Genomic DNA, 72,089 nt, shown 5'->3' with positions numbered 1-72,089 from the left:
TCAGTTTTATTCATTTTTTCTATGAGTAAATTTAAAACTAATTACTGCTGTGAGCTCCGTGTGATTTTATGACATCACAGAGAAGATAGGCCATGGGCTATACTAAACTGGCACCTATATGTAAATTTCAACATCTCTGAACCGTATGTCAATAATGCCTCAAATTAGCTTTTCCATCTTCGTACAGTCCTACTTGTGCAGCTGATTTTTGATGATATTCCTAAAATTTTCTTTCAAGTTCAAGTCCGGTGAATTCCCGTAACAATCTAGTACAATGATTGCGTTGTTTCGAGCAGAGATTTTTGATTAGCTTCAAAGTGTTGCATCCCTCGTCGTCTTTTTGTAAAACGAACCATGGCGAAAAAAATTTATCACCTGCTAATAACAAATGCATACCTACTATTTAGATAACTCATTTTCACTCCGAGCTAATTTGGAATGCTGTACAAGAACAACCCTCGGCGCTATAAAACGAAAAAAAACGACATTCTCAATTAATTGCCACAATGGTGTAGTTGTCATTTGCAATTTCAACTTTTAATTGATTTTTTTATTTTTTGGGAATTTTGGGGCATATTATTTTGGCGTGTCAATGTACTCATGTACAATTTTTCTTTTCTTGTCCTTTTTTTTTCAGATCATTTTAGTGTAGATGAGTTAACATTTAAATTTTCAATCAAGGTTATACTTCTCCCTCCTTGACAATTTAATTTGCCAGCCGGAAGACTGCATGACTGAGCATTGTCTTGGTGTCGCATTAGTGACTAGAGCAGCCACAGAACCGTCTCGGGTGGTGAAAATGTTATTCGCCAGATAGTCACTAGTGTTGCATTCGGATTATGTCGCGGTCATGTGTTGTTGGTAAGCATGGTGGTCCTTACGGCCGTTGTTATTTTTATTTCTGTTAGTCCCTCGTTTTATATTCTGGAAGCGGTCTAGTCCCCGTCATGGAGGGATTAGTAAATATCTTGTTTAAATTGTAAACGTGACCTCTACAATGAAAAATATTTTTTCTTACTGTGTCTAATTTTACATAATGTATAGTTACCCTTTTTGTCTGCTTGTATCAGACATGTGATATATCACCGTGAATTAAATTTAGTATCTGCAAAATAACAGAAGGGCATTGCAGCCAATAAAGTCAATATAGGGTTGACCGACCAGTGAATGAACTCTTAGGCAAATTTTCAAATTAAAAAATTCATAGTGTCGTTGAATTATTAAAAAAAATGTATTGGAGATCTTTTATTGTTTTTGCTAGGGTTTTATGGGGGAGGTTAAAACGAAAAAAACCCAGTGAATGAACACCCCTACCAGTGGACAAAAGCAGTATTTTCTTCCTGTAAATGTGAATGTGTTGTTTTTTTTTTAAAAGAATTACACTGTGTATATTCACTGGTCGGTCCACTCTATACTACTTAATTTCATATGTAACTAATTTCAGTGTTTGGTTTATAAAGACTTAATATTAATAGCCCATGAATCAACTATCAAGTGTATACTGCAATATTATACTACTAATGTTTTTTCTCTCGGCCATGGAATTCAGTATATTTCATCACAATTGTGTCACATTTCTGTTGTATTGATAAAACTTTTCAATTATATCGTTTAAGGCAAATTGTATAGACATCGAAGGGACATTTAAATGTGTTGTATAGGAAATTCCGAGAAACGAGCTTTTTAAAATGATTTGTATGTTTACACTGCAGCAAAAAAAAAAAAAAACTTTAAAATGTCATTTTGTTGGCTTATCCTAATGTAAAATGACACCCGAGTCCAAATATGCCCACCGTTTCCCCCATATGCGTACCTATTTGCACAATGGTATTTATTTCTTTCACATTAAAGAAATATTGTACATATAGGGGGAAACGGTGAGCATGTTCGAAATCAGGGGATCATTTTACATCGATCGACAAAATATCAGAAGCATTTCAAAGGGGTTTTTTTACCGCACAGTGTTATTTCTATGCCATACCAGTGGTATAAAGTAAATTAATGAGGAAATTATTTCTAATTTTATTGCTTTGGAATATTTTTTGTCGAAAATAGCAGTTTGTGATGCATGTAATGTGCCATACCAGTGGTACAAAATAAATTAATGTGGAAATTATTTTTAATTTTATTGTTTTGGAATACTTTTTGTCGAAAATAGCTTTTTGTGATGCGTTTAATATTCAGTTTAGGAAATGAAGTTTTAGTTACGCCTGCTTTTTTAATGTAACATATACCCCTGATAGGTATTTGGCATTTTTTTTTCTTCTCTCTATATTTTGTTTACAAAGTAATTTTTCATTTAAAAAAAATGATATTTGATATTGTCTAAAAAATATTTCAGCATTTTGTATCAATGCTACGAATTACAATAAAAAAATGTTATTGCATGAGCTTTGTGTTTGTGTCATGTTATTTCATATTCATTTATTTAATAGGTAAATGATTTTCTAACGCGCAACGAGTCCCACACAATAGCATGCGAGATGGCATTATTTCATTGTTGCATCAAGTAAAATTCGGTAATTTTGTTAATAATTTGATAATATTTTATGACAGCATTTGAAAAGCAGAGAATTCGCTGCTATGACAAGGGCAAAACTGGATTTAGTAACTTAATTGTTTTACTAATGAAAAAAAGATCTCCAGTTAATATCTACTGGGTTGAGGTTAATTCTATAATTGCTCGATGATTAATTCCGAACATGTAGTTTGTATTTACCATAGAGTTTTATTTATTATAATTGTCAAAGTCTGTGTACTTCGACTCTGCTGATTTTGCAAGAAAAAAGATAATTGTCAAGTATTTGGTGAGCCATAAATTCAACTATTGAAATATACCCAAAGAGGCAGTTACTTGCTTCTCTGAAATGGAAATGCATTTTTTATACGTCATACTTTGACGGGTTATTTTATAGTGAATATACTACAGTCTGCGCTCATTATAACAACCATAAAAAAAAAGCCATCCCATTAAAACGAACTGTGAGGAAAGTCCCAACTTATATATATTCTATGTTAATTTGCTTCTGTTATAACCACCACTCGTTATAAAGACCTTTTTTCTGAGGGACGGAGATGGTCGTTATATCGAGCGTTTACTGTATTATACATTCAAGGGAAGCAAGTTTTGGCAGAACATAAAAAGCAATATGGTGCATATGCTTCGATAATTTCGCATAGCAAGTTTCAGTCTTTTATTGCATTTTAAAAGTTTCATGTAAGGAAAAGAACTCATTTTTGCCTGTGCTACTTTAAATAAATTTGTTATGTATGCTTTATTTTAATTATTTATATATTAGTATCTAAACCTTCAGTTAACAGTGCTTTTTAGACATTCCAGAATAAAATAAATGCAGAAATATGATGAAAAAACTGATGCATTGAAATGCAGTATTTTATTGTATTAAACAAGAGTTATTTTTGCTATTACAATAAAAATAAAGACACATGTAGCGAAAAATAAAATTAACATATTAAAAAATGAAACTGACATACTGAAAAATGAAACGAAGAAATACTCATAAATGAAAATACATACTAAAGAATAAAACCACAAATACTAAAAAATGGAAACATGCACAAGCTCACAAACGAAATAGAAACATACTCGAAAACAAAACAACGTGTGCTGAAAAACGAAACATACATATACTCATAAATAAAACTTCACATTCTCAAAATCAGAACAAACACATACTCAAAAATAAACCACACATACTAAAAATTGAAACCTACACATACCCATAAACAAGACAAACACATTCTCAGAAATAAAACTACACATACTAAAAAGTGAAAACATGAACATATTCAAACACCACAAACACATTTTCAAATATAAAACTGTAAGTACTAAAAAATGAACCATACCCATACTCATAAACAAGACAAACACATACTCAGAAACAAAACTATACATACTAAAAAGTGAAAACATAAACATACTCAAACACGACAAACACATTCTCAAAAATAAAACTATAAATACTTAAAAATGAAACGTATACATACTCATAAACAACACAAAAACATTCTCAAAAGTAAAACCACACATACTAGAAAATGAAACACAGACATACTCAAAAAATATCAGTAACATATACTCGTAACTGAACATACATACTCGAAAATGAGAAGTCTCATACTCAAAAATGAGTATGTCAACAAATACAGATTAAATACAGCTCATTTTTTTGAAACTCAACATACTCAAATAAGAGTAATTTTGACTCAAAATTGAGTAGTTTTGACTCGTTTCTGAGTACTTAAAATAGTTTCAAACCTGAGCACATTCGAGTTTCATATTTAAAACCCATGTAGTCGGAGCCATTATGAAACGGTGAAGTTTTCATAAATGAGTAAATTTGACTCGATTTTGAAACTTTTGTTACGAGAGTGCAATATTTGGAAGAGTTTCTGAATCTACTTCAGCACTTCCGGAAAAAAAAAAATTCAAAAGTCACTTTGATTTCCGAATTATGTCACCATTCAAAACGTCTTTAATCAATTTCTTACATTAATGCCTTAAATTCTTTCTAAACAATAGATAAAGTTAAAAAAAAAAAAACTCTAATTTTAGGAATGGTGTTAGTTTTAAACAACTCAGAAGTACAACTAGAGTTTAATTTCAGAAATTGAGGGAGTGGGAGGAGGGGCACGTAAGTGTTCTCGGAAATTCAAAAAATAGTCGTAAAAATAGAGTTCAAAATAATCATAAACATTGAGCAGAGAACCCTTTCAAAACTTGCACCCGAGTTTGTTTTGACGTGCAATGGCGGATTTAAAATATAGCAAATGTTGCAATTGCGCGAGAGGCCCCATAACCATAGGGCCACCGAAGGAGTTACAAAAATGCGAATGATAAATATTTTACAACTTCTGTGATCCCCGAAATGTATTTCGACGGGCCCCAAACTTGTAACTCCGCCGAAGCGATACAGAAAAGACTGCATTACTGTGATTCATATTACAAATATCCAAAAATTAAAAATTACCGTCTGTTCAACGGGAATTTAATAAAATGACACAAAAATCTGTTTCGACCTCGCATATTTGTTTCCATAGTCCCCAATTCAGCAATATATCACCAAATGATCGTCAGTCTGAGACGCTATATTAGTTTTGCATTGAAATAAATAATTAATAGCCACAAAAAAAATGAGTAAACAGGCTTTTCAGAACACCCGATCGAAAACAAAAAGGGAAGTGCACAACTGGAACGTCCGCAGACCCCACATACAAAACTTTAACCTTCTAAGATTATCATTTTTGAGTTATGACTTATGACAGATACATACGTACATCCAGCTGCAAGAAACAACGCAATAATTAACTTGTTTGGTACCTGAATGTAGTATTTAAAACTCTTCTAGGGATAACTAAAAATAGAAATTCATACTGAAATTTAAGTAAATAATTTTATGTGAAAACAACAACTCCATTTACTTTGTATTTAAAAGTAAAAGCAATGGTTTTTTTTTTTTCAAAAACATCGGCCAATTCCATCGGCTTTTCGATGTTTTTTAAGGCCGATGGGCCGATGTTTCCCGCAAGTTAGCATCGGCCGCCGATACCGATGCCGATGGCTAAATTGTTGAACCATCGGCGCCGATGCATCGGCCAGGCCGATGTATTATCGGTCGAGTCCTAGCAGATACTTCCGTTTACCTGCCCACAACAGTATTGTCATTTGAATAAAAAAAAAAAAAAAAACAAGTTTTTCATTCCAACCTAATATTTCGACTACGAAATTATATGCAACTGATTCATAGGGAGTACCTGTTCATACCAGATAGTGATACTGTTTCCATTCCAAGTAGTAAGACGAAAGTTAAAACACCACACCCAGACGTTTGAGGTATCAACTTCAGTAAAGCATTAAACATGAGGGTAATAAATAGTTACTGGAAAAAAAGAACACGCTTTTTTTTCAGATAGTATGTACGGAGTGAATATGAGGAGGGGCACAATAATCTAGTCATCAAACTGGTTCCGGCAACAAACCGCTTAATTATTCTACTACTTGCTGATGAATATAGGTTAAAGGCCAAAAACGGCTTCACCCGCATCTCTTCCAATTAACACATTGTCGTACGAGTAGCGATTTTGTAAATAAAGACGGCTATTTAAATCACATTATTTTGTTCAATTTAAACATGTAATTTTTCAACGACGTGTGGAAAACTGTAGCTGTGCTTTATTTTAGAGGGTTTGGGACGCATTTTGAAAAAAAATTCAGTAAATAGTTTGCAGTTTTGAAATTTTTTGCACTGATTAAATTAACAAAATCATAACATAAATATATTTTTAAAAATTTTATTTAAATTTAATTATTAAACAATAGGGTCACTTTAAATCTCCAAAACTAAAAACATTGTTGGTCAATTTTGAAATCTTTTTTTTATAAATCTGAACACAAGTACCTAAGCTTTAATTTTTATTCGGAAATTGAAAAAAATATTAATTCAATAAAAAATATTTTAATGAAAGTTTTGAAAAATTCTAAGATACTATTTTTTTCAAAAAATCACATCTTTTGAAGCAAACTTTATTTTTTCCAAATTCTAATTCAAGTAATAAAAATTCAAGTAATTTGCTTGAATAACATATGCTCCAAATTGCATTACTTTATCAGTTCTTGAATTATAAGAGTTCGACTGCAAAGAATCGGGAAAATTGCATCATGGAGAAAAACGCATTTAAAGTTTTGAAGTTAAGAATAATATTAATTAAATGCAAACAACAAAAATAATTATATCTTTCGTTCTAATTAAGATAGAAACAAGATTTAACCGGCATTTTAAGCAGAAAAAAAACGGAAAATGTTTTTAAATGAAAAAATAATAAAAAATTAAAAAATTTGACGATTTTTGTGTCCCGGAACCCTTTAGTTAAATGCTTTTGCTCTTTAAAGAATCTTTCTCGCATATCTTAATATGCCTAAAGGATTCATTATTGGCAGAAAGAGAAATGAGTAATAGAAAATCAACGCAAACTCAGAAGCAATTTGGTTGGAAAGGCACATGAATGTTGAAAAAGCTAATTTCCACAAAATTGCATAATCGTGTTTCTGCGTTATAAAGAACTCCTTTTTTTTTTTACTAATGGGGAAAAAAAGGTGGGATGTTGTATGGATGCGAAGAAATTCGATAAAAGCTTAACAAGACCGAAAAGTAAACACATCCAGCATAGTTTTTTGGTTTCTGTCGGATGTCTTTAACACTAATCACCTCATTGTTTTGCATTAAAAAAGGACTTCCTAGCAATCCCTAATTAGTATTAGGGACTGCATATATTCGGGAGTTCTTGCAAGAAACTCCCGAAATAGTAGTTAAGCTTCCATATTTGTGTGAGAATTGAAACGTAAGCTCATTCATCATTCACATCATTATCCAAAACTTAAAATTACACGTTGAATTCAATATGCATAGCGTATCAGAAAAGGAAAAAAATTCTGCTAGATTTTAGTTTGTTTTTTTTTTCAAAATGTTCTTAATTGCTATAAAAATGTATGCAGCTCACTTTCGAAAATTGTAGCATTTAGAAAAATAAGTTAGTTTAGAGACAGAATATTAAAGGGTTTTTTTAAGGATGTGAAAATAATGGTAAAGTTAGATTTTTTTTTTTTTTTTTGAAATATGAATGGTTTTATTATAGAAACAAAACCATATTTCGGTAATCAGTATTCTTTCGATAAAAATATCTATATCTCAGTGTGATAAATTTATATTTGAATTTTGTGTTATGCAAAAAAGGATGTCATTTATACGTTCTTCATCAGGAAACATTTGTAGCTCAATATTTTTTCGTATTCCCTGATTTCGATAAAATTAATTTTCTAAGTCACTAACATAACAATGTATACAAATAAATTTAAAGTAAAGTGTTTATGACCTTATAAAAGAGAGAGGCAAATATAATTTCGACATTTTCAATTATTTTGAATTGCTATATTTTTTTTAGCTGAACTAGTTTATTTAATTTTTAACTCATTCATGAAATGTAACACTTTTTCATTTTTCATTAATAAAAGAAGCTTTGAAACTACCTAGCTCATAATAACAGAATAAATACAGGGTGTCCTGAAGTTGACTGTTTTCAAAAATTAAAAGTGGTTAACAATAGAAAAATAATTTTTACATAAAATTCCTGTGGTGGGCCGTAAATGTTTTTCCCCAAAGTTCCAAGTTTTAGTTCAAAATTTTTCCAATAGATGGCGCTGCAGATATTAAGCCCGTAACTCAAAGAAAAGTATAAAATTACATCATTATTTTTCGAAAAATGCTTTTAATGAGCAAAATTACATAACAATACTTTCAAAATGTCTACCGTCGGCTGCGATCACATGCCACAATCTGAGGATAAATCGGTGAATTTCAATTCTTTTTTGACTAATTGCATGTTTACTATCTCAGCGGTATCTATTGAAAAATATTTGAACTAAAATTTGGAACTCTGGGAGGAAAAAAATTACGGCCCACCACATAAATTTTCTGCAAGAATTTTTTTTTTTTTTTTTTTTTTTTTTTTTTTATCATTAATCGTTTTCTTGTTATAAATTTTTGAAAACAGTCAGTCTATTTCAGAATACCCTGTAGGTAAGAGGTCAATTATTCGTGCGTTCACATGAGAAGAAATGCTTTGAATAAAAATGCTTTAAGAACATAAAATGTACCAATAACTGTGACTGTTCTAAAAATAAGACAGTGGTAGGATTCAATTTCATAGTTAAGTCATTTTTTATCTATAAAGAACTATTCATATCGTCTTCCATTATCTTCCGAACATTCGTTTTCGTTCGAATGAGCTTTATCTTCTTTTATCAAAGAGCGTAAACGTGCTAACAGGAAGCTCATTCTTTTTTGAGTAACTGTCAAGTTAGTCGATTATCTTGACTTATTTAATCACTTGCAGCGCATTTTCTATTATCGTAACTTAGGGTAATTTTGAACCACGTAGGTAAACTTTGAAACACGTTTTAGTTTTTTAATATATTTGACTTCAAAAAGAAAAAAAAAAAGACCGTAAAAGGTCCTGTGGTGCACTCTGCTGGCAGGGTTTTCTAATTTTTATTTTACAAAAGAAGTGTGCAACACTGCTCATAGTTCACAGTACAATAGAATAATTCTGAAATTATTGTTTGGAAGCTCATGTTGCATAATGATTGAAAGTTATTGATGCCTTTGATCCCTTACATTGTCATAGTCCATGCATTATAATAAGGAGTAAAAACCTTGTGAAGCTATGAAATGAAAATTGAAAGCTTTTAAATATAGAGAAATTTGGTTTTTCTGGTTCCGAGTTTCATACTTTCATTAAAATGAACTATTGTACGCCACATTTATGACATGGTTCAAATATACGATATGTGACACCAACACTTTGAACCATTTAAAATGAATTGTTACGAGGTTAATAATTTATTTGAAATATTTTTTATAATTAGTTTTTAACATTTTTGAATAGTTATAAGTATAATAGAAGTTTTTCTTCAATCTTTACGTCAATGCATGCTTTAATCAGGACTGCCCCTCCCCCAAGAGAGATGGTGCACCCCCTCCCCCAACTACCACCAAGACCCCAATACCAAATATTCCAAGAGCAAACCCCTCCCCTCCACCCCCCCCCCCCAAAAAAAGAACTGCTAAACACCTCTCTAAAAATGTCCATGGCGCATTATGCGCAGTGACTCCCTCCCTCCCTCTAGTTAGGCACCCCTGCAATAACACTATTAAATTATAAGTAGAGAAGTTAAAGAGAGAAAATTTGCAAAAAAGTTACATTGAACAACTTTAAAAGATTTCGAACAATTTCTAAAAGCTTTGAAAAATAATTTAACAAATGTTGAAACTTCGTTAGAACATTTTAATGAATTCATATTTTTAATGAAGAGGATTGTTCAAAAGTTGAAAGTGAAACTTCTACGCTGGTACAAATGTTCCACCAATTTCTCATGAATTTGCTGTTAGCTTCACTAGCGTTTTTTCAAACTTCATCGTGAGTTAGTTAACGTTTTTCTCGTAGTATCACGTTATGCAGTATCAAGTTACCCGAAAACTTGATTCATTTAATAGCCAGTTTAAAGCAACTCTAAAAATGCAACTTCGCTCAATTTTTTTAGTAACCTATATTATATATAATTATTTCTATTGTGTTTACTTTCATTGATCTTTTCGTATTTATACTAAAATCAGTGTAAAACATAAATAAGTAGTAAATAATGCATCGGGCTGTCGTATTACTTTTAGAAATCGTACGTACATGACAATGAATACAATTGCTTAGTTTTCACTATTCCTTTAATTTTATTGTAAGTAGGAGGATACACTAGCATACTGTAAAATTTTCATAAAAATAACTCAATAACTAAAATTTTCCTTTCATTTTATTTTGTAGTAATAAGACTTATACAATTATTATGTAACATTTGTAACATTGTGTAACTATTACTTAGAAGAGTTGTTAGCCAGCAGTTAATTTTCTCTCTAAAAATTAAGGAAAGACATAAACTTGTTTTTAAAACGCCAAAAACGTCCCTCCAGTCTTCTACCTAAAATTTATCTCTTTTAAAATATATATATATCGACAAAATAGATCCAACTTGGGCTATAAAGTCATGAAAGAATCAAAAATTGAAGCTTCAAATGCGCAAGTAAATTTATGCTCTTCTAAAATTGGTACAGTAACATAAATATCAAATTGACAAAAAGTATAAATCACTGACGTTAGCTTGCAAACACATACGTGTCAGGTCTCAAAAAAAAGTACTTAAAGTGTCTTTACTTGACACTTGACATTCATAAAAACGTCATAAACACTCTAAGAAAGGGATGCGAATACATATTTTTTTCTGAAGTATATTCTTGTTTTTGTGTCAACAGAGACACTTCAACCTCGTCGAAATAGAAGTTGCAATAATCAATATGATTCGGGCGTTTCCTGATTGGCACAGATTGGCTTTTCCGGATTAAATTTTCTTCCTCTTCTGAAAACTTTCTTTAAAGCTCTCAAATTTCTTCCGTCAACAACAAAATAGGAATAGTGTAAACATCGAATTTAGAGGAACTGTATAACTCTATACATTTTATTGTTCTTTCAAATAACGAAAGATAATAGATTGAATTTTTTGCACTATAACCGAAATGAATAATTTTATTTGCAATCCGCATATTAAGTTATGGTAAAAACTGATGTTTTCAACATTTTTTGGAGCGAAGTTTATTAATACCGACGAGCATTTAAAACAGTAATAATAATGAAAAAATCTTTGTACTCTATTATAATGCTTAATACCACATGTTTACCTTCTATATAATTCAATGATCATCGCTTATTATAACCCAAAAATATTCAGATTATAATGGTAAAAAAAAATGAGTAGAGAAAAGAGTTTTAAATTTTAAAATAATAACCAAAAATTAAAAATTCTAATAAGCTTTTTTTTTGATCGAAACATTTTGAGGCTCAGTTATACGGTTATGTTCGAAACAAAAAATTAAACTTCGTGAGTTTAAAAAACCAATGAGCAAAAAATAAGGAACAAGGCAAGAGAAGGTATTCGATATTAAAGTTTGCATTTAAACTAAATCTTAAAGGTAGTCTAAAATTAAAAGCAGACTGAAATGAGTCGAAGACGTTGACAAATCCAAAGTTGTTAAACAAAATTTTGCAGCACAGACGGACAAGCATTCAGTCTCGTTGCTTTGGTCGGATATCCCTTCAACAAGATCATTTCTTTTGCAATAAAAAAGAGGCTTTTTTGCAACCGAAACAAGTCTGTAATTTCCTGTAAGTTTGTGCTAATTAAGGTTGTTTTACTTTCTTTTACATGGGCTAAATAAAAAAAAAATGTGTTCATCTTTCATCGTTAAAAAATAAACTGGAAATTTGAAATCATTTTTATAGAATTCTGCACGTCTAGATTTACGAACAATAAGCTAAAATTAGATGAATAATTTTTACAAAAGAAAAGAAAAAGTCAGAAAATGAGAAATAGTTAAGCTCTAAAATACATTAAAATATTAAGCAGTAAGTTACCGCCCTTAAGCCGGGGCTTACATTAAATGTACATTAAAATAGTTCTGTCCGCAATAGTTCGTTCCGAACTGAAAAACTTAAATGCTCTGAAAAGTTTATTTCAAACAGGATAAAAATACATTTTATTAATGGAACGCATAGTGCATTTAATTTTACGAAAAATCAAAGAACTCTGACAGATGAATGAATCAGTCGGCAATCTGTAAGCAATTTTACCTCAATGCTTTTGATTACATGGCTGCTTCTTATTTCGTGCAAAAACCTATTAATGTGAATGCGTGTAATGGTCTCAACCTATTTCACGCATTCAGCAAATTTATGTAGCTTCACTGAACGGAACATTAAAAGCGTGCCTGGCCCAAATGGGACTGACATTACTTCCGTTTCACTGAAAATTTGTAATTTGGCTAAAGTTATTGATTGTAAGAAATAAATAATCAGCTATAAATTTAATAAAGGCGTGCTGAAACTTAAAATTTTTAGTAATCAAAGTAGAAAAAATGAGAACGAGCCATCAACGTGGTTATTCAACATTTTCAAATATTTACTTCGAATTCTTTGAAGTTTTTCAAGAAGATTGCCTCAACGTGTATAGTTTCGTTTTTAAATGTATTTTTTATCGTTGAAACTAAAAACGTTCTTAAATATTTTTTAAATGAAGAAAGAGCAGCAAAACTTAAAGGATTTCGTTTCTATAAGTAATTTAATCTTTGCAATTTGAAGTACAGGGCAGGGTAACGAACTAAAGTAACGAAAGTTGGCAAATTACTATGGCTTACAAATATGATATAAACCCTAAACCTTTAATAGTGTGGCGGGGTACATCACCGAAGGTTTAAACTTTTGCGTTCAAAAATTTTGTTTTGTATTCGTGTATGACTTTATATGTACACATTTGTTACTTACAGTTCTCTTTCAGTGGTACTTACATAAATAAGTAGGGGGATGTGGAGAAAAGGGAGATGGCAAATATTTTCACTGCTTGTTGCGCCACCTATTTAACAATATTTTCACTAGGTTCTGAAACATATGCTCGATTCCTGACAAAAAATAAATAGCTCTAGAGATCAAGAAAAATAACAATAATAATCATTATCATCGTCAAGGATTAGGCATATAGCCTGTTTCGGCTTCTTGGTCACCCCACCGTTTCCTGGGCCTACCACGGTCTCGTTTGCCCCTTGGTCTGTAATAAAAAGTCAGCTCTTGAAAGTCTCCCTCGTGTCATACGTCGAACATGGTTTCTCCAATCGTTACGATATTCTGTAATTTTTTCATTGAGGCTGAATATCTGTAATTCCCTTCGAATAGATTCATTCCTTGTTTTGTCTAAGATAGTGAAGTTCTTCAGTGATCGCAAATATTTCATCTCTGCTGCTTGGATTCTACTAGTTTCTTGAGTGTTCTAAGTCCATGCTTCGGAGCCGTATAGTAAGGTTGGCACCGCCATAACTTTATAGAACTTCAGTTGTGTTTCCTTTCTCGTTTTTCCCTTTAGGGTTCTTGTAAGGGTTCCACATAAGTGTTGAAACCTATGTAGTTTGTTTTGGACTTTCCTTGATTTAAGTGATATATTTTTCATTCAACTAAAAAAGTACTTTTTCTGCCCATATTTCGTGGGAAAATAACAATTTATAAAATAAATATGAAAGAGAATTACAGTGAAGCGAAGTAGATGAACATAGAAAATAGCAGCAACAAAATATTTTATAAGAAATATTGCTTATTTTGAGCAATTAAGATGAAGTTTGCTTAGTCAGCGGCAACGAACTGTTGGTTATAACATGCTCGTTTAACTATGCTGTTTAGAAAATTGCTGAAGATTTAGTTGAGAATAAACGTTACAATATCATTACAACTGTTTTTTCAAAGCAAATAACTAAAAATTGCAAGAAAAACGAAGTCTCTGAAACGTCTGAATAGAGTAGTGCACTTTTTATGCTTTAGCTCTTACTACATCACCTAATGTAATGCAAATGAAGAATTACATTTGTGTTCACTAATATATATATATATATATATATATATATATATATATATATATATATATATATATATATATATATATATATATATATATATATATATATATATATATATATATAAGGTTTTCTTTTACGCCTTTATAACCAAACACATTGACAATGCAGAAGCTTAGACAAAAATAGACGTAAAAATCATTTTAACTGGATGGTTTGGTGTTCAAAGTAAGTTAATGAAATTCAAAAGACCATTCGCGTTCAGACACGCTTCACAAAGCGGGGAAGGTTTCAGTGAAACGGAAAACAGTTCTCACTATTTCGAGAAAATCTCCGCCATAAATGTCCTATTCAAGATCAATCAAATACCGCTTCTATAGCAGAAACAGTTATTGACTGTTTCGAAGCGAAATGACACCTGAGCCAGTCGTTGCAAAGGTTCAAAAGAGCCCACGTGGATGTTTTTTAATAAAACCGAAGACACTTCTGTTTTTTTTTTCCTTTACATTCTCTAAGTATCTCAAATAATCGTTACTCTACATTCTAATTGAAATTCAACTAAGAAAAGTAGTAGCAATAACTCGGCGTTAAACTTTTTAGAAAAAGCGCCGGAAAAACTTTTTCCTTTCTATTCTTTGAATATCTCAAATAATCATTATTCTGTTTGCAGCTGACTGCTCACTATTTTCAAGATTCTGAGAGATAGGTTTAACTAAGAAAGGTAATAATAACTTAGCATTAAAATAGTGAGAACAAATTGAAAACATCGGCAACTTTTTTTTTCTACATTTTCCAAGTAGCTCAAATAATCATTTCTCTATTTGTAGCTGACTGCTCGCTATTCTCAACATTCTAAGAAATAGCTTCAACTAAGAAAGGTAATCATAACTCAGCATTTAAATATAGAGACAAAAAAAAATAAAAACATTGACATTTTGTTTCCTATTTTTTCTCCAAATACCTCAAATAATCATTACTCTATTAGAGCTGACTGCTCACTATTCTCAACATTCTAAGAAATAGCTTCAACTAAGAAAGGTAATCATAACTCAACATTAAACTAGTGACAAGAAAACGAGCTGAGAACGAAATAGCATTGAAAACTTATTTTTTTCTTATTAAGTTCTCCAAGTATCTCAAATAATCATGAATCTATTTGCAGTGACAGCTTATCTCTCTCAATATTTACGCAAAAATGTATTTTCAACTAAGAAATGTAATCATAACTCAGCATTAAACTGACAAGAAAAAAAATAAAGGCATTAGAAACTTTATTTTTTTCCTTCTATTCTAACTATCTCAATCCTCAATTGGCTAACAGCTTACGTTTCATTTTTCTCAACGTTTCAAATAACAACGTCAATCAGGCCCCTCATTTCTAATATTTCTTGGGAGGGGGGGGGGGTTGACAAGCAATGCAAATTTTATTGGAAAGCAATAAAAAAACTATGCCCACTTGTATGTAAAAACATAAGTTTTTAAAGGGGGCATTAAATCCCCCCTCCTAGAAGACATGAAACACCCTGAACTCCCTAAATGACTGGCATAACTTCAAGTAAGCAAATCATAATTAAGTTTCAGACTATAAGAAAATAAAGGATCAGAAACTGCTTTTGGACCATCGTCACTTTAGTTTTGCATAAATTCTTCTCACGGAGTAGAAGAACAAAAAACTTATTATTTCTTTAACCACTAATGAAAATACGTTTGATATGTGAAAATTTCAAATTATCTACAGAGATATAAAAATTCTGAGGGCAGTGATGTGATTTTTTTTTTCAAACTGTAAAAAACATTCGGGAAAGAAGTACTAGTAATATTTTACGTAAAGTTATCTATTCTTACTCTCATTCCTTGTATCTCTGCAGTTAGAAATTAATTCTTTGACCTCATATATTTTCTGACGTAAAATATTTAAATTTTTCTTATAACATGAAATTTTTGCTTGGGCTGTTCTCCAAACCATAAAAGGATAACGAGGAAAGTGAAAATTCTCGAAGGATCCATTCGAGAAAAGTTTTTAGAACAGTATTCTTTTCCTTTATTTAAAAAAAAAAAATTCTTACCTTTTATGTTGCGAGCCTTTTTTCCTTTTACGCTTTATATGTTTATTGTTGTTTTTCTTTCAAATTTTTGTCAAAATGAGAATCGAGATTTTTCATGAAGTTGTCTACACATGTCTTACTTTTTATTCTGCTTACTCTCTTTTAAAGATCTGATTTAAAAAAGTTGTACTATGTGGGAAGTTACTTTCAAAAAATGAACTATTTTGTTAGATGTAGTACACCTTCAGTCCTGTTCTGAAAAAAGGGATTTGAAAAAACAAAAAACCAACTCAAACTGAAAATTGTTTTTCTGCCAAATTAGGGTTTTCGCAATAAGGAACAGCAGTTTTGAAACATTGTTACGCACTTTTTTTCTATTTTACATATATATATATATATATATTTTTTTTTTTTTTTGAAGCGTCCTTTTTCCTCTGTTGGAACTTTTATATCCTATAAAAGGAGATTCAAATCTTTTCCAAGTCGTAGCAAGCACCCTTTGAAGAATCAATTTTCTCACGCCACCCTTGTTATTTATCTATGACGGAAAGGGGAAGGGGAGCTTTCACTAAAATTTTACGGGTTTAAAGAAAAATTCTACCGAATATTATTTTTCGTAACTCTTGAGGGGGTGCGCCATCACTCTTGAGAGTGATGGGCACCCTTGCTTTCAGATATCTCATTCATACATTATATATACTATACAGCCAGACAATCGTCATGTTCATATACTTTTATGATTTTGTTATATTAACAGGGTTCCATTTGTTATTTGGTTATGGAAATAAGGCCTTTTTAAGCATCTTGAAAAGAGGAACGGCACCACCCTCGTTTGTTACATTTTTATTGTCTGAAATTTTTGATGCGTAACTAATTACACTTTTTTTTCATTAACAGCCAAAGTTAAATTCTATGAACACTTTGCGGCATTTCTTGCCGCTACCTATGACACCTCTGTGTGCCGCGGCAACCTCTTTGGGAACCACTGCTCTATAATTTAATCGCCATATTTAAGAAGGGAATAAGTCCAAAAATGAGATGTTTAATAAATCGAACTAATATATATCAGTGGTAGAGTTATCATTCAATGGCCACTAAATTTCTACTGGGACTTCAGAACCCTATTTGGAGTACATAATAGTTTTTAAAATAATTAAAATAAGTATAGCCAAAATATATGCAGAGTTGAATAAAATTGTTGAATTTATTTCTTTTTTAAAACTTATGAAGTTTTAACAGCGTAAAAATAGTAAACACCTTTTAAACTGAAAATTAAAATATATTTTCGCTTTGATTAAAGTAAAACGTAATGTGAAAAATTAAAAAAAACTAAATAACACAACACTATAAAATTGTACGAATACAATGAAAATGTACAAATCAAATATCCACTGATACTGGTTGATCGTCATGATGAGAAGTTGTAGACCATGCTACCATTAGTTCGTAAAATGATTTCTTGTAGTCCTAATGATTAGTTTTTCGAGACTCTCCATCTTTTTGCTTTTGATTGGATTTTGGCATGGCCAGTATCGTCTGTAGAGAATGTCAAAATACCACTTGGTTTCTGCAGCAGAAAATATTTTTGATGAGGTCATCTGTATAATCGCAGATGAAAAAGCATGCTGCAGTATCGGTGTTTCGAAATGGAAAATTTCTCAGTTTTATTCATTGATTTTGGGTTCTTTTTAAAATACTTAAAGGCACCAGTTCTCAATGTCCAAAATGTTTTCCAGCACAGTTTGTGACAGAGTAAACAGTATTTATTTCAACTCGGATCATTTCATTATATTCCTCACGTGTGTATATTCTGTCTGAATGTACGTTTTTTTTTATGCTGTTTGCAAATATTTCAGACCTATTTTGAGACTTTTTATCATAGGAGTACTATAACATACCTAAAGATCACTAATGAATCAAAACACTTTTAATTTATACCATTATAAACTAAGTAATTAGGAGAAAAAACGATGCAATTAGAAATATGCATAATTTTAATAGTCAATGAAACATATTCAAAAATATTCATTTAAAAAGTAATAAATAGAATCATTAATGGGTAATAGGAGAAAGAGAGGCACTAGTGATAGTTTCATTTCATTTCTTTATTTTCCAAAAAATACTATCAATTTCTCAGAACAAAAATGTCCCCATGTTTGTATAGCCTTTTCTTTACGTCATGGATTTTTTTGAGATTAAAAAAAATCTTTAACTCCCTCCCCTCCTATGGTATTTTGTAAAAAAATTTCTTCAAGTGAACAAGCGTGGGGGACATATGAATACGATTAAAAAATTTATATCAATCATCATACTTCAATTAAAACCCCTTTAATAGAAAACATATACGCATATAACCATTACATTGAAGGGTTTGTAACCTATACTGTGTCAGTTTAAATTGTACATTAACTGTGTCAATAAGAAAATATTTGCTCCCATATATATAACTCTAAGTTTCATTGCCGGATCTGATAACTGGATGGACAAGAAAAAATTCACAACTGCTTCGTACATGGATTAATGATGTAAAAAAAATCAAGTCGGGTGCTTAACAAGATATAGTCGTGTCATAACGCTGATGAATAGCTCTTAAAACGGGGAATGCATTTACGCACAATTTGTAGGACGAAGGGAACATTTAAGTCGGGCCAGTATCTAAGTTATTTTTTTCATTAAAATAAACCGATCTTTAATTCAAGAGCATGATATTTAGTCAAAACATTTTATCTCTGCGACCAGAGACCTGCTGAAACACCCAGAGAGTATTCCTCCCCGTTCAAAAGTAGGCCAACGACATCTTAAAATATTTTAAGATACTCGTAGTTGTTTGATAATGTTGAGAGAAAACGTTCAGTAGCTTATGATAAATTTGGCACGAAGGAAAAAAAAGAAATCAACAAATAAAAAAAACAAGGAAAAATCATTCAACAATAGGCGTTATGAATTTGCTCCGCCCCCCCCCCCCCTGTTCATCGCTTTACGCGCCAAGCAACCACGCTACCGTAACCCTGCCCTTTAGCGAGTGATGCGGTTTTTTTTCTGCAATTTAAAATGTTTCGCAAAATAAACAATACTATAATAAAAACGTAAAAAGAACAATCACCATTGAATAACGTGAAAAATCAAATTGTTTTCTTAGATAAGTAATTATCTTCAACTATAAGAACAAAAACAAACGTTGAAGAAACAATTAAAACAAAACCCAATGGAAAAATCCTACAAAATCAAATTATGTACCTGAATATCGAAAAAAAACCGCATTCAAAAGTCAGTTCGCTGACCACAATAGTTCCACAATGGCGTAGCGTCTGAGCCGTGTGGCATTGTTCCTCGCAGCTATCGATACTGTCGGCCAGAGCCCTCTCGATGAGTTAACGTACCTCCCTATCTAGTTGAAATTCATAGAACTAAACAATTAATTAAACATTTAATTTACAATTACAAATACATATTTCGGTCAATCTGATTTAAAAAATAAAATAACTTATAGACTTCCTCAATAAATGGACTATTCTATACAAAAGGAATGTTTCAATTCGAACCAGTAGTTCCTGAGATCAGCGCGTTCAAACAAACAAACAAGCTCTTTAGCTTTATATTATTAGTATAGATGTGTGTGTGTGCGCGCGCGCTAAATTTAACCATATATGATTGAAATGCATCATTTATTGCATAAAAAAGGTTCTTTCTTCAGAACAATAGACAGAACAAAAATTGATCATCGAGGCAACTCACGAGATTCTGGAAGAAATTGAGTTGCTTACCATGAAAAAGAAGAAATTGAGATCTCTTTTGGAATACAAAGAGCTACTGAAATTCAAATAATGTTTCAAATATGCAATTTAAAAAGCTTATTTCGTAAACGAAATTTCCACACAAAACTTTTTACGAATACGTGTGTAAAAATATGTTGATAAAAGAACAAACACTATTTAAATAAGCTCACGCGAATGCATATGTCTCCCAAATTCTTATTTCAAAGATTTTTTTTTTTCTTCAAGTTTTATTATTCGTTATTTGTTCTCTTGAAATCTATATAGAGTGCTGAAATGGCCGTATATTTTTTAAATGGTAGAGTCATGATGGTAGAGTCATGTTGAGGCTTGAAACTACATTTTCAAATTTTACCAAAATTTAGAGACAGAAGATACAATAATTGTGAGTTATGTGTTCGACAAAAACATTTTTAAATTGCAATTCTATGTTTTATTTTTTTTTTCTTAGCAAAAGCTTTAACTGGGCTTTGGTCCCCCATGGAGTGTTGCGCCACTGAATTTTAATTAGAGTGTGTGTATATATATATATATATATATATATATATATATATATACACTGGTAGACAATTGCTAAGGATGATTGCCATCGAAGAGATAGTGTCGCCAAATACTGAGATACTTCTGGAGATCACAAAATGATGCTACCCGAAATGTTTAAAAATAAGTAGTAAAATTTGGCAAGTGTTTGAAATTGTGCGCAAATTTGTGCTGTTTTTTTAATTTGCTTAATTTAGTTGGCGGATTATTTTAAATGTTAACAAATGATTTAAAGAAAAAAATATTAAAGAAATGGCGATCTTTTGGTTACATGCTGAAAACCGAGAAAAACAGTATTCGCGTAGTCTTTAGCTTTAAAAACAGAGACAATTGAAAAAATTGACAATTGCCTTAGCAATTGAAATGATTCCACAAAAAAAGTTTGGCGAGATTTCTGTTGGTCGCTCAAATACCCAGTCAACACAAATAAACCCATCAACTGCCTCAAAGTTGCATTAAACTGGAAAATATTCAGGCAAAACCATGTATTATTTCCCAATCTTGTGCAAAAATCTTACTTTAAGACTTAACTTGAGAAAAACCTTAAACAGTGAGACGAAAAACAAAAATAGTCAACAATACAACAATTGTCACTATCGACAGGGAGTTGAGATGATACACTAAATACTGTATTGAACTGAGGGAAGCTTTCGAACAGGAAACTAAAAAGCTCATAACTCATTTTTTATTCTACTTAGCAATTTGGAACAGGTGCCATCTTCAGCAGAAAAATCAGAGCTTTTGATGGACATATAATGTTAATATGTGCAAGTATTTTTTCATCCCCATATTAGAGAATTTATACGAAAATTGTGCATTATCGCCCCCCTATGGGGGTTTTCCCCCCATAACGGGATGAAAACTACCTTATGTGTTATTCTGATGCATAAGTTATATTATTGTCAAGTTTCATCAAAATCCATTCAGTAATTTGAGTGAAAGAGTAACAAACATCCATCCATACAGAAAAACCTTCGCATATATAATATAGTAGTAAGATATATATATATATATATTCAACAAGCAGTCGATTTAAATGTATTTCAGAAGTATTGTTCCATAATATTTCAGAGTTGAAAACTATCTTTCTGAAGCAACAGGAATGACGACTTAAATTTTTTAAAAGTTTATGATATTCAAAAAAAATTTAAACCCTGCTCAGTAGTAAAATTTCTGGAGCAATTTAACCAATTCGTACAAACTTGTTTTCCGTAGCGGATGTTATGCAGCGACAATAATAATAAAAATATAACAACTTGAGTATTTTTGATTTATTATTTTTTTTTTTTACAAATATGAGATCAATCTCTTTTGTAATTAACTAATTAATTAACGGATTACAGCACTGTGTTTCACGAACCTTTTTTCATGACGTAAAAATTATAACAACCAAAAATGGATTAAATATTATCTTAACCTAAAATATGGCATTAAAAGGGAAAAACAAACAATTTTATTTATTTATTTATTTATTTTTTATTTAAAACTTCTTACTTAAACAATCAGTGGCTTCACTTAGGAGTTAAGCACTGGTCGAGCACCGAGACATCTACAAGGCATTTTTAAACGTGTAATCGTGGTGGACATCTAGTTAAATGAGCTCGTAAGCAAAACTTCGTTTTCGCAAAAACTGCAGTTTTTGGTACACGCTAGTTAAACCATTTTTATTGTTACTTGAAATTATTATTTATAAAAACAATCTGATAGAACTTTTCTTTGGTCGGTTTCAGATCTTTTGGTAATGGAACCAGATCTTTTGGATGTAAATGAAAAGTGGTGAAGCAATCGAGAAAATGTACACGTCTAATTAGTGGAGAAAAACAAAATTTCCTAACCGTTTTCTTTATGGAATTTGAAAGAAAAAAGTTACTATTGCCAATTCATCCAAAAAAACTTCTGAATTATTTTAAAAATATTTTTAAAAATAAATTACGAACTCTAGACTTTTCAAACTCTACGAAACTAGAACACTTAGATAAAATGCGTTGCGGGCTTAGGAAAATGAATATTTTTCAGCAAATTTATTTATATATTATCATTTATTCAGTTATTACATAGTATTCTGAATGTTTTCTTTGACAGGTCACCAGGCTATTTTTTTTAATATTGTCTCACTGGCTTTTTTTTTCAATACAAAGCCTCATTTTTGTTCACTAAGCAAAGAGTTACATTAAAAATACACTGTCACAAAAAATATATGCACCCAGAAGAAAACGAGCCATCTTCACGAAATTTAACGTGTTTGTAGCCTATGAGGAGATAAACAAATGATTACAAATTCATAACAAAAGATCCTTTTATTTAGAAGTTATGACATGACAAAAGATACAAAACCTTAAGTAGTATTACCTCCTCTGACAGCTATACAAGCCAAAGCACAGCGTGGCATGGAATGAAGTAGATCACCTGTGATCCCGGCGGAAGATCATTCCATAATGTTTGCAGTTGGACAGCTAATTAACCAGCATTCTGGGATGACTGTGGTTGCTTTCCAAACATGACTCAAACATGCTTTAATTGGTGAGTGGTCTCGTGATCTAAAAGGCCATGGGAACACTTTATTTCCTTAAAGCACAATATGTGAACAAGCGTTTTCTTTTGCTGGTAAAGGGCACTCGAGCAACTTAATAGCATAGGCAGTACAACCAGAGTTAAATTTCATTGTCACTCACGTAACTGAAAATAGTCATAGTGCTCAGAATGACGACTAGAGATCTTAGTGTAACCCAACAAATCGTTCCTCACACTGTTGCATTTTGTGTGATCTTCGTGTACCGTTCGATAACAAATGCCGGATCAGACCACTGACCTGGTCGCCTCCACGCGCGGATAAGTAGGTCATGAGCACCGATACTGAATCGAGATTCATTGCTGATGTTCCCATTCCTCCTGTAAGGCACAATCCAGCTTTGCCAAGTATGACGAAAATCTAATTGACGGTACCTATGATGAGGGGTCATTGGTAGGTTCCATAATATACTTCGGAGACCAGTCGTCTCCGAATGGTTTTCTTGATACCACAAGATGACTTTAAGGGGTTAAATTGCGCCAAACCGATGTTAGCGGCGTTTTTGGTAAGGAAGAGGCAGCTCTTATGATTGCACGATCCTCGCCTTCATCTAAGTTCCCGTGATATCCTAACTCCCGCAACAGTGGAGTACCCTTTGCGTGATTCATTATTGTTTCCAACACCAAGCAACGACCATGTCGCTGCCGATGTGGCAGCCGATACACTTGTGCAACCAAACTGCTTCTTTGAGATCTAATGTACGCCCCTTCTCAAAGTCCAACAACTGTTCACATTGCCGCGGGTTACTTCTCAGAGGTCGTTATAGTCACAAATCGACAATTTCGTTTGAATATTTCTGCATCACAAGCAATCAACCTTTCAACCTTCCCTAGCTCTACATCTAGTATGCGCATAGCGCGCTTATCCATATCTCAATGGCGACGAAATTTCAATCATTTGCATGTCTCTCATCATACTACGGTCACCGCACTCACCACTACACTCCTGCCGAGTTTCTTGGTCGTAGCTCAATTTCTTCTGGTGTATATATATTTTTTGTGAGAGTATCTGCATACTTTTTTTTATTTTATATATATTTTTAAAGATACGAAAGTATTTTTTTGCACAATACATTAATCAACAAAAAGATATCTCACAATAAAATAGGGAACTTAAGAACCACTATATGAGCGATTTTTTAAAATATTCTTTGAGACCCGTATGCAATGCCTTACAGTAATACGAGGGCAGCAAAATCAAAGATACCCTAGCAATGTAAAGGTAAACAAATTAACTTCGCTCCGATACAAATTTTAGATTGTGCAATTTCATTATTAAAAATTACAGAGAAAACTACACACATTGAGGAGGGGGAGGGAAGCAAGTTTTCACTGAAAAGTTTTGCCTTCCACTCTTAACCCATCGCCAAATCTGATTTAATAAAAGCCAAATAAAACCAATGAAAAACATAAATTGCATTCCCAAAAACACATTTACACTCAATTTTTCAGAAACCACTCGATACAAACAATGAATTCAGCTATTGCCCTAACGTGTTCACTAAATTGCTTTTAGATGCAGTTTTATTTTTACTTTTGATCAAGAATATGATCCACCTCAACTCAACCTATTTCAAGAACAGCGAGGGAGTTTTGAAATAAAAGCACAATAAAGCAAATTGCTCGAAGCATCCGAAACCTTAAGTGAGCGTTCAAAATTCCGTCATAAGCGTTGTATTGTTCACTGAAGAAAATAGTAATCTCTTCACGATTTCCGAGAATAAAAGCTTTATTTCTTCATAAACCTTTTTTTCTTTCTTTCATCTTTTCGAAAGAGGTGATACAACTTCAATTTCTCAGCTGTCACGTTTTGCACCTCAACATTATCAGTTGAAGTTCTAAAGCCACACACACACACGTAAATGATAATTTATTTATAAACTTATTTTTATAGTAAATAAGCCTTTGAAATCGTTACGGGTTTTAGTCAATTACCTGCATTAGTTAGAGGAAAAGAAATATAATGAAAATGTAATGCCTCTCGCGTGAAGCTGCGATTAAAGTGGTGTTAAAACCATTTCTTTAGATCTGATTAATACTTTGTGGAAGCACTTTGTGGCTTTTAGTTTGAATTTCTCAATGATAGATAGCGTTCCTTAAAAAATATATCAAAGGGTTTTTCGTAAATATTCATGTGCGATCATTCGCCGGCTTAAATGATAAAGATATATTCTGTAATAAATTGCAGCGATATAAGTGGAAATTTTTGGTTTAGCTTGGTCTATTTTTCTAAATCAGTTATTACACACTCAAGCTAGTTCTAAAGACTCAATAATTAAATCTGTTGAATATGTTGGTCATTTTTTTTTAAAAAAAGTTTATTTGATTCGTGCAGCGTTAACTCCGTCATTTGCAACTTTCTAACCATTATATACCCATTAATTATTTTATTTATTTATTTATTTATTGAAGATTAGAAAATGTTTGAAAACTCCAGCCCTTTGCTTACTTTGCGTTTTATTTGTCCCGTTATATTAGCCCCCGTTTATCACATTATCACATTTCAAAATATATAGTTCAGTTAAACTTGTGGGAAACCCATAAATTCATCAGATCGGTTCATGCAAAAGGAGAGGTCCCAATTGCGCAACTATGGAGGCCCCAACTGCGCAGCCACTTGAACTCCCACAAGGCTGGCTGGGAATCAGCACTGGCAGTCAGAGAGCAAGATTGTCTCTGGAAGAGTGAACGTGTGAATATGTGCATTAAACAATGATCTACTACAACCGAGTCATGTAGTGAATATTCCACCTCTGACACACCCACAACCACTACATAATGGTGACCTTTCGGACTAAACACCAAATTCAACAGAACTAAACTTGTGCTGCATATTCATCCCAAAAACTCAAAAAAATGGATTAAATTGTGTGATGAAGCTGAGCACAGCATCTTCAAAGTGTTCCAACCGAGGAGAAATGCCATAGCAACAGTGGGGAACTTTTGCTTTCAAGGACGCAGATAAGTGCAGTTTCTGTAAATCATTTCTCTGTGCTTTGCATTCGATTCGCGTGGAAAAGTAGGTCACTTAGGTGTCCCTTTATCTCCCTCAAATTCAGTTTAAGCTCTCTCGGTGTTTTTCTTATGCTAAAGTTGAAGAAAATGTTTCATAAGCATGTAATTACTGTTCGTTTTCATGAAGTTTTATCTTTAAAAATATAGTAAGTTTGATAATTTTTAACATTGCATTTTTCAGTTGTATATATGTCGCGGTTGTGAATATAATGCCTATTTCCCATTAACAGTATAAATTACGCATTTATGTTACAGTACTATATTTATATGCATTTATATGATTCATTCAATGTCTGAACCTAAAGAATCTGAACCTTGCACCATGTCTGAAATAAGCGCAGTACAAATACCCCAATACCATAGATCAGATCCTAGTTTATGGTTTGTAATGTGCGAAAGTACTTTTGAACTTGCTACTCCAAAGCCCATAACTGATTCGAAAACAAAATACAATTACGTAGTTGCACATATTCCTCCTGATACAGCTTCTTTAATAAGAGATGTATTAATGAAACCAGATAAAACCGATCCTTATTCCCATATTAAGAAAGAACTTATAAATCGGTCCGGGGAAACATCCCAACAGGAAATTCGAAAGTTACTTTCAGGGGAAGAATTAGGCTCTCGCAGACCATCTGAATTGTTACGGAATATGAAACGTCGGGCCGAAACTTTAAATGTAGCTGAAAATTTGATGCTAGAATTATTTTTGCAGCGTTTGCCATCTTCAGTCCAAACAATTTTAGCTGCAGTTTCCGAACTTACTTTAGACAAAGCTGCAGAAATTGCCGATAGGATCATAGAAGTTTCACCATCTTCCACGGAGACTTTTGCAGTGTCTAATAAAAGTGAACCAACACTTGAGACTAGATTTCTTCGCGAAATTGAAAAGTTAAATAAAAGAATTGATCGTCTTTCCTATTCTCGCGGTCGTTCGCCCAATCGCAGAAGCAATGGGTCTCGCGAAAGGAGTGTCTCTCGTAAGCGTGATTTTTCAATTTGTTGGTATCATAGACGCTTTGGAGAAAAATGTAGAGAAGAAAAATGCGTGAAACCTTGCAAGTGGCAGGGAAACGAAAGGAGCAAGGAATAGCGGCGACTTATTCTTTGCCTAACCCATTTGTGCCTGATTTTTTTTTTCATCGCAGTATTTTGTCGAACTATAACAAAAGGTCTAAAATGTATGTAAAAAATACGGAAAAAAATATACCTTCAAAATTTTTCATTTATTTGTGAAAAATCAAAACGTCCCAATTTTGGGACGCTAGGCACGAAAGGGTACATGTTTTTCAAACTTCTCTACTCACATACAAGCAAGAATACAGTTATATTTTATGCAACAAAATCAATATATAATGAAAAGATATTGAGATATATTCATTTATAGTTGGAAATCAATTATTATACAATGAAAATTATTAATTAGAATCAAGAAGTCATATTGTATGGAAAACTTTAAAGCACTTTTCATGCAATCCAATCATGCATTTTCCACATTTTCTTGTGGCTTTTTTGCCACAGTTCCCACACCTTAACTGGGTTTTATTAGTTTCTATGTAATGGTTAATACCATCATAGCGAACACAGTCAAGTACTTTGCTCTTAGAATTTCGTTTTTTTGTGATGGGCCTTCCGGGTGCTGATGAACGACTTAAGGAGTGAAAAAAACCTAAGCATATATCTCTCTTAAAACTGAGAAAATCTAAGGGTTTTGTTTCGTAAGATGGGCACAACCTATATATTTGCCAGGCGTTTTGGATGGAACTTTCTAAGCCAAATACGAAGAGTGGCCACCACCATTTTTTGGATCGTATGGAGCAACGATATGCATTTAAATTTTGGTCCATACGATCCGTACCACCCATAAACTTATTATACTGAGCAATTATGTGAGGTTGATCAATTTCAATAATTTTTTTCTCTGAACTTGACCACCTCTTTGCTTTAACTAAAGGATAAACTCCATGCACATTTGATGCAATTGTGACAACGCTATTGTCCATCCACCTTACCATAAGTAGGTTCTGTTTCTCATCAGTAAAATACTCGTGAGTACCTCTCTTTAGTTTTTTGAAGGATTTGACATTCTCCAAAGGACAGTCTGCTATACGATTGGCGCGTACAGTTCCAGTCGCTCCAATATTTCTTTCAGATAGCTCATCTATAAGAGCGGGACTTGTGAACAAGTTATCGAAATACAATGCATACGGTTTATCTGCAGGCAATTCTGATATCAAATCCAGCACAACAGATCCTCCCATTCCTAATCCTTTAACATCTGTTACTGTTCCTGCACCCTGATACGTTTCGAATTGGACTAAGTATCCAAGTCTCGTATTTAAAGACCAAACTTTATAACCAAATCTAATTGGCTTTGATTTGATAAACTGTTTACAGCCATGTCGTCCAAAATAGGGAACCATGCTCTCATCCACTGTAAGTTGTTGCTCCATTGGGTAGTATTGAAGAAATTTTTCATTTAGCATTGAGAAAAAAGGACGGAGCTTGGCTAACTTGTCTTTCTTATTTAGTTTGTCGTTATCAGCAAAATGCAGATATTGCATTATCTGTTCAAAGCGATTTCTTGTCATTGAAGAGCTTATTGCAATATTATTCACATCAATTGATGGGTCCCAGTACAATCGTCGCCTTGGTAACTCCGCATAGCCACTTGTCAAAAGAATGGCAATGAAAATGTGTAGCTCTTCGTGGGTAACTGAAAAAGACATGCAACCTTTTTGTCGAGCATATAGAATGCTTTGCTCCTTTATCATTGTAAATAAGTCCTCATCAAAAAATTCTTGAAATATGGATGTAGGAGACCAGTGAATGTTCAAAAAAGGTGGCTTTCTTTCACTCCATTGTTGTGTTAAAAGCGCATTGAGGTCCTTCGCTTTCCATTCTCTTTTAACAATTTTCTTTTTCCGTTTTGGAGGTGGAAGTATGTTTGTATCATCGTTTTCGGAAGAAGAATCCCCAACTATTTGCACTGTCGCTTTTTTGCTGCACATTTTAACTATTGCTGGTGCTCTTAATTGTGAACCAGACAAATTATTCACACTTATATTATCCTCTGCTCCACTATCTTCGTCTGTTAAGTTTTCATTCTCAGGTGGAGAAATAATTATGTCAGCATTCAGGAAGTCCTCATCATCTGACAACTCTTCCAATAGAGCCAGAGCTTCTTGTACGGATAAACTGGAAAAATGTAACGTATACTTACAAAATAATACACAATCAACAGTACAGTAAAAAAAAAGTAGTACCAGAAAATATAAAAATAATTCTTGAAGCAAAACCTTTACTTTCTTATTTGTTTATCGTTTTAGTGAAGCAAGTGAAATGAGCAAAACATTTGTTAAGTTTTATATGAATTTATAAGACATTATAAAAACTTTACCAGGACAATTTATCAAAAGCTTATGCAAGTCAACGTGGGAATATGGGATGTAAATTACAGAACTGCACTATTTCCGAAGTTAAAAAGTCACTTTGAAAAAAAAAAAACCAGCGAGAAGGGTTTTTTTTGCACAGAATTAATATAAATTGAAAGAAAGGGAGTCCTTTGGCTATTCTGTCGCCAAACATTCTGTTATAGGATACTAATTTTAAAAATAATAAAAGAAAAATAGCAATTACACTGCATTAAAAATGAGTTCAAAAACATGTACCCTTTCCTGCCTGGCGTCCCAAATTTAGGACGCTACAAAAAACTTCGTAATTGTACTTAAAAGTGAAGTACGAACGAAATTCCAAAATACTTATTCTTTTCTAATGTTTGTTCTACTAAATAATAAAAGCTACATAAAAATTGACTAAAAATTTAAGAAAATATGTTACCTTTTCTTAGATGCCATGTTGTTCCATGCAGAACAAGCCTTGATCTGAAATAAAAGCTATTAAGCCCTAAAATAAATACGCAAATGTGCTGCCATCTGTGATCAAATATTGAAAACAAATATCCAGCATATTATATCCAGAATTTTAAAAAGCTGTGATAAATGTAGTATAATTGGGAATTTTTTAAGGGAAGCGTCCCAAAAATGGGACACTAGGCACAAATGGGCTAAGGAATCACGTCGCCTGTTCATTCGTGACCGGACAACAAATATATCTTTTCTGGTTGACACAGGGTCGGACGTCAGTTTAATTCCTGCTAATATCTACCAGAAACGAAATGCTACACAACAAACCCTTATGGCAGCAAATTCTTCCAACATTAATGTTTATGGTCAGAAAACCTTATCGCTGAATCTGAATTTAAGACGAACCTTTTTATGGACTTTCCTGATTGCAGATGTTAGTTCACCTATTCTTGGAGCAGATTTCCTCCATTATTTTGAATTGGTGCCAGAGCTCCGCAATAAGTGTCTGAGAGATACGAAAACAAAATTGCAATCAGCAGGCCAAATTAAAGATTCGAAACTACATTCGGTTCAAATTTCTCTTTCTGGAGATACAGAATATCATAAATTGTTGCGAGAATTTCCTGCTACTACCAAATTACCTAATCCACATCAAACAGTAAAACACAATACTGTTCACCACATAATAACAAAAGGTCCTCCCGTAGTAGCAAAACCTCGAAGGTTAGCTCCAGATCGTCTTAAAATTGCTAAGCATGAATTTCAAAATATGATACATCTAGGACATATAAGACCTTCGAAAAGCAACTACGCTTCGCCACTCCACATGGTTCCCAAGAAAGGAACTTTAGAGTGGAGACCAGTTGGTGATTTTAGATCTCTAAATGCTCAAACAATAAAAGATAAATATCCCATCCCTTGTGTTGCTGATTTTACAGCTGAATTACACGGAACAAAAATTTTTAGTCGAATTGATTTAATAAAAGCGTACCACCAAATTCCTATTCATCCGGACGATGTTCACAAAACTGCAATTGGTACTCCTTTTGGCTATTTGAAAGTACAGTGATGCAATTCGGCCTCTGTAACGCGAGTGCTACATTTCAGCGTTTTTCAGACGAAATTACTCGAGGATTACCAGGAGTTTACGCCTTCGTCGATGATATACTAATAGCATCTAAAAATCCCGAAGAGCATCACCAACATTTGAAAAGCATATTTTCAAAATTAGATGAATACGGTCTCTGTATTAACGTACAAAAGTGCATATTTGGTGTGTCAACTATAGACTTCTTAGGATTCAATCTTTCGGAAAACGGAATAAAACCTCTACCCGATAAAGTACATTGTATCCAAAATTTTCCAAAACCAGATACCTTAACCCAGTTGCGTAGATTTGTAGGTATGTTCAACTTCTACCGATGTTTTATACCCAAAGCTGCGCATATTTGCTCCTATAGTACAACTTTTAGAAAGACATACAAATACAAAGAAATCTCATTCCAAGGTTCGCAAAGCGGCAGAACAACTTAAATGGAATGAAGAAGCAGAAAAAGCCTTTATTGACGCGAAAAACGCGATTGCTAAAGTCACTCTTTTGAGACATCCCATCCAGGAGCTCAATTAAGCTTATATGTAGACGCCTCAGAGGTTGCTATAGGCGGAACCTTATCTCAACTATCGCATGGACTGTGGGAACCAATAGCCTTTTTCTCAATGAAACTAAACAAAAGTCAACAAAAATGGTCAACCTATGATAGGGAATTGTTCGCAATTTACTCTGCTATTAGAAAATTCAAACACATGTCAGAGGGCAGAATTTTTGTAATATATACAGACCAAAAGCCACTTACTCATGCTTTTAAACAAAATCCAGATAAATGTTCCCCAAGACAATTACGCCATTTAGATTTCATTTCGCAGTACTCCACAGACATTCGGCATGTGAAAGGTTCAGAAAATGTGGTATCAGATACTCTCTCGCGAATCGAAGTTGAGTCGATTACCAAAGCTGCAAATTTAAATTTTAAAGAATTTGCAAATGCACAGAAAAGTGATCTAGAAACTCAAAAATTTCTCGAAGACAATACATCTTCTTTAAAATTGGAGTTCAAACCATGCCAAACTGCGGACTGCAATTTACTTTGTGATACTTCAACAGGTGTTCCACGTCCATTCGTTCCTGAATCCTTTCGTAAACCAATGTTTGATCATCTGCATAACATGGCACATCCAGGAATCGCAGCTTCAACCAAGCTCATCTGTGCGCGATATGTATGGCCTAATATGAAGTGCCAAATTAAGCAGTGGGTGCAGTGCTGTGAATCATGCCGAAAATCAAAAGTACACAGGCACACCAAAATGCCTCAAGGTACATTTTCTCTTCCTGATGCCAGATTCTCGCATATTCATGTAGATATCGTGGGTCCCTTGCCACCATCTGACGGTAAAACATACATTCTCACTATGATTGACCGCTTTTCCAGATTGCCAGAAGCAGTACCCATATCTGACATTAAAGCATCAACCGTATGCCGCGAAATATTCAACACTTGGATCTCTCGTTTCGGATGTCCATCGATAATAACTTCGGATCAAGGTCCCCAGTTTCGCTCTTCAATGTTCACTGAATTTACTCGCTTACTGGGCACTCAAAAGATCCGAACAACTAGTTATCATCCAATTGCAAATGGACTTGTCGAACGCTTCCACCGGCACATAAAGTCTGCTTTAAAAGCTCATGAAAATACTGACAGATGGTCAGAACTAATACCCGTAATTCTTCTGGGTATCCGAACAGCCATTAAGGAAGATTTGCAATCTTCTTGTGCAGAACTGGTTTACGGCACAACCTTACGTCTTCCTTGTGACATAATCGACCCTACAGTCACTCCTGCATGTGACTCGGATTTCGTAACTGATCTTCGTGACAGAATGAGACAGCTGAATCCTGTTGCGACATCTGCGCATTGCACCGATCAGTATTACATCCATCCGTTGCTAAAATCATCTTCGCACATTTTTCTAAGAGTTGATCATGTGAAACCACCTTTACATCAACCATATACTGGTCCACATAAAGTGTTGAACAAAACGGAGAAAACAATTACAATAGACATCAATGGTCGAAGCACAACAGTTTCTCTTGACCGCGTTAAACCGGCTCATATAATTCCGGAAACTGTCCATTCTCAAATTCCAGCAACTACAAAACTAAAAACAATCAATAAAACACCTACAAACGAACCTGCAAAATATGTCACCAGATACGGAAGACGAGTACATTTTCGAAAAAACTTAGCAACTTATATAACCTAATATATCTTCTTTTCACTGAAAAATATTAGTTTTTGTATATATATATATATATCAATCTCAAATTTTCAATTATTTTTGTATATATGTATATATCTTATGTTTTCTTTAACAATATGAAATGACTTCCAGTGTTGATTCTCAAAAAAAAAAAATAAAAAAATCGTTCCTTTGGGTTAACAACCCTCAGTCACTGGGGGGATACTCTGTGGGAAACCCATAAATTCATCAGATCGGTTCATGCAAAAGGAGAGGTCCCAATTGCGCAACTATGGAGGCCCCAACTGCGCAGCCACTTGAACTCCCACAAGGCTGGCTGGAAATCAGCACTGGCAGTCAGAGAGCAAGATTGTCTCTGGAAGAGTGAACGTGTGAATATGTGCATTAAACAATGATCTACTACAACCGAGTCATGTAGTGAATATTCCACCTCTGACACACCCACAACCACTACAAACTAAATAACTTCATTACAATGGTTTGGAGCATTACAGCTTTTTAGAATAATTGCATTTTTAATATCAGCTAAAGAGTAGCACTGATCGAAAAAAAAGAACATAAATGTTTTAGGCATAGGTCATGTTGAGAAATATCTTCAATGATTAAAAAAACGCCAAGAGACAGGGGCTTCGTTTATTAAATAAAAAAGCAGTCATCATAGCTGTTACTTAAATGTATGACGTATCACTTTTATTCTTTTTTAATATAAATTGCAGTGAAACTGAAACGGTACCATTTTTCAATATACATCGGAACGGTTTGTACCATTTTTTGTTCTAGAAAATCATCCATGCGAAAAATCATTATAGTTTCGTCCATCCACCTTTTTTTTTTTAATATAATATACATACCTCTGCATTCTAGCTATAAAAAATTTTCATTATCGATTCCCAAGCTCAGTTTATATTGTATTTGGGCGATTATTTTTCTTAAGTGTACATTTTTATTTAAATGCAATGAAAATATTATATATTCAGTAAAACTTGATGTTACTTGGACAAAATTTGCATTTTTATTTAATTCAACTTCTATTAGACTGTTTCAACTGTTTTGCATTATATTATTGTCGTTAAAGTAATTACATGCAGTTAAAAAACAGTTTCAACACATTGCACTTATGTTGTAACACAGATAAATAACATAATCCCTATCACCGAATTACAACAGAGTTGCACTGCACACTTTTAATTGCAAAAAAAAAAAAAAAAAAAAAAAAAACAGAAATTTCAATGCTGTAGCGACGCGACAGCCATATTGGGACTAAACGATGTTTTCTTCCTGTCTTCATATAGTGAAGTAGCGTGTGCGTGTTTTTTTTTTTTTTTTTTTTAGTGTAGTTTTTTATTAATGCCATGTTAGTTCACAATCAAAATGCACCATAATCAAGATGCAAAACATGCAACTTCATTATAGCAGGCATGGGAAGAAAGCGGCATTTAGCCCCAAGATGGCTGTCGTGTCATACGATGTAGGGTTTGAATCAAGACTGTCTCTCCTTCCCTCTCTCTTCTACCCTTTCTTCCTCACTCCCAATTGCGAGTAATTGTTTTTCGTAGATAGTCTCGAAATTTTTTGCGATTAATGTGCTTTAACCTGAAATTGTGCTTGAGCTACACTCTTTAACAAAAAAATCGACGCACTAAGAAGCAAATTTTATATGCATGAGTGTTTTGACCAGATATACAAATGATTAAAATTTGGTGTCCAATGAATGAATAGTTTGATCTCCAGCGCATCGAAACTGTGCATCCAGCACATGTATATAAAGAGCAGTTCTTCAACAGTTGTTAAAACTTTCGGTTTGATTGCGATTCAGATTACCTTTCAACAACTTAAAAATGTCTCGCCGCATGGTTTGTGCTCATCAAGAGCAACTGTCAGAGTTTAAAAGAGGTCATATCATTGGGGTGAAAGAAGCCGCTTGGTCAAATTGGAGAATCGCTCGTCATTTGAGTCGAAGTGATGCGGCGATTCGAATATGCTGGCAAGGATGGGTAGAAAATGGCAGAGTTCAGCGCAGGATGGTAGCGGTCGACCTAGGGTCACAACAGATCGTGATGACAGAGTGATTGTCCGATCAGCTGCCACAGCGCTTTCTTCATCTCTATGAACCATCAGACGTTCAACTCAAACACTAGTGTCCATCATGACCATTTACAGACGGTTGGGACAACGAAATCTACGCTCACGCCGACCGTTACGCCACCTGCCACTGGCGCCTACACACTGCCGAGCCAGATTCCTGTGGTGCATGGCTCGATCAGGTTGGAATGGTGCTGACTGGGGACGTATAGTCTTTAGTGGCGAATCCCGCTTCCAACTGTGTCATGACGATCATCGAAGACGTGTTTGGAGACACCCAGGGCAGAGGGGGGATCCTGGTTTCACTTTTGCTAACCACATTGGCCCCTCAACAAGGCATTATGGTCTGGGGTGCCATTTCCTTTGATAACTGGACCCCTTTGGTCGTAATTAGAGGTACACTTACTAAACAGTGGCACATCGACGACATCCTAAGATCTGTTTTGCTGCCATTCCTTTTGCAGTACCCTCGGCTGGTTTTCAGTAAGACAATGCCAGATTACATACGGCACTTGTTGCTATGAACTGTCTGCAAGCTTGTCAACATCTTCCGTAGCCTGCCAGATCACCAGATCTCTCTCCCATCGAGCATGTCTGGTATATTATGGGATGGCGATTGCATCTGGCAAGGAATCTTGATAACTTCGTCCGACAATTGGAGCAAATTTGGTCGGAAATACCGCAGGACACCCTCCGGGAGCTTTATCGGTATTTGCCACTCCATGCTTCAGCTTGTATCCAGGCTAGAGGCGGGTCAATACCTTACTGAACTTGTTACTGTAATTCTGAAAAAAAATTATTCAATTGTTCTGAGAATTTAATCGTTTACTATTCTGTGCATCGTCTTCCTATCCACCAATTTTTGTCTCAATCGGATCACTTCTTTTTGGTGCGACGATTTTTTTGTTATAGAGGGTATTTGCATGATGTACGTAAACTAGTATGCTCTGTTGGCTATTTTGGGTATTATCGTCAAAAATACGGCAAAATTTCGGGATACGCAATTGCCACGGAATTATTTATTTGTGGAATTGAGAATTAATAATTAAGTTTTTTAACATTGAGGTGATCATGGCAAAATAAAATGTGAACAATGCATGAAAAAAGCATGAATATAAACTTTTGCAGCAAGATACTTTTAGAAGCCAGCAATTCTCGAGATTTTAGAAGCACTGAAATTCCTACAAGCCTATTTCTGAAAACTATCGATCTAAGTATAAATACTTACTTTAAAAAATAAATATAGAAAGATATTCTTTAAAGTATGTCTATCTGCGTCTTATAGCACTATAAAACATCCCACGACGCTGTAGTTCATTACTATCACGTTTTGATAAAAACGCAGCACATCGGTAATAAATATTCTTTCAGTAGCACTTGTTATTCCGACAGTCTTTTGGGGACCATTATTTTTATGTTCAGTGCTCGTATTCAGTAAAAATCTCAGATTCTTTTTTTTTTTTTTTTTTTTTTTTTGCAACTTCCAAAAAGATAGAAAATAAATCTATAGCCCTTTTATTTTTCAGATTTTTTTAAAATATTGTTACGTTGTTAGAGATTTTACGTATTTTTGGAACGTATTCTGTGACTGTTTTGTTATTATTTTTTATTTTTTTTTTTAGAATATAGAATTAGTCCACTTAAAAATTGCATTTATTTTAATTTCAGATAGAGTGAAAACTAAAGATCTCATTAGTCTGCATTGATTTTTGAAGATCGTTAAACAATCCATTTCAAATGCTGGGACAACTAAAGCAACTAACTTTCATTTCAGATTTGAAACTTTTTCCCTCTGTGCAGAACTTGCATGTTAATGCCTGTTTACTGGAGAAAACAATTTTATTAACAATCGTCCCAATTTGTCATGAAAAAATACTATAGCACACGATCTAACAATTCATCATAAGAACTTACATTGCCAAGAATTTAGAGCTCTTTATTCTTATTCCCCTCATCTCTATCTTATCTAAAATCTTGAATTTATTTACAAACGTTACATGAATAGAAGTCACATGGGTTTTATTCTTATGTGTATTTGATAATTGAGAGGCATAGTACAAGTGGGTAACTGCAGATTTGGCAAAATATCATGTTTTACTATTGTACGAAAGAGGACATTAATACTTAAAATAAATACTATTTAAAATTTAATACTTAAACCACCTAAATCATATTTAAAGTCTTCACTTATGAATTGAACAAATACTTTTGTGCTTGAATAAAAATAAAGCAACTTAAACAGACACAAATTTGCAGGAAAATTGCATACACGTGATTCGGGGTTTTTTAATCGGATCTCTCAGTATCCATAAGTTTACTTATTTTACAGTGAAAAAAAAAAGAGTTCCTTGTAAACCCGAAACACATATATGTAGTTATCATGCATGCCATTGCTTTATTTTATTTACAAGTCTCCACTTGATCCAAAAAAAAAGTGAAAAAACATAAATTTGTTTTAAGTTTTCCACAAAGTAGTATGAAAAAAAAAAACTGAATTGCAGTTGCCCAGCTGTAGTAATTCATCCTACGAAATGTGAGTCCGTGTATTATTGTGCGTAGGAGAGATACAGAGGGAATAAGTATGCACGTCTGCGCGCCTTCTCGTAGGCATGCGTCCAAGAGTAACTTCGGTTTCATTTATGAATGTGGAACCCCATTTTTAATACTGTAATAGAACATATCAATGTGTTTTTGTTTCTTTATGGACAGGTCAGAATAATAGTGTTGTAAGTCAAAACTTTCATTTACTCAAAACAATGTTAGAATGACTTACACTATTCTCATTATAACCACGGGATAGTATAAGCAATGAAAGATTCTGGTTTTTCTTATTACTTCGTCCCCAAAGAAACAACAAATGTATTTAATTCAGTCCTTTAGAGCTCGCGTCAAATGCATCACCTAAGAATTCGTGCGTGAGAATTTTTCTCACTATTCCCTTAAAAAACTTGTTTAAAACGTTTAATTGAAAATATTTCATCAACTACTCATTCTAAACGAATAAAATGTTTGATGAAACAAAATGAAAAAGATTTTTTTTTTTTCTTATTCATGTGAATATTTGCTCACTGCGTGAGTTCTGGAGAGTTAAAAAGCTATTCCTTTCCATCATTCAGTTAAGCTGTAAATGATAGGCATGGAAGGTATTATAGGTTAAGAACAAAAATATAATAAAGCACCAATTGATAAAACAAAACTAATTTAAAAGATCGAGCAATATGTGTACCCATTTTGAGTCTTTCTAAAATACCCCTTGAGAGGAAAATGCTAACTAAAAAGCATATTTTAATTCAATATTTCATGAACCTTCAAAAAAAAAAAAAGAAAAAGAAAAAAAATGAGAAAACTGGAATTTTTGCTGTAATTTTACATAGATGTTCTTATTCAGTCAACCACTGTCATTTCACGGTCTGCACACGATTCATTAAGGATGTAAACCGACTATAACAAAATGGTACTTTAAGGAAAAATTTGATTAATGAGAAATAGCAAGGAAAAATTTATTGACTCAGCAGACAATTGAATCAAACTGAGAGTTATAGTTTATTTGCAAAAAAGCATTTGCATTTCTTCCGAGTTAATTATTATTATTATTTATTTACAGCAATTTTATTTATTTAAAATATATTACAAAAAATACTGATTTCATTCATTGTTCCTGTCTTCAAAAGGTAGCTTTAAGTTTTTACATAAGCTGAACTATTTACTTTTACTATCTTATCAATTTTTAAATCATTATTACAGTATTTACACCACATACCTGCATTTTTTAAGTTAACCATAAGGTTTCTTGAACCTAGAAGTAAGAGAAAAATAATCGTGAAACGTTCTTACCGTCTCGAACACTTTTGTAGGAACGGAGGAGGGATGTGTTACTACATACTGTATCGCACTCTTTTCCTTATTAAACTGATAAGAAGAAGTCTGACATTGGACCAGATAGTTTCTGTTTAGGGAGAGAGAAGGAAAATCTCATATTGGCGTAAGGCTAATAATCAACTCAGTACGCTATTGCCAAAGCAATTTGGCATTTTTCACACCTATTTTAGTAATTGGAAATTTTTAATGCTGCGTCCATTGGAATTCAAGATACAACAACAAAACTAAATTTAACTCACGTAGCAACATTTTAACATTGTTAGTGTTATGCATACATTCGAGCTTCTATGTTCGGATATTCTTGTAATTCCTTATCCTATACTGCAGATTTTACAATACACCTATGACAAACGGAACAGAAGAAATTACACATTGCATCACGGGCAAGAGATGGTATCAAATCCCCGCTGAACGTTTTCCAAGAGGTTTCCTAATACGTTTTCTTGAACATTTTCCTAATAACCTTGCTATGAACTTTATGAACACTTTTGTGTTTGTTTGAAAATTTTTGGGAACTGAAAATAACTGAACACAAGTAAACATCAGTTTTAAACAAAAGAATTCTGAGCAAGTAATCGAGCGAAGTAAAATAAATTTTAAACAGAACAGAAAAATATAAATATTTATGTGTGTAACGATGAATATCTGTGGGAATATACATCAACTTTTTTAATAACAATTGTAGGGTAAAAATGCTAAAGAAATGAAGTTGAAATTTTGTTATTTAGGAATAAAAATGAGCAAATCAAATTTTAAAAAATCGAATTAGATATCAAATTTTCACTCATATTTTGCTCCTTTTTTATCTTTACTAGATTCTTTGTTGATTAAAATGTTGCTTTTAATTCAAAAAGAGTTATGTTCTTTCAAATAAATATGATAAAATACTAACAATATACGTTCACAGTGCAGTGATACTGAAAAACTTTCTGACCACATTCAACAAATGAATAACATGAAAAGACAGTTAAAGAAAACTTTAAAACCAAGTAAACTTGTTGTGTTTGATATGCTAAATTCAAACTAAATACAGTTGACTCTCTATAACTCGAGGCCTTATATCTGGAATATTCTTTTATGTCGAAGATTTGATTCGGTTCCAAAATAATTTACCGTTTTCAATTCAAAGTCACTCGATATCTCGAATGTACTTTTAAGTCTAAGTTAAAACGAAAATTTCGTTTCCATTTTATGCATAAAAATGCTGACGAAATAAGAACTCCTCCCCCCTCTCCTCTTTTAACACATTGCTTTGTATATCAGCTTGTTGGGGGAAGGGGAGAGATAATTTATTTTTGCAATAGTGCTCCGTAATGCCACAGTGATGCAAGATAACGCGATAAGCAGCTGATTGTGGCTACCTTTTGCCGTGACTGACGACCTAAAATTTTATTGCTGGCTAACCTCAAAGATACTAAAATGGTTAGCAAAAATTGAGAACAGCAGCCTTTATTTTCTGGATTCAAATAATCTGCTAATAGGAAAGAAATTGGGCCTAAATACGACAAGCAAATTTAAGGACATTTTAAGATGCAATAAAAAATGTAAGCAATCAAAAATAATTTCCTTTTTCCAGACATCTTAATAAAATTGATTATCTGTAAAGACATTTTTGCGTAGTACTAATAATTAATTTTATCCAAACTATAAGTCTTAGTATACATAATGCACTATTACTGAAAAAGGGAATAAGAGTTATTCTTCAGAAGGCTCGGAAAAAAATTTCCAATAACTCAAATTACCGATTACTCGAAAGTTTTAGCCGGTCCGTTGGGACTTCGAGTTATCGAGAGTTTACTAGAAGATTGGCAGTAAAAATAGCAAATATTCTCCAGTCATTAAACTGCAGTTCTAATTAACTATTGCAAAGATGACCAAAATATTTTACAAATTTATAGCAAAGTCATTGAAAAATCAGGTAATTAATTAATTTGGACAAATTGATCAATTTTTCGGAATCTACTAGATAAATGAAGAGCTCTCAAACTAGAAAATCCTTTTTCTTTGGTTGGCCAGATAACGGAGTAATTAAGCAAATTGTGTAAAAGTTTAAAAGTGAAAGTTACGATACAAGCCAGAATAATGATATTTAAATGCATGTATTTAAATTTTCTCCTTCATTAGCTTCTGGAGGTCTGTCTTCAGAAGAACGCTTCCCTGCCCTTTGACTAATTACAGTGTCCACCTCCCACTAATTTTGTTTAGAACGTTGTCTGGGCGTTTGTGCATTTTTAATACACAAAGTGGGTTACATTTCAAGAAGGCGCAATTGCGCTCCCTTAACCTAGAAAGAAAGTTTCTGCTTAAAGAAAAGGGTGGAAGGGAGTTCCGGTCCAGTTGGCAAGCAAGCAATCGAACGGGACAGAAAGTGTCTCCTGATGCCATGATCTGGCTGAGCTTTGTGGCTGCACTGGCTTCTCTCCGGGCCGGCGTGGCCTTCCCCCGCAGTGCGCCGGCCGAAGCATGTGAATCTTTGCTTCCGAGGCATTTTGGTACAGAGCCCCAGGGGCCTCAGCATTCCCCTTACTCTTTTTTAGCCTCTTCAAAGTATTATCACTACCGGATGGATGGCATTCAAGGTAAGTGGCTTTTTTTAAAACTTTTAATGAAAGTGTCATTCGTGTAACTTCGAGTCTGAATTATCATTTCAGTTGATTCTCTAATTCAGGGGTTCTCAAACCTTTGGACATTGCGACCCCCTTTTTAGATTAAGTATTTTGGCAAGCCCCAAAATTTTTAACTCTGTCTAAACCCTAAAACAATAACTAAAAACCACACAAATAGTGAAGTTTGATCCTTAGAAACACAAATAACTAAAATGAAAATGAATTTTTGTCTCCAGAATTATCTTATAATAAGAGACAGCAGTAGATCTTACTGATTTTATAATCTTGCAGTAGTTTTATGATAGTTATTGACCTAGCGTTCCTTCAAGTTCTATCAATACACTCAGTACGAAAAACACAGCAATAAATTAAGTTTCTTTAAACTTTTCTTCCATATCTCGCGACCCCCTGTACACATCCCGCGACCTCCTGGGGTCACGACCCTGCGTTTGAGGTCCTGTCTCTATTTAACGACTTTCAAGGAAGCACAAAAAAACGTCCTAAAGTGAAATGCGTCCTCCAACGAAATTTTTCTAAAGCTTGAGTAGAGACAATTTTTTTAAGAGTTCAGTTCAAGAGATTTCAGGAACACATCAAGTTAATATTCAATTCAAATTGACACAAAAGGGCAATTGCAAGCAAATATTGCCTTTTTTTGATTGATCGAAAAAATTGGCGGGCATCATAAAGCCCATATGTCACAAGTTGAGCATTGTTGCTTTAAAGTACACAAGCTATGCCCACATTATTTTACCATTAGTGACTTCGATTTTTTTATTTTTTTTTTTTTAAATCTTTTTCAGTAAAGTAGTTCATTTGCTGTTTGTCTGTTGGGAATCAAATGAGGCAGTGAGAAGCAAAGGGATGTAAGTGAACATTTTCAAGTTTTGAGTAAAACACGTTTAAAGATACGTTCCTAGGTAGGCTTTCATTGAAAAGTGTCTCTAAATCATTCTGTGTAGCAGCATCTACACTGTTAAAACCAGGAGTGGCATAGGGGTAAAGAATTTCACCCAAGGGTGAAAAAACGGTGGGTCTGGGTGAAACAGAGGCTAGGAAGTGTCGTTAAGGTGCTTTTGGCTCCTCAATGCACTCAATGGGTGAACGACGTCAACAAAAGTGCTAAAAGACCATTCAATAGGAGAGCGACTCCTTGCGCATGCGCTCTGACTTATCGTCCAACGACAATTTCAGTTTGAATGGCGAACGAAGGAAGTTGCAACGAAATTTACTTTCACATTGAATGAAGAACAAAACTGAAAATTTCGTGGATTAATCTTCGAAATCTCGCGTAAGTAAAGGCATTTGATCATATTGTAACTCTTAGAGCTTTCGAACATATTTAAAGTGATTAAAGTATGTTGACAACTGCTAATTGTTCCGTTTACCTTAGTAAGTAATTAATATCTTGCTATTTATATCCTGCAAAACTGTTACCTAAAACTATTTATCAGTACTATCTTGAACAACAACAACATTAAAAATAAAAACGTTTAAATCAGCTGATAATTGAATTGCTAATTCCGGAATAAAAATGCATCGACGTAAACAGCCTATATAACAATGTCTATTTCTTCTCAATGAATTAACTACGTAGTGGAAACGAAGAGAGCAGCAAAAAGGCAGAGAAAAAAAAACTGCGTGAAAAGAAATCTCTCACTCAGCGTTTGACTCATGAGTTTCACATCGTGTCTTGGTTAACGTATCTTTCTCAGGCGTTATTGCATGAAGCGAATGTAGTTATCTACTCGTTTTTATTTTTAATCAGACGGAAAACTTGACATTGGAAAGAAGGGCTTTTAAATTAGTATTTATCTTGTACGCATAAGGATACTCAAATATTGAATCTTATAATAAGTATTGATAAGTTACGCTCGATTAAAATTTTAACGTTTATGAAACGCTTTTATTTTCCTATGATTCTAATCTAATGTTACCTAATATTTCTGGTTGTTCCGGCAACTGATTGATAAATACCTTCCCTGTTCATTTTCGGCACAGATTATAGTAAAAATTGTCAACAACATATTAATTACTGAGCAATTCAAGTGTGAATATAAGAAAGTTAATACACGAACAGACAAATTAAAGTCATGAACACTTCTAAACTATGTTCGAAAGTTGAAATGTGATCAAATGCCTTCGTATATATAAATCAAAATAAATAAAACACAATTGTATTCAAAAACGCACACAACGCGGGGGGGGGGGGGGGAATCCTTATAGGAAGCAATAAAGGTGCCATTTTTCTCACCTAGGGTACCATCTTTTCACCTACGGTGCACGTTGGGTGAAAGGAGCCAGTTTTTCACCCTTGCTAAGGGTGCAATTTCGGCTCTCTATTGGGTGTCGCTGGTGAACAAGCGTTTCACCCCTGACAGGTGCCAAACGCAACCTGTAGTTTTAACAGTGTACCAGGGGTAATAGTACTGTCTCTTGCCCCAACACAGAGAAGAGATTCACCTATCATTTGTACTGGTTAGCTCCAAATTTTTAATTTTGCCACTTGCATCCCTTTGCTTCTCACTACCTTAAATGTTAATCTGCTACGCATGCAAATTTATTTCTCTTTATAATTACAACATGGCACTGAACAAAATTCAGTGAAAGAATTCCTTCTAAGCATCTTCTGCATAAAATATATCGTTTTCATGAAGAATTCTTAACGCAAGAATTAGTAACGCAAAATTAAGAAATAGTAATAATTATCAAATCCGTTCAAAAAGAATTATTAGCGTGGTTCATGGCCATTCTGCCAGTTAGGGGTAATTTTGAGCCACACCTAAAATGGGATGCGAAACAAATAATTTCAATAACATTAGTGCAAATTGAAAGCAGCAAAATAACCTTTTTAAGTGTCCAAAAAATTTCCCTTTGTATTTGACAACATCACGATAGTTCTATCATTTACAATGTTTCATGTAGTGTGGGAAGAGCACTTTCAATGACTTCAAAAATAGCTTCCAAACAATAGCTTCAGAATTTATTGAACGGTTCCACCAGCCTGTGTGCAATATATCTCACCTTAATCTCTCCCACTCATTTTATTTTATTTTATTCGTTTATTTATTTTTATAAAATAAAGAGCAGAAAACTCATTTCATAGTCTCGCTGGGAGCACTGGGCTTTCTAGTTTTTTTTTTTTTTTTTTTTTTTAATAAAATTTGCTAATATATTTGAAGTGGCGCAAAGTTAACCTGCATGGCTCAAAATTACCCTCAATTACTGCAGTTTTTCCAACTATGTCATTCTTAGAAAATGTAGTGCACCGCCTAGTGGAATCAGCTTGATGTAATTGGTTAAAGTCATTCGGGGTTACTTTTAACAGCAATTTCCCTATTTTAAATTTGCTCAATTATATTTTAATAGACTTGTTTCATCTATTAGCATAAAACTAAATAAATTAGCATAAAACTAAAAAACTTTACAGAAACATAGTAATCTAAATTTAAGGAATAATAATTATAAAAACATTTGAAATGAATTATTAGCCAGACTCAAAGTTATATTGCCACTAAGGGTAATTTTGAACCATGCGGAAAATGTGACGCAAAAAAATTGTTTTTTATAAAAAATAGTAAAACTTTGAACTGGGAAAATAAAATTATTTGTTAAAATTCCATAGTACTACAATATTTCTAACAAAATATTAAAATCTAGGGAGGACAAAATAATTCAATTACTTCAAATCATTATTCAAAAGTAATTTCTAAACAGTAACTATTAGAGTACACACTTAGCTATGTTTCGTGTTGACAACTTATTTTATAAAATAAAAAATGAAGAAATTTCCTTTTATAACCTTGCCAGCAAAATGCAGCATCAGGCCTTCTGCAAAGCCAGATGTGTCAAAAATTGGATGCGGTGCAAAATTAACCTACGTGGTTTAAAGTTAACCCAAATTGCAAAATTTGCGGCCAAATACAGTAGACCCTCCTCCAAAAGTCCTAAATATTTCAGATTACGTGTAAGAAACTGCATTTTGGTGTGCTAATAATCGAACTTGCGCCACTGGAGACACTTTATGCGATTGGTTCCAGAGCTTTTTCCAGAATTAAAGTTATTAAACTCTCACAGTTCAGAACTCACTAGAAGAAGAGCTTTTAGGAGCGACAAAGGAGGACAAAAGCAACGATGATACCGACATCGATGACACAGAACCAAAAACGTTAACATTGAAAATATTGAGCCATTCCTTGACAACAGATATGATCTTTCTGATTTGTTAGTGAAGATTATGTCATGGAAGGAAGATTCTATCATGGAAATGATCATGGATGCGTTAATGCTCCGCAGAAAACTGCAAAGAAAAATTCCTGACTGCCAAAAGACTATCATAGCCAGCTCCTTTACAGAAACACTAAATTAATTTGTGTTTTCTTTATACATGTTGTGCATAGAAATCGGTAAAAGTACACATTAATCTTATCATACAATTAGTCATTGCTAGAATGATGTATTTTTTTAACCTAATCCCTATTTTAACACTAATATTAAGTCTTAATTTAAGCGGTTTTGATTTGCGCTGCATTTCCGAGGAACGTAACCCCGCGTAAAACGAGTTTCTACTGTATCCCAAAAATTTGATCTGGTGCAAAGTTAACCACATGGTTCAAAGTTAACCCAAATTATTGTAACACTTTTTCCGGATCCTGTCCTAGAGGCTCGGTACCAACTTCAAGTTGTAGGTGACGATCAATAGAAGCACTTCGTGTCAGACTAGTTGAGCCCAAAGTACTGATCCTTCAGAAAGAGAAGGAAAGGAAAAGGATGCGATGTTTTGAGCAATTCCCATCGTAACAGACTAACAATTACAGAAGGGAATATTATATTAAAAATGCTTTAATTATTCATTCTTTTTGTGATTATATCTTTCATATACACCAAAATCTGTTTTTTTTTTTTTTTTTGGAGCAATCACATTGCTTATTGTTCTCACTTGACTCTTTTGAATTCCTATGATTTTATTTTCCCCCCGCCTCCCTCTGCAGCATCAGCGTCGACCGGCCTCACGTTGCTGCTCCTCTAGAAAAACCGTCTCCAGGTTGCGTCCATATCCTACACACACATGCATACATAGACACACCGACACACACACACACATGCATACACACACCGACACAAACACATGCATACACACACTATCACACACACATGCCTGCACACAGACACACACGCCTACCAGTGGCGGCTCGTCACTATGGGCCGGGTGGGCCTGGCCCACCCGGAAAAATAGTACATAATTAAATAAATTGTTAAAAAAATATCTTCTGGTGTTTCAGTTTTTCAAAAATCAGGGCATGAAACTGATTTTAAATTTATAGAATAAAGAAAAATAAATATTAATTTTAATATTATTATAAATTTATATTATTTAAACATAAATTTAATATATAAAGAAAAAAAGTTTCTCTTTTCTGTTAACTAGCGTTAGCGCTTTAAGAACGTTCCTTTGAGCCTTTTTAACGGCGGCCCACAACTTAACCAACTGCGACGATTGAAGCAAAGTAATGAAAACGGCAAGCGATGTCACCCCGAACGATGTGTTTGCGCCGGATCCTTCTTGCCCCTTGGAGAACCATCTTCATCCAATGGCAATAGTAGAAGCAGTGGGAGGAAAGTGTCTCGTCTCGCGTCGCTTATACAATGTTTCAGCGAAGCAAAGGGCAGAAATCTCGGAGCCCACCCTACGGGGAAAGGAAAAGTTCTCTCATATCTCTCTCCCAGTTTTCTCTCTCTCTTTTGATAGATTTTTAATTCATTTTTTCCTTTTCTTTAATCTTAAACGGCTGTTACTATCAGGTACTGGGGTTTACAATATTTTGGATACCCTCTGATTTCATTCCATGGATACGTATTTTAATTTGTTTATTTTTCTTTATTTAACTTTGATCGCATTCTCGAAACTTCTGAATGGAGATTTTATTTTCAAAAAGGCGTTTGCCATTTTTTAAGTTGCGGTTTGAATTTAGGTACAGTTGGTTTTCAGTGTTGTGCTAATATAATAAGAGTTCAGACTTTGTATTTTTGAATTAAAAGCTGTTCCTAATATAGTTTTCACTGGGTGAGATTTTTTTCAATTTTCTGATAAGTTATGATATTTGGTTAAAGTAATAAGTCTTAATCATGTAGGGCTTATTGTCATGTCTTTTCTACGCTAGAATATTCTAACACTGAGCAAAGCAAACCTAAATTATTACACTGAAAATTAAAAGTAAATTAAATTTTTTATGAAAAGAATATATTGCTAATTAAGTAAACTGCATGTTTCTAGAAAAATTAGTTACCAGTTTCGTAATTTGATCCAATTGTTATTAGGTATCAACTAGAAAACCGCCCGTCATGGTATGACGAATGAAAATTGTTTCTACATTTGAACGGAGCAATTGCCTGTTTAGTGTTATTTTGGTGGTTGAAATTTTAATCCTCACTCCAGTCACGTTAATTTTTACCGCTTTTACGAGTCTTCATTCCTTATAATTACTGTCTTACCAGTAAAACAGTTAAGGTCCCGGATCGAGTCAGCCTTGTCACAATGAAGCCTTTCCCTGCATGTTAAACATTACCAAAACATATTATCAAATTATCATGCCGTGGTAATAGTTTCATTGTTGAATCACGCGGATTACTCGATCATCGACTATCATCTATATGAAGATATATAATAACGAGGCATGCTAAAGTGAAAGCTAATGCTACTGCATGATCCCAGAGATCGTGTTGGTATCGAGGGTGTAATATGAGTTAGATTAATACCTTTTGTCATTTATTACCAGTGACTTGTGTTTGGTGTTTTTAAATATCAAAAATATATTATTGAAGTTGTTTTCCTCGAACTTTTAAAAAATAATCAAGTAGATTATTTTCTAAAACCACCAATTTCAACTTTGACGCATCAGGAGAAGCTCGAAATAAGTAAATTGCAATAAAGCCTATAAAAGAACTGCGATAAAGACTGGTATTAATATATAGTAGCAATTAAAGTATCAATTATGTTTTTCAGCAGTTATAACCAAGAATGGCGATTTGGCCTTACTAGGAGCACGTGTCCCTCCAATAGGGCCAACTCTGAAAAGATGCCAAAAGTACAATGAAACTAAAAAAATTGAAAAATTCTTTATTGTCAATTCGTCTGGTAAACTCAAAAACGTAACATTTTTAAAAATTTAATATTTACTTCAATGGAAATGAGAAGGATCAATCGTCACATTTGGGGCACTGATAAGTCGTTATCTTCTGTAGGTCACGTCTGTGCAGTATATACATCAGGATCATATCCCTCCACCCGATCCGTCGGTACGTTAATAAGGACACCGCGGTGTCTTTATAAAGCCAATCGTGGTCTTTTTGAACTACTACATCCTACTTTTCAAGGGGAATCAAATCATATTCAAACTGACGATACCCAGCAACATTTTTCTCTTTGAATTCGCTAACTATATGAATTACTTTCTCGAACAATTAACTTTTTTTACACAATTAAACTACAGAGAACCACGAAGAAATAAAATGTACAGTAAAATAATATCGGGCAATTTCGATAAGACTCTTTTGCAATAACTGTTGCTGTACTTTTTCCTGCTTTTGACAAACAGCTTATTGATAATGCTTTATCATCAGTTAGGCTTTCTGACGACGATAAAACCACGATCTGGTTTTCTTTTTTTTTGTGTAGAAACTTTATACAAACGCCAGAGGCACCCCGAAATAAAATTTTTGAGAGGAGAGGGGTTACGTTCTCAATTCACAAAATGAAACTCCGAACTTTACCGAATGATAAAAAATTAGATACTTAAACATAATTAGAAGATACATTAAACCTAAAAAGCTATATGGTCTCCAAATTTGCCAAATAAAGAAACTTTTGGGAGGCCACAGTGATCTCCCATCGGGGCGCCTCTGATAACAGCAGGCCCAACCACGGAATTAAGCCACGAGCCGCCACTGACGCCTACACACACACAAAACACACACACTCGTGATTGCGAGAAACATAATTTGAATTCAAGATGTCAAAATTCAAATTATCATTTGTGTGTGTGTGTGTGTGTGTGTGTGTGTGTGTGCGGTATATGAAAATTGTTTATAAAACAAGTGACGACGGGGGCATCCCGATGGGAAGCCACTGTGGCCTCCCAAAAATTTCCTTATTTAGGAAATGTTCGGGAGTCTGCAAAATTATCATCAATTGGTTTATTTTGATTTCGTTTAAAGATAACTTTTTGGGGTTATTTTCTACGTGAGACTTTTTTATGCGAGATCCCTATCCACCGCATAAAAAAAATATTTTTTATCTGTTGCGAAATCTATTTTTTATAGCTACTCGTGAAGTTCTGAACATTTTTTTTTATGCGATAATTTATGGGTTCCCTATCTACCGTATAAAAACAGGTTTGGGTGTAATGGCAGGAATGAGGTTAAGGTAGCTATCTTCTGTAAAATATTTAAGATCATTAATTATCGGGTTTAGCTTGTGTACTATGAGTCAACAATGCTCAACTTAGAGCATTCGACCTGCCAAGTTATCATTCAATCGAAAAAACATAACATTTGCTTGCAATTGACCTTTTGAGTCAAGTTGAATTGTACATTAATTTGATGTATTCTTGAAATATCTTGAACTTAACTCTTAAAAAGTCAACATTCTTAAACAAAAATGCGTCGCTTAGTTTACAGAAAACCAGTCGTTATCTGTATCTTCATAATAAAAACTTTTTTCTCAAGTATAATTTGTATCGATTATTTAGATTTACTGCTTTTTATTAGTATGGATCCCAGCTAAAGATTTCATTTATAGCTGAATAAATTTATAGCTGATGCGGTGACTGACATGTACAACGCTTTAATGTTAGTCAGCTACAATGTTTTAAACTATTCTTATAAATCAGCCAAAAAATATTTTTGAAATTCAATTACACTTAATACAGCTTAAAACAAGGGGGGAAAGTTTCTTTAATGATGGGTATTTTGCGTAGAATGTGACAAAGGTTTTGTGATTTTGCTTCGAAAATGCGACTTAGTTACCCGTGGAATTGCCCATATACATTTTTTTTTTTTTTTAATTTTTCTTAAAATTCATATAATTTTTGGTTAGGATGTGAATGACTTTTAACATGTGTCGAAAGGATGATATTTTTCATTGAAACGTCTGATTGACTTATTTTGTAAATATGTTGGTTGAAACGTATTCTAACAAACATTAGGACCGTTCATAGTACTAAGCAAGGTACTGCAGCATTGTGCTGAGATGAAAAATTATCAGGAAAAATAGTTTATGAAAAAGGAAAATGGTTGGAATGCAAAATAGCGAGTGATCGAAGAGAAGGCTCTTTTCAGTCTTGTTAGATAGCTTCAACCGAAACGACCGTCAATCGAAACTACCGTTATACAATGAATTTTCACTCATCTAACCAAAATAAGTATTGCGTTCAAAAAAAAAAAAGGAAGAAAAAAAAGAAAGCAATAAAACATTTTTTGAAAGCACTGACGTAATTAAGATTAAAATTTAAATGTTATACCGAGTTCTGTTAAGTTGTGATTTTATCTTTTTAATTTTATTGATTTCGTCAAAATTACGCGATAAGAGCGAGGACTTTTTTCAGAAGAAGAAATTTCATCCAAAACTTCGAAAGTTTTTGAACTTTTTCAAATGCATTCGCTTAGTGGAGGTTGACGAATAAGCAATCATTTGAAATTTTTTAGTAGTAATACAATAGATAATCACATTAAATAAAATTCAAAATGAAATCAGTTTCTAAAAGAACTTTTTTGAATGACATTAAGAAACCAGAGACAGCAAAGTATCGCTTCGAATTTCAGTATAGTTTTCAAGGAAGGTTTAGGTAATATTTAATGTAGAGAAAGAAACATTTTCACAAAGGAAGAAACATTTAAGATTTCTTTGGTTTTTTGACTTTTTGAATTATGTAAAAAAAAAATTAAATAAAAATATAAATAAATAAATAAACCGGCAATAAGGATTCCACCCATGCCAAAAAAGTTGATATAAGATTAAACGCTATGCAGTCCATTTTTTACCTTTTGTATTACAGGTATTAAAAGCAACAGCAAAACATGATAAACAAATAATCCAAGTGTTTTACTGAAAACGGATCTAAAACAGCGTCGAAACTTGAGCACGGTTCGCATGAATGGATGGATACTCTTTCGCTCAGGGCATGCACAGAAATTACTTTACGATTTCATAACGAATTGATCAACGAGTTCAAAATCGAGAATTTATGACTTGTGAAAAGAAAAAGGAGTAAAAATGGCTTTTTCGTCTTTTAGGTGGTGGGAGGGGGGAGCTAATTGGGAGAGGGGGAGCAAAAGATGACAAAACACCTCTATAATACTTAGCAAGTTCTTGATCAGTGCAGTTTGGGCACTCATAAGAACAACGCAAAATTTTCATTATTTATCATTAATAATTTTAAAATTTTTAATTTCCTGTCCTCATTTAAATAGTAAAAATACGTCATCTGCAACGAAGTTTTTATGAAAGTAAACTCTATAGGTTCATCAAATTTTTGTTGAGGTTTGTCCTCCACTTGTAAGAATAGCAGTTTCGTAAAAAAATAGTCTAATAGTATCAGTGTTATAAAATATAGTTTTTATGCTCTACAAAATAAATTATTCTTTAAAGTTAAGAAGGGATTTTTATGTTTACGTCTAGATAAAATTTTGAAAGCATCAAAGATGATTGAAAGACAATTTCTGCCCGCTGCGAATTTGGCCTAAAGTCACTCTAGTTGTTATTTTTTAAATATAAAATAGTTTTCTTAAGTTAATGTGTTATATAAGGACAAACAATGGTTATTTATTTAAAAAATAATAATGTTAAATTGCACAAATTGTAGATTACTGCAGACACGTGTTTCGGAGTTACAAAGAACCCTTTTATCAATGCAAAAATAAGTGAGCTAAGGATTAAAAAAGCTCACTTCGTTTGCATTGAAAAAGTGGGTTCCTTGTAACCATGAAACATGTGTCTGCAATAATCTGCAATTTAATGTGGTTATTTCTTTTTTTACTTTTCAAGCGTGAAGTTATTTATTCAACTTTAATGCGTACTTATATTCAAATATATAAAAATCAAAAGATAGCTCAAAACTCCTGGATATAAAAATAAACGCACTTATTTCATATTTCACCCACCCCCGCAACGAATTGAGCTATAATTTATGTATATATATATATATATATATATATGAATATATATATATATATATATATATATATATATATATATATATATATATATATATATATATATATATATATATATAATATCAGGGTTGCCAAATGTTCCGCATTTTGCGGAAATTCCGCGGCTCCGCATTTCCTTGCCGAACGCTTTCAAGCTAAAGTTCGCTATTTTATCATATTAAACATGTAAATTTGGGAAATTAAAGATGCTTATACTCAAAGATTGAAATAGTGTTTAAAGCTGTTTTAGTATAAAAATAATTATTTTTAAATTAATAAGTGCTTAAAATGGCTATTAAAGCTCTAAAACAATTTCAGATAAGTGGTTTTAGTTATTTTATTATTGATTTTTATAAAAAATTCCGAACTGCTCCGCAAAATTTTAAATTGCTACTCAAAATCAGTACAGATGATCCTTAAATTGTTTCTCCAAGGTTGGTAACCCTGATATATATATATATATATATATATATATATATATATATATATATATGCATTCATTTACCGAAAAACAAACATGTTTCTTACTTATAATCTCATTTCATTTCCGGAAATAAGATAAAATCATTTAAAATGTTTTTGTCTTTTTATTTGTTTCAAAAACATTTCAGCTGACTGAATTTCTACAAACACGCAAATTTTCTTTGAATTTTAATCTACTATCTGCAGCAAACAACAGTTTAACGCAGACAAAAAATAATGCTTAGAATTTTTGTCACGCTGGTATTTCCAAAATGCCGAAATCCCAACCAGAAAAGCTCATTAGCGTCACAATTTAATCTTTCACATTTTATCGTTCAGAGGTGTTTGATTTATAACTAATAAAAGGAAAATAAATGTTAAACGGTGCAGTGAAAGTAGGAAATTGGATATAAGTATTGGATGAAGCTAATTCATGATTCTTACCCAAGCGTGAAGAAGCGAGCATCATTCAACTGTATAACTACTTACCGAGTTCAAATTTTTCCATTCATTCCCGGATGTTTTGAAAGCATTCAGCTGAATTATTGAAGAACAACGGAATTAATGTAATTAATCATATTACGCAGTGAATACAATGGAGAACATCGAATGCTGCTTCTCTGCCTTATCACATGTTCAAAATTAATTACTTTTGGCATAGTTTGTTATTGAAGATTCTGGCTATAAATTGGGCGTAAATTGCTTTTTACTAGAAAAAAAAAATTACTATGCTCTTAAAAAAAAAAAAAAAAAAAAATTAAATGTCTCTTTTTTTCATATTTCTTAAGTTCAAAATGTTTATAATGAATTTTTTGACAGAAAATGGTGAAGAAAAAGAAGGAGGAAATTCTTCATATCAAATTGTTTCGAGTTCATCAGATAATCATCAAATTGTTAAGAGTAATTATTATTTCGTTTTTTTTTTTTTTTTTTTTAAGCTGTTTTCAGAGAAACACTTTTACAAACGTATTTTACACAATGCAAATTGGAAATACGCCTCAAAATTTAGCCAAGCGCATTTTCACTTTTTATTTTAAATACAAATTTTGCATCATAGAAAATGAAAAAAAAAAAAAAAAAAATAGATTTTTCAAATATTGCACATTAATATTTTTATATTTTTAAAATCCAAATGTTAAACTTTTTTAATGCTAAAAATCAAAATAGTACGCGTCCGATCTATCAGTGTCATCTTTAGAGAGTTAGTTATTTTACTATCGACATAATAGCAGGGAATATGTAATGTTGGCTGAACGCTCCTAATGTATGCGTGCTACAAGGAAATACCATAGTATAATATTAGAAACTTATCAAGGTGATTTTATCAATAAATATATGTATTTTCAGTAAGTTACTGCCCTATAGCGAGGGCTAAGGAATGCTCTTCTGCCTTAGTTCTGGCTATCGGGCGAAAAATTACTGAAAATACCACTGCCTTTTGCCTTCAATTTTCGAGTCGAACCGAACCATTGCTTCGGTCACTCGTCTAGTCTTTGCTAATTCTATATTAGCTACCAGTTTGTTTGGCACTCTTGGATTTCTTAAGATGGGTTTTCCACCTCCAGCTCAGTCACTTCCTAAGCCGGGCTGATGAGTGCTAATAAGCCCGAAACTGCAGTCCTCGGCTGGAATGACTGACCTGGCGGTGTATTTCATGTAAATATATGTCTTCCGAAAGATATTTGCTAATAAAAGTAACATCAGCTTACTTATATTTGCTTCAACTTGGAATTTAGTTGTGTCATTAACAGCTGAACTCATATTTCCACGACCTGAACTATCCTTGAGCATCTGAAAGGGAACAAAATAATTAAGTAGAAAACGAAAATGGCCTATATCAAAAAGTAATAAAATTGAAATTTAAAGTAAAATACCATTCTCAGTTAAAAATACAACTGTTTAAGAAAATCTTGACATAGGGTTGGTTGTTGGAGATGGGTCATTATGGTAAGTGGGTCACCCCCCTAAAACTGAAATATGAAAAAAGTTTTCAAACTTTTTTGCACTGATCATGTTAAATTTCATCACAATGATTGGTTTTGACATATTTAGAGTTCGTAGAATTTTTTTTTCTAGGTAATAGCGTTTAGTCAAAAAAAGATTCTGAAAAACATTTTTTTACGAATTTAGCAACATTTTTTAAAAAAGTGTTTCCAGGTTAGTTTTTATTATTATTTTATGATACTTTTTCACGCATAGTTTAACTTAAAGTTCATCTCAACAAGAATTTTCGTGTTAAATATTATTAATAAGTGCTTAAGAGGAGGGGTCTCACTTACCCGTGCATTTTTTCTATACGGGGTAAGTGGGTCCCCCTATAGCAATGGGGATTTCAAAATCAAAAGCAACTCTGATTGTATTGGTGAAATACAAGACAACTATGATGACTTAGTAGCAATTGATAAATCAGCTACAAAAACTGCTAAAGCTGGTAATTATGTATTTGTGAAACATACATGAAAGAAAATCATTAAGATTTAAGTAGGTGTAATGTTGGAAGTTGATATATTGGAAATTAATCCTTACATTCTACGGGATGCATTACCAGTGCTTGAGAAATAATGCTAGGAAAGTGATTCTTTTAGGACAGGAGTGTGACATTTTTTTTAGAACAGGTGTATGACATTTTCCATACAATTTGCCTGTTGCGTAAGCCCAGAATTATAATTAAGGTAACTAATGTTATTTTTTTATTCTAACCCCTTAATTCAACTACACACTATATGAGTAGAATTATTGTGTTAAATAAAAGAAAAACAGAGATTTTGTCTAGGAGAATGACAGCAAAAATGTTTTATACCCATTTTTGAACTTCAAAGTTTTAGTAAGAACAGCAGACAACTCATATGAACTTAATACTTAAGGAATCTAACAAAATGGTGATAATAAACAGTGCTGTAGCGCAGCAAATGAAAAATTCCTCTTTTTAATCTATAATAATTGAACTCTTCCTACACTGTAAAAAAAATCCGGAAACGTTTCTGAGTATATCGTGCAGCTGCGGTTCATGAAATTTTCAAAAACGTTTCTGAGTATTTCGGAATTATCTTTCTGTAATGTCCAGAAACGTGTCTGAGTATTTCCGAATCCTCTTTTAATGTTTCTGAGTATTTTGGAATACTCTTTCTGTAATTTTCAGAAACGTTTCTGAGTATTTCGAATCCTCTTTCCGTAATTTCCAGAAATGTTTCTTAGTATTCTGTGCAGCTGTGGTTCATGAAAGTTTCGAAAACGTTTCCGGGTATTTCGGAACCCTCCAAACAATTTTCAAAAACATTTCCGAGAATTTCAGAATCCTTTTTCCGTGATATTTTCTAAAATATAATTCTTTACTATAGTATTGCATACCATATCAGTTTCAGTTCTTTCATATCTAACAGCAATGAAACAAGCAATTTTAGAATCATTCGTGGATTTTTTTTCTGAATTTCTAATGACAAATAGCATGGTTAACAGCATAACATATGCACAGTTATAAATTTTTGAAAATTTATGAAATAATATAGTAGTTTCATTCCTAATCACAAAATCGTCAGGGGAGGGGAAGGGGGGGGTACTTTCTCAAAAGTGGGATTGTTTGTTAAACAATCTCAGACTTCAGTTTTTCTCTCAAAAATTATCAACATATTGTATTTTTAATGCAGAATTTAAAAACATATCTTGTATCAAACTTGATAGCTTTTATTTTCGGATAAAATTTGACAGAACTTACCTTCCCTTCGCGTCAAGTCTATTTCTCTGACGAACAAAGTGTACCGAAAAGTGCAACAGAGAAATTGGTGAATTTAAATATGACACCAAGTCCTCCTGTTGGAACCATTCGAGTTGATTCTTCTGTTCTTGCCCTTTTCCAGTTCATCACAAATATAAATAATCAAAATAGGTTACTGATTTCATTTTTACAATGTGCGCAAAATGCATTATATATTTTATTTATTAAAACATTGAATTCTATTGCATGATTACTCCATTTCATATATACTAGACCCCCCCCCCCCCACACCATAAGAGTGAGGGTGAACCCATAAAATGCTATAAAGCGCCCCCCTTTTAAAAAAAAAAGCAATCCCTGAAAATGTCAATGGCAGTCTGCGTGGTGAACGCACCTCGTCTTCTCCCCATATGTACATTGTATATTATTAACATAGTACTTAAAAAATGATTCACTTTTAAAACAATGACATGAAATAATATTTCTTTTTATTTCGGCTTGTAAATGCAGCTGTTCCATTTTTGCCACTGACTCATTCCTCCTGACTATCCTATATTAAACTAATATATCCACGAAGGAAATGTTATTTAACGAACAACTAATGTCAAGGAATTTTTTACTGTCAACCACATTTAACAAAATGAATGAGCACATGAATTAATTGCATAACTATGTTGCTTACTAATAGATAACTGGGCCATTTTCTAATGGTATAAATATTTTTTAAATAAATGAATAAATTATAATAAAAAAAGATAAATAATACTGGCACATTTTTTGTGAAGCATATTACAATACTAGAAAACATTTGCATTACCATATTTTTAATGAATTAAACAACTGATTTTTTTTGAACCAATGTATGTATATCAAAGTATTTCCAAACAACTTTTCTGTGATTGCTTTTCAAATATAAATCTTATTTCTATTGCGTAATTAATCAGTTTCAATTGGTTACAACAAATAGTACACTGCGCACATAGGTATGTAGGATAACTTTAAATTAATTCGATAAACCCAAAAACAGTTACAATTGGAGCCTCATCAAATGCAAATCAACAAAAATATAAATGTATATAACAACATGCTTTAAAATATTCATTATTACTTACAAGTGAACATGAGCGGAAGAAAATCTAAGTACCTCCATTACAACTGGATAAGTAATCCAAAGGGTTTCGTTTCATTAAGTATAAAAACGGGTGTTGAAACTATTCACGCTTGAACACACAATATATATGTAATCATGGTCGCACCGGAAATTGTAAAGAAGCAAATCGTTATTAACTAACTTAATAGCTGCGTACATCGTCTAAAAAATCAAGGGCAGCCCAAAATGAAAAGGGGTAAAATTAGTTTCGACACAATTTACTACCCTCTGGACATGGAATAACAAGTAATCCAATGCTAAACAGTTGTTGACTGCAGCAACCATAGATAAGGAAAAAAAATAAGCTCTCGTTATTTCCGACTCACTGGCGCCAGTGTTAGAAGGATAAAATACGTTTCGAAGCATTGCGCCTCACTTCCGCTTCGAGATTTTTTGAAATAACAGAAAACTTTCTGAATAATGAGGAGTTCTCTATTGGATGAAGGATTCTTATTATTTCGGAAACGTTTCCGATATACCTAGAAACGTTTCCAAAATTTGTTACAGTGTAGGACAGGACAAAGTTTAAAACGATGTACGTTGATGATTTAAATAATTTAATTTATTTTACATTTTTAAGTATGCTTAATTTTGTACTACAAATTGAATTTGTGGAATGTTGAAATAAAAGTTTTAAATAATTTAAGTTCATTTGAAAAACGGATGGGGACCTGCCAAAAGTGTGACTTTCTGTTCATTTAAAAAACATTTGTAGAAAAAACTAAATGAGTTATTGTTTTAGTAAGAGTAGAATAACATCAGATAAGATATTTCTAACTATTAAAAAAATGAAAACAGTTTCTGAGTTAAACAATTTTTGTGTTTGGCTACTGGGACATAATTGTTAGGATTTGATACTGATGAAATCGGGGGGGGGGGGGTAAAATAAGAGTAAAAATCGTGATGCGGCAGCTGTTTACCATCACAAATTTGTTATTTATTTAAATAATGTAAATTCCCCTAAAATAACTAAATGTGATGAGCATTTTTGAAAAATGTGGTTATTTATGATGGATAATTTCTGACGTCACCGTATTTTGTAACTAAAGTCAGAGAACAGACGTTTTAAAAATCGTAACAGGAATAGATGTACCGTCAACCATGACAACTTCGTCAATGTTTGCTGGCTTTTGAAAACGATATTTGACTGTATACTAAGTTCCAAAACAAGAAAATAGATGCAATAGTGTTTTTCATTGCACAAAAACACTACCGCATCCATTTGCTGGTTTTAGAATTTACAATAGTGCCAAACGTCATCGTTTTAAAAAACCGCTAATAATGTCCCACTCGACGAAGTTTCCCGCTTGAGGGTATGAAGTTTTAATAGAGTGTTTAAGCTGACACGCAAGGCATCTTTGGAGGGGCGGAGGGAGGAGAGAAATTTCAGTTCATACTCTTTTAATTGTTTTTATATAGAGTAATAAAATTTTATAATGCTGACACCCCCCCCCCTCCCTTTGTGTGAAGAGAAAGAAAATAATGAAATTCCCACATATGTTTTTGCTAAGCAATTATAGACGCAGCGTAGTCAGCATTCATATACCTTAAATTCAAAATTTATTACTGGTCACTGTTCGCCGTTTATTAAGACATCAATTGTTTGTTTATTGAAGTGACCAAGAAATTGCTATGGGAATGTGGTCGAATCCTGCGCACGTAACTTCTAAGAACTGTAATAATTTAAATATAGTCACGATTTTTCTGATTTTTTTCTATTAATTTTAACATGTGAAGCATTGGACATCCAAAATTTGCTACATAAAGCATCTGAGTTATTTTTTTTCTTTAAAATAAATTTAGAAGATAAAAACTGGAGATTAGCTGCGTGCAGAACTACCCAAGCCAATCCAGCAGTTCTACGCACTTCATCTGCCTGTGAAGAAAAGACACGAAACTAAAATACAATTTCAAAATAAATACTAATTTTAATCTTTGCTCTTTTTCATGAACAAAAAATGCCTTTTAAAGTATCACAAATTATTAGGCAGTTCGTATTGAATGAATATTTGCTTCATTTGAGAAAAAGACCGCATTCAGAAGACCGAAAAATTCAACTTGAGTGGTTTAAGGGGGCCGTGGTAGCCTGATCGGTAGGGCATTGGACTCGGGGCCGGAGGGGCTCGGGTTCGATCCCCACTGGTCGAAGACCCACCGTCGTCATTAAAGGGGACTGGGCGACGTTAAATATGCTCGTGGTCTCAATGTCCTCCAAGTGAAACGATACCTCTGGGGGTGCTAGTACTAGGTAGCTATTAGCTCTTGGACTAGTTCTAAATTCTCATTAACTGTCCGATCCGGTGATGGTGCTGCCATCTATCGGTATATAAAATAATGGAGGCAAGGCACTTAGTATGCAGATCCCTCGACATAATACAGTTGTAGTCAGTTGTGACTCTTGAATAGAATAGAATAGAGTGGTTTAAGTCTAAGGGCCGGTGCAAGAGAAACGATCGCAGGTAGCTCGCTCGTATTTTACGTCATCTGCGATTTGTGCAATGCAAGTTGTAACAAATCTGCGAGCGACGAGGCAAATTACAACTAAACTTTGTAAGAGGGGAAATCCCGCCACAAATAAACTTGCGAGCGGCATTAATGGCGGTTAGCGGATGTTGTGTAGTTGCTCGTTGTAATTTTAAGGTGTCGGAGTTTGAAATTGAACGATAAAAACGATTCAATTCAAATGAGAAATGCTGCTATCAGTTAACAATTTCTAAAGGAAACAGCAAGAGCAGGAAACAGTTCTCGACAAGTTGCTAATTCCAAATGTCTGGTACGTCCAAACAAAATGGGCTGCAAAAGAGTATGCTAGTATACTTTTAAAGTCTACATACTCTATTGCTGACCTTTTTTGTTCAATTCAGCATAATTTCAAATATTTCAATGGAAAATAAGTTCGTAAGAGTTGCCCTTGTCCAAGGTATTTATGTTATTTTAATGCTCTGGTATTCTAAACATGAGTACATCTAGCAAGCATATTGTAATAATCAGAATATCTTGGTATTTGTTATTTTGGCAAAAAAACTTCATTAAGAAGTTGTACTGTCGAAACGTACAGTACGCGAAACATCAAAACACATACCCAAGATCACATTAATTACAATTCTTTAAAGAAAGAAACAGCTTTATTCTTACTAGGTGGCATGGTTAAGATGCAGCATTATAACACAAATACAATTGCAAGAATAGTGCTTTTAAAAGAATTTAAAACTACTCCTTGATCAAATACTAACTCTAAAATTAACCCCCAATAAAAGTTAAAATACATTAGTTATCACACTGCCAGAGTTTCCGCCTATATATATTTACAAAAGCACCAAGCCCAAATAACTCTCTGCTTAAAATTAACTAATATGAAATTTGCATTTTACACACATTAAAATAATATTAGCCTATAACAACATAATACCACAATTTGCACAAATTAAAAGTTCTCATGTAATACATTAAAACATTACTTCACAGGGGTTGAATTCTACGACGAGGCATCAAATACTAAAAATCTCACACGCTGTAAAAAAGGCACCAATTCGACCTTGCTTCAAAGATCTAGCGTAGGCTGAATGATTCGAGGATTCGCCCGCTGCCGGTAGTTCCGAACTCCAATTCCTGCTATCATTTTCACGGGCCACAAGACTTACAATTTCCAACCATCCGATGCGTTCATTAGCTCCCAGGTCTGGTCCATGGGGCCTCCACTTCCGACACAGCGATGAATTTAGTCTGGCAGAAGACTCTGATAGATTCTTGGTTCACTTATGTGATGCCGAGACTTCACATCTTAGCGAGGAACATTTATCTGCACTTAACCTTGCAAAGGGCCATCCCCACATTCACCATTCTCTATATGTACCACCCTGACGTAATTTGATTTATTTGCGTGCCTAATTTTTACCACTACTGGAGAGATAATTTCAGAAATTAGAAAAGGACCTTCATTATGTTTACTCAATTTTTTTGAGCGCCCTGGTTTCACAGCTGGATTATACCAAAATATTTCATCCCCTACTTTAAATTGCCGTATTTTACTTTGCCTTTCTCGTCTGTTTTCATTTGTCTCAGCCGCATTTTCCAAATTGTGTCTCACTGTGGCGTATGATTCATGCAATTTCTTCAGTAGCTCATTAGCATAATGCATATTATCCGCATAAGAAAAGGGGGTCGCCTTTTCCAGAAACTCATGAGGCAGATTTAAATTTCTTCCATACATCAACCATGCCGGTGCAAAACCGGTCGACTCGTGTGCAGACGTTCTATACGCCAGGATAGCAAAGGGCAATTTTATATCCCAGTCATCATGTTCGGAATTTACTATATGCGAAAGCGCATTACCTAACGTTTTGTGATATCTTTCCACGCACCCATTACTCTGTGGTCTCCACGCCAGGGTATCTAATTTTTTTATATTCAAACTCTGGTATACTTCCTTCATTGCATTGCTTAGCAAATTCAACCCCCGGTCTGACAAAAAATTTTTTGGTGTCCCATAACGACTAATGAATTGCATCACTACATCCGCGATGACATCACTGCCTATCGTAGACACAGGGAAAGCATCCACCCACCTTATAAAATAGTCAGTAAAGGTAATGATATATCTATTACCCCTTTCAGTGACAGGCAAGGGACCTACTATGTCGAAAGCGACTTTTTCGAATGGACCTGCCGGAATAGGAGCTCTCTGCAATGGAGCCAAACACCCTGGCAGATGTGCCCTTCGTTCCATACAACTCTGACACGACTTCACCCAGTTTATGATTTGAGCCCCCATTCTCGGCCAATAAAACATACTTTTGATTTTGTTTAAAGTTTTCTTAATCCCGGGATGACACGCTTGCGGACTATCATGATAAATCTCACATATTTTTCGAACCAACGACTGTGGCACAACGTACCTAATATCTTTTTCCCCCTTGGAATTTCTGTTTCTGCATACCAAAATTTTATCCTTCAAGAAAAATTTCAGTTTATCCGGATTTATCCGGCTATTTTTTAACAGGTTGTTCTTTATCCTAATACATGCTCTATCTTTTTCCTGTTCCTCCCGCAATTTTTCAACCGAAATTTCAGCCTTAACCGGGCCCATCTCACTTAATTCATTGAATTGAACCTCCCTATTTTGTGTCTCATATTCAGAAACATTTCTGGACAAAAAATCCGCCACCGTGTTAATTTTCCCTGGCAAATATTTTATTTCAAATTCGAACTGGGAAAGCGATAAAACCCACCGGGCTATTCTGCAGAATGAATCCTTAAGCTTAAAGCAGCTAGTCAGAGGCGCATGATCCGTGTACAAATAAAATAGTTTTCCCAGCAGATATTGTTTAAAATAATTGGCAAAATACACAATGGCTAAGGTCTCTCTTTCAGTCGTCGAATATCGAGTTTCCGCAGAATTCAATTTCCTACTTCCAAAGGCCACGGGTTGTGGAAATCCTTCTGTATCCAACTGCGCCAGGACGCAACCTATCGCAATCTTACTTGCATCTGTATACAAGTGAAAGTCTTTCTTCGTATCCGGCAGATACAAAAAGGTGTCATTCATCAGAGCCAGTTTTAAATCCTCAAACTCCTCCTCCGCCTGTTCATTCCATTTAAACCCCTGTTTCTCTTTCGTTAAATTTGTTAAACTAACTGACCGCCTAGCAATATTTGGTATAAATTTTCTATAATAGTTTATACATCCCAAGAAAGATCTCACTTGTTTCCTATTCCTTGGAATTTGAAAATTCTTTATAATATCAATATATATTTTTTTTTTATAAAGCTGCAAGAAAAGAAAGCCACGGCACCATTTTTGTACTGTCGAAACGTACAGTACGCGAAACATCAAAACACATACCCAAGATCACATTAATTACAATTCTTTAAAGAAAGAAACAGCTTTATTCTTACTAGGTGGCATGGTTAAGATGCAGCATTATAACACAAATACAATTGCAAGAATAGTGCTTTTAAAAGAATTTAAAACTACTCCTTGATCAAATACTAACTCTAAACTTAACCCCCAATAAAAGTTAAAATACATTAGTTATCACACTGCCAGAGTTTCCGCCTATATATATTTACAAAAGCACCAAGCCCAAATAACTCACTGCTTAAAATTAACTAATATGAAATTTGCATTTTACACACATTAAAATAATATTAGCCTATAACAACATAATACCACAATTTGCACAAATTAAAAGTTCTCATGTAATACATTAAAACATTACTTCACAGGGGTTGAATTCTACGACGAGGCATCAAACACTAAAAATCTCACACGCTGTAAAAAAGGCACCAATTCGACCTTGCTTCAAAGATCTAGCGTAGGCTGAATGATTCGAGGATTCGCCGCTGCCGGTAGTTCCGAACTCCGATTCCTGCTATCATTTTCACGGGCCTCAAGACTTACAATTTCCAACCATCCGATGCGTTCATTAGCTCCCAGGTCTGGTCCATGGGGCCTCCACTTCCGACACAGCGATGAATTTAGTCTGGCAGAAGACTCTGATAGATTCTTGGTTCACTTATGTGATGCCGAGACTTCACATCTTAGCGAGGAACATTTATCTGCACTTAACCTTGCAAAGGGCCATCCCCGCATTCACCATTTTAACGAAACTCGAGAGGCTGTTTCAGCCACGCACGCAAGGCGAGATAATATGCGTAAAAAAGGAAACTATAGCTCTTTCGTACTGCCTTATATCCATTGCGTCATTTCCAACTGTTGCCACTACGCTTTTGGGCAGTACAAAGTTAAATTACTTTGTTTGAAGATCCATTTTTGCTCATTCAAGCCGATAGATTTAATTGTTTACCATAAGCAACCATACATTTTTTTTCCCTTGTACTTTACTTGAGTAAATGTTTATAACACTCGATAACTCTGGTTTTTAAAATTCTACTTAATTCGAAAGTAATCCATTCAAAATGTAAATACGTATATGTTAACAACTTCTATCTCTAGTTTTGACTATCTGATGTTTTATCTATAATTTGAATGCTTGTATGCAAACTGATTAGCTTATTAAAACTTCAGGTATATAAAAGTCATTAGTTTTATTGAAATACATTGAAATACATACCATTTAAAGTTCTCAATTAGATTTTAATACAATGAAAATTATGGTAAGGTAGTCTGAGAATATTGATGATTCCAAATTTCAGTCAATTTCATTGCTGCAATGGTTTTATTTGAATTTTAAAATGAAATAAGGGTTAACAATAAAAATTACCAGTTCCAAACACAATATTTGGAACGAGCAAGCCTGAAAAAGCGCTTCCTTCTTTTTCCGAAAAGACACGAAACTAAAATGCAATTTCAAAATAAATACTAATTTTAATCTTTGCTATTTTTCATGAACAAAAAATGCATTTTAACGTATCACAAATTATTAGGCAAGTTCGTATTGAATGAATATTTGCTTCATTTGAAGAAAAGATCGCATTCAGAAGACCGAAAAATTCAACTTGAGTGGTTTAAGTCTAAGGCTTGTATGAGGTGGGAGAGAAAACAAGGTTATTCCATTTATTAAGTATTCATAGGTTTTCATGGACATATGACTGGAGTAATGGTCTAAATCAATAAAATAGGATCTGCTTTCATTTACTTTGTGTTGTTGCTCCTCAAAAAGTAAACCTCATCTATTCATCCAATATTTGAGAAGCAAAGGGATGCGAGTGGCAAAATTAAAAATTTGGAGATAACCAGTACAAATGGTAGGTGAACCTCTCCTGTTTTGGGGCAAGAGATTGTACTGTACTATTAGCCTTGGTAGGTGCTGCTGTACAGCATGATTTAGGAAAAAATTTCAATGAAAACCTATCTAGGATCTGATCTTTAAACGCGTTTTACTCGAAACTTAAAGTAGTCCCCTTGCATCCCTTTGCTTCTCACTGCCTCAAATATAAACTCAACAGAACGAAATGTTGTAGAATCAAATTGCGGTTTAAATGGACGCCATCAACGATTTTTAAAAATATATTCGGTACTTTAGTTAGTTCAGTTTTTAAAAACGTGTAACACAACATTAAAATATTAGTTATAGTAACATTTAAATATATTGCCCAGTTATTGGTGCAAATAACTTCCCCGAAAGGATTGCACCAAGACAGACATTTTTCAATGCTGCCATGCGGCTTAAAACTTTTTTGGTTCGAATACATTTGCTATGAAAATTCAAAAGCAATCACACAACGTCAATAATTACCTGAAGCAAAAGAAATGTACGTCAAAATTTCTGCAGTTACATTTCATTTTACCCTATTTATATAATTACAATACAAAAAAAATGAACTGTTTAAAAATATTAAAAAAAGCAGAGCTTTCATATCTTTTTTCTCTCTTTTTACAACCTTCATTGACTGAAAGTTGCATGAAAAAGATCGACAAAAACCTTAAGTGTAAACTTACTGAGAATCTTTTCCAAATTTCTTGAAACAGTTAGTCTATAGATAAGTTTTTCATCTTTTAAACCTTAGCTGAAGCATCAACATATTCGGGAATTAGAGAATCTTTTGATTTTTTGGAGACAAGTTATAAATACTTGATTGAATTCCCAAGCATTCTTCAACCAAAAAAAAAAAAAAAATCATGTTTGCGAATTAGAAAGGACCTTAAAAGCACGTAGGTGTTAAACAAATATTTGATTAAGGATTCTTTTCTTGGGAAGATTAATGAATGGATTTAGTCACGAGAAAAAAATAGTGAACGAAAGAAACCTCGCTAGTTAACTTCTTGAATTCAAAGGAATTATTTTAAAATATAGTTATTTACCTTAAATTTATTTTGTTTTATAGATGTTTGAATAAAATCCCATTGTTTGAGACAAAATAGAGCTAAAAATTGATTTTAGATGACTTGTTCTAATTTTTTTGAACTTTGTTTAAAAAATTTCACAAAACAGGGTCCGACAAATCCCTTGCGCCAGGTCACCCGGGTGACTAAAAAAAATACCTTGGCGACTAGTTCTGAAAGGGATAGGCAATGAAACGTTATTGTTTGGCGATTTAAAATCTTTCCTTGCGCGGGATTCAGTGTTATCGCGAAACATGCGCATGCAACTTATTTTGCAAATTTTTATGTCCCAATGCAGTTTTTCTCACATTTAATTTCCACACAAGGATAAACTACTGATACTTATCGATATACATTTTTCCAGAGTTGTTCCTAACTTGCTTAGTCAGTCTTACACAGCTTCATTCACTTTAGACATATGCAGACGTTTCCCACACGTGTTACCTGTGTTACCTAAATGTTTGCAAAAAGAGGTTGTTGTTGAAAAAAAAAAATATGATTTTCTTTCCTTGCCTTTTTTTTTTTTTTTTTTGAAAACATCCAAACTTCAATATTCTACTTTGAGCTAATAGTTCTCAAGGGACTACAGCAGTAACAAAACTGCAGATTTAAGTCAACGACTGAATAGTTAACTAAATTACTTATTAAGATTATTAATAAATTAAGAAGATTATTCATCGATTTATATATTTTTCACAAAGTAACACTTTTTTCCCACATTTTTTTTTTTTTTCTTTTTTTAAAAACGCCGCAAACTTCATCATTCATCTACACAATTGATGGCCCTTAAAGGGTTGAAGCAGTAACAAAACTGCAAAGTTTAAAGCAACGAGTCTTTCACTGAATAGTTAATAATGCTCGTATTATTTATTAATTGATTTTTTTTTCATATACAAAGTAACGACTATCAAAAACTGAACATCAGGTTATTATAAACAATGTTTAATAATTTTAAGGTTTCCTGTTCTATATTTACATTTTAGTTGTCACCATAAAATTTTAAAATATTAATCACAACAGTAAATACTAATTTCTTTCTTTCCAGTGCAGCTAACCGGACCTCGTTTTAAAGGGTTTTTAATAGCAGCTATGGATCCTGAAACGCATGAAAGGATAGGAGACTGGTATAAAGTAAAAGGCACACATACGTTACCTTGCTCAGCAATTAGTCATGCAGATCCTTTACCAAAGAAGAGAGTTATTTTGCTTTGGAAGCCACCGAAAGATAGGCCAAAAGGAGAAGTTATATTTGTGTAAGTATTAGAAGTACAGGGTGTTTCATATTGTATAGGGCAAGAAGCATCAACAACTACTATGAACTTTGTATTTTATTTTATTTTGATAAAATCAATATTACAGTGAGACTATAGTTATTCAAGTATCTATACTACTCTGGGAAAATCAAGTGCAGTATTGGCAGAGATGAGTTGTTGAGATATTTGAATTATCACGTTTTTGGGTTCTATACTAACAATGGGCGAATTTTTGAGTTGGGCTTTTTTTTTTTTTTTTTTTGGTGCTTTATCTTCAGTATGAACTAAATAAGCAATCTTAAACAATAAAGCTACAGTATAATAGACAAAAATAATACAAAAAGTTAATAAACTTGCAGATACTGCGTTTTACCTTCCCATGACAGTAAAGATGTTCTATGTGTGACTCTCCGGTGAGATACAAGTATCAATGTGGTGTTGTAGTTACGGCCATACTCGTCACAGAGTATACTTTGCTAAAGATTTGAGCACTTCTGTTATTAATTATTAATGCATCAGAATATCATTTAAGAGTATTGATGACTTAACTACAACATTCCTAAACAATCGATACAATCTTGTGACACAATCAAACAATTTTATTTAATACCGTTTTACTAGACACGGACGATTTACCTACATTTAACTATTGCCCTTGTACTGCTCTTTAACTGTTTTCATTATTCGTAATGACTTTTAGTAGTAGTTAAAAATGATCTCCAGTATTTTTACTGTACGAATGATGGAATTTTTTCATGCTGATTCTTATAACTTTTAAAATACTAAGAGTACTTTTCTTCTTGCTTCCTTATAGGGCAACAGTTCTGCAATCATATGACAGTTATTACTCCGGAATAGTGGCTGGAATCCCACCATCTGGAGAACACGATAATGATTAATCGCTCAAGAATTATATTGTAGATATTTATATATTATTTTGTACTTTTATTCAGCGCCAGTACATTATGTTTTGTACAGTTTTGTTCGTTTAAAAAATAAAACCAAAATGTAGTTGTATTTAGGAAGTAATTTATTTAAATTTTACACTTATTTTATTTAGAGCTTTATCAACAAACGTAAGAAATTGAAAAAACACTTCAGTTTGAATTTTTGTCTTCAATTACACTCAAACCTATTTTTGTGCGGTGGATAGGGACTGCATAAAATATTGCACAAAAAATCGTTTGTTTTATAAATTGTTTCTTCAACTTGGTCCTAATCTGATTGAAATTTTTGTGTACCGAAAAAAAAAGTGCAGTAGAAGGCCCGATGCTGGACCCCATTTGATTAAGTTTTACAATTGGTTTTCTACTTTTTATTTTCTAAAATAAGTTGGCAACATCGTGCACAGCTTAATAATTTAGTTTCTGGTTTATAACTTGGAAGCTACACCAGAAAATTTTTACGGGAAATGACAATGTAGAGCGAGAGAACATTACTATAATAATTGTAGTTTTCGGGATAACATACAATAATTGCTTCGAAATTGATGAACTCTCTTGTACTACATTATCTATACTAAATTCTAGAAAAGTTGTGACGCAGTGAAATAAAAATGGGGAATTTTTAAACGATTAGAAAAGTTATTTATTTATTTGGCTTGAAGTTGCAGTACTTTTATTATAATGCTAGCTGCGTTGCACGGGCTATCTCGAATACAAACGTTGCTTCAAGTGATGCACCTTCAACTCTCTGGCTTATATGAAAGGAAAAAAAATAGTTAAAAAAATCCTTCAACGTGTAGAAAAGAGGAATTTTATGACTTAAAAATTTAAACCTCTTTGTATTTTTTTTTAATTCCAGAAATTCAGTCATTGTTATTAATAAGTATAAACATTACGTTTCAAGGATTTTCTGGTTAAAACCTTAGTATGTGAGGGAGGTTGCGCCCCTCATAGACGGGTGAACACCCCCCCCCCCTCCCTCCTCCTCAAATATGAACTCCTAAGCATCAAAGGTCCTATGCTGAATTCGACAAAGATTCGATGTAAACTGCATTTCTATAAGGAACACACGTACAGCCAATTTTATGTGTACAGGTCTTAAATCATACTTCTCACGAGGCTCAAAGTTACTCGAAATGGCAGGAAGATTTTAAATGGTTTTATAATGATTATTTCTGAACTTCAGACAACTGTACGATACACATTTATAGCTTTTCTTTAGTTTTATGCCAACAGATAAGAAAACGCTATTGACATACTGGTATGACTGAAACAGTTAAAAAGAGAAATTGTGAATTAAAGTTACCCTGAATAACTCTAGTTGCTGTTGGAGTAGCTAGTAATTGAAATTCCACTAAAAAAAAAAGTGAAACATATCTTTAAACTGGAACCAAAAATGCCATCCGATAAATACTGATGGTTAACCTCTTTGCTTGATATTTGCTTACGTACTGTCAGTTTTCGTTAGCCGAGACTTTCCGCCAATTTGCTCATGCGTCAGTTCTGTTCTGATTTTATCAAAATAGGGAGGGCAACCCGGAAGTAAAAGGTGCAAAATGACGTCTTCAGCAGTTCCTTCTAGTACGAGCGGAAAAGTGCCCATCTTAACCTATCACCCCTTTTTAAAATGGAATCCGTCCTGAATGCTAGTCTTTGCTTTCGAAAACGGACAGTAACTCCTCAAGGCCAAACTTACTCATTTTGTGTGTAAGCAGTGCTAGATTACTTTTGAACGCATTTCTTTCCGTGGAATTTTAAATTCGTTTTAACAAATATGTATTTAAAACAACAGATTCTTAAAAAAGATTTATTTTACCCAGCAATGGATGATTAAAGTACTTTTTTTTGTGCGGTGTGTGAACATTTCAAACAGATTGGGACTCAAATGACGAAATTATTTTTTAAACGGACGAAGTTATGTTTAAAACAAAGGTTTGTTTTTATGCGATTTTTTATGCGATCCCTATCCACTGCACAAAAACAGGTTTGAATGTATGAGACAGGAAAAATATATGATCATACACACTTTTGCTTCGAATTGCATTTATCAGTGGTATACAGTTGAGATTGGTATCCCAATTCAATATTTTAAATAGTCGTAATGCAGACACCCTTAATGTAATAAAAACGTATTTACTGATTTATTTGTTTTTGAGCTACCGTAGTCTTGTATGTCGGTGATAACTTATTTATGACAATAGCTTTGCAATAATTGGAGAAGTACGGTGAAAGCGAAATTCTGAAAATTAAGTTATCACGTGGAAATTAAATTACCATAAGTTCTAGAGTAATTTAGTTTAAAATCTCAACTATACACCGAAGAGCTAAAACATTATGACCACCCTTCACATTTTCAATGAACTCGTCTGAATGACGTGGAGGGCACGTGATTAATTGGGAATGGTATTTATGTGACTCTGGAGAAGGTAAGAAATTCATTATTCTTGCTTTTACTTCTGCAAGTGATGGGAAATGCAGATGACCTAATCAGCACATAAATTATACATGTTGTTCAATACCAGTGTTATTAGAAAATGATAAAAATCAATTTCTTTCATTTGTAGCTTCTCGCTGTACATAAAATATAGGTCGAGAGGAATTGGACACCGCTACATTTGGGCCCAAATAAAATGTGGTGAAGAAATATTTCCAGCTTGTACAGTAAATGCAGCAGCAGGAGTCTAAAGGGTCTGCTGGACAAGCTAGAAATATTTTTTCACATTTCATTTCAACATAAGGCAATGCTGTCCCATTCCTCCCAGTTCTCTCCAGCTCATTTTCAAGGAAAGAAGTCACTCGTCCAGAACGAATTCTCTATTTTGTATTTTTGCATGCTACCAAAAATGTCAAATGATAATTTTAATACCTTTC

General features: G+C 33.4%; 2 protein-coding genes across 2 annotated transcripts; both read left to right on the top strand.

Moving 5' to 3' along the window:
- Nucleotides 1-26,278: 26,278 nt before the first annotated feature.
- LOC129218595 (uncharacterized) lies at nt 26,279-27,049 on the top strand. Its single transcript, XM_054852913.1, has one exon. The coding sequence runs from the start codon at nt 26,279-26,281 to the stop codon at nt 27,047-27,049; it is 771 nt and encodes a 256-aa protein (XP_054708888.1).
- A 14,432-nt stretch (nt 27,050-41,481) lies between these two features.
- On the top strand, nt 41,482-69,262 carry LOC129218871 (putative defense protein 3). The gene is made up of 3 exons (XM_054853192.1): nt 41,482-41,677; nt 68,067-68,274; nt 69,089-69,262. Exons 1-3 carry the CDS (start codon nt 41,482-41,484, stop codon nt 69,171-69,173), a joined length of 489 nt encoding a protein of 162 aa, XP_054709167.1. The 3' UTR covers nt 69,174-69,262.
- The last annotated feature ends 2,827 nt before the right edge of the window (nt 69,263-72,089 follow it).

This window comes from Uloborus diversus, chromosome 3, assembly GCF_026930045.1.
Source record: "Uloborus diversus isolate 005 chromosome 3, Udiv.v.3.1, whole genome shotgun sequence".
NCBI classification, from domain to species: Eukaryota; Metazoa; Arthropoda; class Arachnida; order Araneae; family Uloboridae; genus Uloborus; species Uloborus diversus.
This window is presented reverse-complemented; position numbering and strand designations above follow the sequence as displayed.

What these genes read in the sequence shown, in the direction of transcription:
- LOC129218871 (XM_054853192.1), top strand. Translation starts at nt 41,482, where the DNA reads ATGATCTGGCTGAGCTTTGTGGCTGCACTGGCTTCTCTCCGGGCCGGC. An exon ending in CCGGATGGATGGCATTCAAG is followed by an intron (nt 41,678 to 68,066) that starts GTAAGTGGCTTT and finishes CTTTCTTTCCAG; the next exon opens with TGCAGCTAACCGGACCTCGT. An exon ending in AAAGGAGAAGTTATATTTGT is followed by an intron (nt 68,275 to 69,088) that starts GTAAGTATTAGA and finishes GCTTCCTTATAG; the next exon opens with GGCAACAGTTCTGCAATCAT.
- LOC129218595 (XM_054852913.1), top strand. Translation starts at nt 26,279, where the DNA reads ATGTCTGAAATAAGCGCAGTACAAATACCCCAATACCATAGATCAGAT.